This window comes from Spea bombifrons, chromosome 11, assembly GCF_027358695.1.
Source record: "Spea bombifrons isolate aSpeBom1 chromosome 11, aSpeBom1.2.pri, whole genome shotgun sequence".
Classification (NCBI taxonomy): Eukaryota; Metazoa; Chordata; class Amphibia; order Anura; family Pelobatidae; genus Spea; species Spea bombifrons.
Window position 1 is genome coordinate 4,765,200 of NC_071097.1, and position 52,898 is coordinate 4,818,097.

Consider the following 52,898-nt stretch of genomic DNA (forward strand, 5'->3'; position numbering starts at 1 on the left):
AACGGTGCTCGGGCACTCATTGAACGAGGCCAGGGCCTTGATTCCCTTACATTGGGGGGGATGCCTCGCCACCTTCCTTCTGGGAGCGGGTTGTGAGAGTGGAGGGTGTGCGTGCTCTGGAGGAATCGGTGGCCAGATCGAACGGTCTCGAGGAGAGACATGGGAGAACCTGGTTCTACTGGTCTCAGTATGTGGCCAACCCTTCGACCCCGACACTTTTAGCTTAACTTTGTGAGAAACAATCTTCTTTTAATAAATAGGACCCAATCCGGACCGCCACTCGCCCCAAACGTAAAGACTGTTCCTCCAAGTGTGATATAGATAAGCTTCCTCAACGTGTTTCACCAGCTAAGCGCCAGCTTCCTCAGGAGTAATAAAAAAATCCATGCCCACCCAGACCACGTGCCCATACCATCTGGTTCACTACTAGTGTTCCGTTTGGACACTTTGGGTGAGGACCAGGGGGAGAGGGTATTTTTGGTCTCTTTTCCCCGACCCTCAGTGTCTTCATTGCCATGACGATGACCACAGTATTACTTCCATTTTTTCGCCAAACCGGAAGTGCGTCACAGGGTTTCGGGGGCGTTCCCGGGTATGAATTCATTTACCACACGGAATATAAAGGAACTCGGCCCACTACCTGAGTAGGGATAAAGAAGAAAGTCCAGAGTCCCGGACTTGCCTCTTTATCTCCTTAATTTCAAGGAGTAGTTGGGGTTAAGCGTAACGATGTATGACCCCATGGTGGTACTCAGCTTGTAGAGTGGAGTGGATTCATTGAGGGCCCGAGGGGAATGGTTATTGTACAGTGGGGCTAGGACTGGGTGAGAGCATGGATAAATGCCACCACTATGCCCAAGTGAAAGAGGACAGCGACCCAAAGACTCTGGGTCAAACCCTGGGAGTTCTCAGGTTTGCTAATGCAGAGAGGGAATTTAAATAGGCAAGGGCCACACACATGGCTGCTAGATCTAAGACGAGACCAAGGAATGATTAAGGTTTCAGTTTCTCAGCACTAACGCTCCGTAGGCAGAACCTCCAATGCAAGAGTAGCTCAATACATGGTACCAAAGGGGTAAGCAAGAGAAGGGTCAGACAGTCCAAAGGTCGGGCAGGCAGGGTCAGCTTGGGCAGAGGCAGGCAGCAAGAGGCAGAAACCAATTCCAAGAGTCAAACCGGGGTCACAAGACTGGCAGGGCAAGGGTACAGGAACGGGGGTAGAGCACAAAGTAACAGTGTTAGGGCAGCTTTAGCTGGAGCACTGGTAGAACCAAGCAGTGATTGTAGTTCATGGTAGATTTATAGTGTCATTCATTAGCTCTAAAGCGCTATATATACATAGACATGAATGTAGAGGACATGCCCCACGCTGCCTAGGAGGACGACCATGGGGGTGCCATCTGGAACCAGGTAGGATGCGGTAACTTTCATGACATAAAAAATAGGCAGACTAGATCGGCCAAATGGGTCTTCTTTGGCATCAAATTGTATGTTTGTATGTACACCGCAAAAGAAAAGAACTTATACAATTTGCATTTAATTTATTCCAAATAATTGTTTTAATGATAGTTTAATGTATGGAAAATGTTCACACCGCATAATCAACATGACTGTTAATTAGTAGGCATTTAGCACGGCTCTTCTGGCCTCCTCACATAGAGGGTCTAGCTGTCCATCACCTCCTACAAAAAAAATAAAAAAAAATAATGCGTAATATACACAATATATACATATAATGCGATACATCAAACCAAATGGGCAGAAAGTCTGACTACTACCTAAGATTCATTTCGTCACCCGTACTGTCCAACATTTATTGTACTCTCTAGAAAGATAAGTGAATAAACTTTTGTAGATCATTTAATCACATACAAACACAATTTGATTAAGCTTTTTTGGTTTTCATGGCAACGACCTGCTTCCCCTGTGTTTCTCCTAAAAAAAAAAAAAAGACCCCTTCATATCGTTCTAGACTTATGCATTTAGATTTGTCCGAATTTTAATGAAATTGTGCCAATTTTGGTAATTCATATGAATGTCTGCAAACAAAAACTGAACCCAGTCTAAACAAGCAAAAACGAAGCAGAGAGCCCAGACAGGCGACAGAAGAAGCGGACCTGGGGTAAAGTAGACAGGGAGACAGAAGCGGTCGGCGGAAAAGGTAGCGAGGCATTGAAAGAGAGTGAATGAGGGCGTGAGAGAGAATGAATGAGAGCGTGAGAGAGAGTGAATGAGAGTGTGAGAGAAGGGAGGGAGTGACAGACAATTTTGTTTCCAAACGAGTAGAGGGTCAGAGGTGTGGATGTAACATGCTGTTACTTCATCAAGAGTGTGGTATATAATTAGAACAGTCCCCCAGCAGAAGCGGTAGCAGTTAATACAGTGGGGGAATTTAAGCATGCATGGGATATGGTTCCTTAACCTAAAAGGAGACTGATTAAGGTCTAATGCATTAAAAATTGTCAGCCTAAAAAGTTGTTTTTTTTGTAAATTTAAATGTAAAAAACCTTTAGTTACCAAAATCCAGATCTTTTATGTTGCACTGAAAAACATTTTCCCCGTTCACTATAAGTTCCACAATATTCCGGTCTGGTGCTTCTTCCAAAACCACGTGGTGTCCATCCCCAGCTAACGCCGCTGCAGAGAAAGCATAATCCTTATTTTCTAGACAATCTATGATCTGTATTTATTTTCCAACGGGATTGTATTAGCCAACTGCATTAAGCTAATCTATGCCTTTTTTTGTTGTTGTTTGTGGATCGTTGTACTGGGAGTGGGGACTAGAGCCCTGCGCGGGACTGCTTTTTGAATCCCGCTCCCGCTGTTTTGAATCCCGCTCCCGCAATGTGGGTGTTCCGCTCCCGCCACATTTGTGGCCAATCCCACCCGCTCCCGCCACATTTGTGGCCAATCACGCCCGCCTCCTTACCTGATTTCCCGCGCAGTCCCGCAAGGCTGCCCTCCAGTTGTTCCCTCACAGCGTCTCTTCTCTTGCTCCGCCCAGGAACAAGGCGGAGTCACAGGAAGTGACGTCACATAATGTGACTCCGCCTTGTTCATGGGCGGAGCAAGATAGGAGACACTGTAATGGAGCAGCGAGAAGGCATCCTTGCGGGACTGCGCGGGATTACCGGGACCCGCAGGTACAGTGCCTGACCGCCCGCTCCCGCCCGCAACACCAGCAAGACCGCCCGCAAGTTTTTTGGCGGGTCCCGCAGGATCCGCCTCCCAATGCAGTCCTCTAGTGGGGACTGCAAACTACACTCTATGGACAAAAGTATTGGGACAGCTGACCATTACGCCAATGTGATCCCTTTTAAATAAACACAGAAATTATATTTAATTCTCTTGCCGTGAATTTCTCGAGACTACCGTTAAACCCGTATTTTTATTTTGTATTGAGTAATTATGAGACCTTTCTAATGACTTCAAAATTGATTAGGTTTCATGATCCACGGTGTTTTTTGCACAATTTGTAATTTTGAAACTAATTTGTGTTTAGCCCAAAAAAAAAACAACAAAGTTCATTCACGTTAATTGAAAATGCTGATATTTACCTATTTTAATGGACTTGTTTAAACGAACACGCTATGAATTAAAAATAAAATGAAATGCCGTAGGAAAAAATTAGGATAAATGTCAAGGTTGAGACTAAAGTAATATTCAAATTACAAAATGTAAATCTGAAATCTAGAGGGGAGTCTATCAGTTCCAAAGCGTTTGCTGATTCCCTAGGTCAGCTATATGAAAAGGTTCAGCACAAGGTAAGGGTGTGATGATGTATGAGCGTGAACGTGTATAAGTATATGAGTGCGACTTACAGTGTATTTGTAATTGTGTGTAACCCCCGGGAACTTCTTCGCTCCGGCTACCTGGAGCCTTCCCTTGGAGGACGCAGCCAGGACTGTCCACTGACCGCGGTGGGCGGTACCGCTGGCATCGGTGGGCGGTCCCGCTGACGTTAAGGGCGTTCCCGCTGAAACACCCCCATTTAAAGAAAAAAAATGGCTCCCGCGACCCGGGGGATTCCAGTCTTGACCCGGAGAAGTGGTGCTTGACCCGGAGATCACCGGGTCAAACCTGGAGAGTTCCCAGGTATGCCAATTTTTATTAATGTGAAAGCAGGGCTGGCGATGACGGGGAAGCCCCCTACTTTAATGTCAGCATCCGCCTGATTATGTCAATGTGGTCAACATCTGGATATGTATACTTCCATGTAAGACAAAGACCTCATCACGCTGCCTGTGGTTAGCAATAGTATGGCTCAGTCTTAACCATCAAGTTGGACACTCAGACTAATAAAAGTCTATGGAGGTACGGACTCATTTATTAGCAACGCCATAAAGGATCTGCCAGTGTGGGGTTTGAGCAGGGAGAAGCGACCCAAAAGATCACATGACTGATAACAATGGCCGCCTCCAGGTCTTCGCGATTTAAACTTTATGATGAATAATGTTAAAAAAGCTCTACAAATAACGTTTAAAGGATCATTCTTAAGCGGTTTATATGATTTAGTACTAATGAGCACAGCGGTGTACACTTAAAAAAGAAATAAATAAATACAAAAATACTCTCTAATTCACCTAATTATTTATCAGCTCGTTTGCCCCTTCCTAGTATTGGCATGTGTCCACTTCCCATCACTCCATCAGCTCTTCACCGCTACAGCAAACTGTGCAAATGATTGCGGGATTTTAATGTCGCTCCTGAGATAAACAACGCAGATCCAGACTCAGCGAGTGGCCTAATTAGCAAGGAGATTTCTAAAAAGCTTCCAGAAAAGGCTCGACGGGGTTAAACTGACGTTTGTGTGATGGCCAACGCTCAATCAAATAACTTTCCACTCCAGCCATCGTACGCACTTTCAATGCATAGAATAGCTGTGTGGCCCCCTTTAAATTTCTGTGTGTTTTGAAAATGCATGGTGGGGGGGGTATGTATACATACATACATAAAAACATAGAATTTGATGGTAGGTAAGAACCATTTAACCTATCTGGTCTGGCCAAGATGATGCACAAGAAAGCCCACAAACAATTTGCTGAAGACAAGCAGACTGAGGACATGGATTTCTGGAACCACGTCCTGTGGTCTGATAAGACCAGGATAAACTTATTTGGTTCAGATGGTGTCAGGCGTGTGCGGCGGCAACCAGGTGAGGAGTCCAAAGACAAGTGTGTCCTGCCTACAGTCAGACATGGTGGTGGGAGCGTCATGGTCTGGGCCTGCATGAGTGCTGCCGGCACTGGGGGGCTACAGTTCATTGAGGGAACCATGAATGCCAACATGGACTGTGACATACTGAAGCAGGGCATGATGCCCTCCGCAGGGAGACTGGGCCGCAGGGCATAACGACCCCAAACACAACTCCAAGACGACCACTGCCTCGCTAAAGAAGCTGAGGGTAAAGGTGATGGACGGGCCAAGCATGTCTCCAGACCTAAATCCTATTGAGCATCTGTGGGGCTTCCTCAAACGGAAGGTGGGGGAGCGCAAGGTCTCCAACATCCACCAGCTCCGTGATGGAGGAGTGAAGAGGACTCCAGCGGCAACCTGTGAAGCTCTGGTGAACTCCATGCCCAAGAGGGTTAAGGCAGTGCTGGAAAATAATGGTGGCCACGCAAAATATGGACACTTTGGGCCCAATTTGGACGTTTCCACTTAGGGGTGTACTCACTTTTGTTTCCAAGGTTTAGACATTAATAGCTGTTTTTTGAGTTATTTTGAGGGGACAGCAAAGAGGGTGAGAGAGTAAAAGTGAGAGAGAGTAACAATGAGTGAGAGTGCCAGAGAGCGTCAGTAACAGTAGAGTGCGGTGAGGGTGCTTTACCATTTTAAAGTGGGGAGGAGAAGGCGGCCCCTCCATCAAGGAACCATCATATTATCCCCAGGGGCAGACCCAGAGCCTGACCGCTTACACTAACACACTCAGACACTCACACTCACACATTCACCCAGACAATCACACTCACACATTCACCCAGACACTCACACTCACACACTCACCCAGACACTCACACACTCAGACCAACACAACTAGACACTCAGCAATAACACACAGACGCTTGACACTAACATACACACCCAGACACCCACACAAACATACCCACACTCAAATCACAACTCAGTCACAATAAAAAATATTTATATAAATAATATTATATATATATCTAACCAATAGATTTTTGTTTATTGGTTAAATGGTTAAATATATAGACTTAAGTATAATATATATATATATCAATTTATTATTTAGCACTCCTTTTTTAGGATTATATATACTGTTCATATCCCTAAATCTACTATATATATATATATATATATATATATATATATATATATATATATATATATATATATATAATTATATATATATATATATATGATGTAGGTGTGTGTGTATATATATATATATATATATATATATATATATATATATATATATACACCTACATCATATATACGCATCATATATATACGCACACAGCCATTTACTATGGAGGAAGGGATCGCTGGAGCAGCCGCGTCCTCACCTCGCAGCCCCTGCAGCCGATACGTGCGATGTTCCACTAGGCCTGAGCTGCTCGAGTACGGGCCGAACCGGACGGTGACCAGAGCCCTCTCCGGCATGATGCTGCTGCCGCCTCCGCGCCTTTCCGGGAAGCGTCCGCAGCGGCGCCACGGTAACCGCGTCTTCCGGTTACTAGGGCAACCAGGTCACCGTGCGTTCCACGGTGACACGCTAGTGTCGCGATGCGCCGGTGAGAAGGGGCTGTTCCAGCAGTCAGTGCGCTCTGTGGCAGGTTACGAAAGGGTTAACCTGAAGGTTTAACTCTTTCGGTGCCGGGGTAGTTTTGTTATAGCTATACTTACAGGATGTATCCATCTTTAACCGATTCATAGAGCAGACTAAGATTTAAAGCCTAATACCAAATGCTGGACCCCTAATTATTGGGCCTACCTGTTTACACTGAATGACAGGGGTTAAATCGTACTATTTTTACTATTTTGTATTTTAACTTTCTTGGTTTTTGTGTTTATTTTTACTTTTTTTTTTTTTTTTACATTTGATATAATTTTCATAAAATACCTCTATTTTCTGAAAAGTATTTTAAATGCAAATAGAAAAAAATATTACACCAAACATATATAGTACAAATATTATATATATATATATATATATATATATATATATAATATTTATATAGATATATGTTTATTTATATATATTTTTATAGATATAAATATATATATATATATATTATAGTAAAATGTCCTTAATATTAACTACATAGAATATAATAACTGGGCTTTGTAAATGCCCCGATCGGGTTGCCCTTTAACCCTGCTTGAAGAAACAAATATTTGTCATGTAATTTCTCATTGAAAATGTCAAATATACTTTTGTTAAATCTCCTGATTTCAAGTAACGGACATATAGCTAGCCAGAGACATGTTATAACGAGAGGTCATAATGTAAAACCAGAGGGTCAGAGGTTTAGAGGTAATTGTTAATAAATTAATAGTGATATAATATTTATAATGTTATTAATACATTGTATTATTAATATAATATATTATTATTATTATATACATTGAATAGTATTATTAATAATTTGCATTATTCATATAATATATTCTGTATTATTGTTATTATTATTATTATTATATACATTGAATAGTATTATTAATAAATTATATTATGCATATAATATATTGTTATTATTATTATATACATTGAATAGTATTATTAATAAATTGCATTATTCATATAATATATTCTGTATTATTGTTATTATTATTATTATATACATTGAATAGTATTATTAATAAATTATATTATGCATATAATATATTGTTATTATTATTATTATATACATTGAATAGTATTATTAATAAATTGCCTTATTCATATGATATATTCTGTATTATTATTATTGTTATTATTATATACATTGAATAGTATTATTAATAAATTGTATTATTCATATAATATATTCTGTATTATTGTTATTATTATTATATACATTGAATAGTATTATTAATAAATTGTATTATTCATATGATATATTCTGTATTATTATTATTGTTATTTTTATTAGTATTATATACATTGAATAGTATTATTAATAAATTGTATTATTCATATAATATATTCTGTATTATTATTATTATTATATACATTGAATAGTATTATTAATAAATTGTATTATTCATATAATATATTCTGTATTATTATTATTATTATTATTATTATATATATTGAATAGTATTATTAATAAATTGTATTATTCATATAATATATTCTGTATTATTATTATTATTATATACATTGAATAGTATTATTAATAAATTGCATTATTCATATAATATATTCTGTATTATTATTATTATTATTATACGACATTACTCCAAATTCTATTCCAAACAATTTTATTAAATATGATGGGCCGGCTTATTATTTATTAATATTTATTATTATTTATTAGTCTCCGTTTCCCATATTATTATACTTATAATTATTTTTGAAAAGTAAAGATTTTCTCCTTTTGGTTACATATTTTTCATCGACAAAAACATTGTACATATTTTTGGGGAATGATTTCAAGATTTTTTTAAAATAGTTTTCACTTCTAAATAAATACAAAACACATTAACACAAAAACATGTCACAGAATATTTATTTTTTTTCCTAAATCATTTATATATATTCATATATATTTATTTTTATATATATATATTTCTATGTGTGGATATTTTTCTACAGTTCATTCAGAAATGACAATATTAATAAACATTTATATATAGGACATGAAATATTATAAAAATAAAAAGCTTTTTAACCGTGGAATATTCACTAAAGTACAATAACCTTCAGTAGGGCAATCGGGTGTAAACTATATGCCTGTTTTGGTTAAAATGTTTTTATTTGCATAAAGACATAATTAACTAAATAAATTAGAATCAATTAATTAAGTATTTATAAATTATCATACAAGCACAATTTTTAAATAAAAAGAAAATATATAATATATATTTTTAAATAAAATACCAAGGGTTAAATCAGCACATCTGATTTCACAAGCAGCGTTATTATATAGCCGACATTGGTAAATTAATTGTTTGTTTTCGAACGTCCCTTTTAAATTTAAAAAAAATATTCTTCAAACATCATTCATATAGGTTTAAAGGTGCTGTTCCACTTTGGGGAAAAACAATTAATTGCACTCCCTATTATATTAAACAAATAAGCATTAGGAGCACACACATTCGGTAATAACAAAGTAGCAAAGCTTGCTTTTACGTCACATGACAATAAAGTGGCCCCCCCCGACAAAAATTAAGAATAAAAGAGAAACGAATGAGGTTTCTAATGCTGCATTTATAGCGACAGATGTTGGAGCAGCACCTGGCACAGGTGGAACAGTTAAAGTATGTAGTCGTGGTCCTCTGATGTCTACTTGACATGGATTTTTTATTGATTAGTTGTGGTTTCAACTTGCTGATTTCATGTAAAGGGCCGGTCCATGGGAACTTCACCTACAAGGAGGGCTCAGGATGCATCTTCAAAACCCCCAGGGATAGGCAAAGTGTCCATACAAGCATGCCAGCATCCACAGCGGGGTTTGTGAAGGTCTATAGAACATCATTAAATTGTCCACCACAGACCCCAATAAAGGTCTACCATGAGCAATGTTGGGGCCTACTCCTGAAAACCCCACTTTCGGTGAATAAAACCTGATGGGTGAAGATTAGCTTAAGACAGAAGATAAGTAACCACTACTTTTTGTAGAGCCACCGAAGAGCCACCTTACGGTGCTGAGCTGCAGAACACCATGAGGTGGCCACCTGTGTCCTGCAACAGCACAGGCCTCCATTGATTTTATAGCCCCATGGACATACCTGGGAACTTCTCGGCTCCGGCTACCCGGAGCCTTCCCTTGCGGGACGCGGCCAGGACTGCCCACTGACGTCGGTGGGCGGGAAACACCCCCATTTAATGGAAATAATGGGCAGGGAGCAGGGCGTGTCAAGACCCCACTCCCTTGACCCGGAGGATTCGGGTCTCGACCCGGAGAACCGGAGGAGCAGCGCTCACCCGTCAATCCCGGAGAGTTCCCAGGTATGCCCATGGATCTCAAGAAAATCTTTCCATGATCCCCACTTGCCAGCAAAAGCAGGGAGGGCGAGATAGCGCCAGAAAATCGGGACGGCACCACAAAAACCAGGACACTTGGGAGATGCGTATAGAGCTATTCTCTTCCGTTGGCCCCTGGTAACCAATACGACATTGGAAGAGACGCGCATCTGATTTCTTTTATAAATATGTTCATAAAAACGAATGCCTTCATACAAGAGCTTTTAGATATGATTCAATCCTAGATTCTCCTCGTTTAAAGTAAGATTGCTTACGGCATCCAAACTAAGGGTACGATATAATTCAATTGTTAAGGCAAAGCAAATCCACTTAGAATCCATAGTAATATGGAAGATCTAATCTTATTGTCCTCACGCGAGCCTCGTCTCATTGAATTCCCTTTAATCGGATTTTCCTAGAGAAGGGTTTTGCGGGTATTACTGGTATTAAAATAATTGCCGCCGCGTGGTTGGGTTAACGAGGAACCGTAGCAATGTTAGCTTAGACGTACATACATATATACATAATACACGCGTGGCTCGTTATCTACAATATATTTCAGGTCGATTAACTTTAGGTATGGGGTTAATGGAAAAGTAATCATATGAGATGTTATAATACAGACTTATTGCCATCTCACGACATTGGTAGCATTTATTGCTGACAGCCATTGAAAACACGAGGGAGGAAAAGATCGCGGTTACATTCAGAAGGCCAAGATGCCTACAGATGAAATGAATGTCCTGATGTTCAGAAACCCTGCAGGCTTTGTAATTATATATTAATTGTGATAAAATCTTCAAATACTTTATGGAGTTGCCGTACTGTGGCTACAACTCATCAGCGGTGTACGAAAGTTGGGTGTTGACAACGTGTAGAACCTTACAAGCCCAACATTTCAGGTGTCCTAAGCAGGAGAGCCGTGCTGGAGAGGGTTGCTAGAAGTGGTGGCACGGCCACACCACGAGAGGGGACGTGGTCAGGGATGGACCACCTAGCCACATTAGCTGAAGAGCCACCTCGAGACACTTATAAAGAGTCACAAGGTGACCACCTGGAAGCTGCAATGATTCTACAACATCCTGGCGCAGCCAAGGGATATCCGAGTCTCCCCCCCAGCCAGTTGTTGAGAACTGGTAATGTCCTGTGAAAATGGGACCCTTGGGATGTATTTGTAGAAGGCAGATCTTCTACTGAATTGAGAGCTTCTACCACCTTAACTCTAACCAGATCACTGGCTCTCATAAAGAAAATGTGTTTCTGCGGAAGGCCGGGCATGCGCAAGTGTTACGTTGCTATAAGTGGTCCGTAGGAACTTAACATTTAAGTTGAATTCATATATCGGCAGAAACGGATATCAATCTCACTTGCCGGGCAACATTTGGAATGGTCCAGGAGGAGAGAAAGCTAAATAGAAATGAATTAGCTAGGCCAATAGGTCATGCTCTGAAGACCTCCGATGAATGATGGTATTAGAGAAGACCCTATCACCTAAACAATAAATCACGTGTTAATGTGCCGCATGAAAGGCAATTTATCTATGCTTCTATGAGGCCTACAAGCAAAAATGTAGATAAAAAAGTATTTTGTTGGTTATGTCCTTATCATTTACATGAATGGCACATAGATACGGTGAGACTTATGTTCTCCACACTGGCTACCGGTGGAATTGGTGGTACGCAATACTATTGAGGCGTTCCAGAAGGTTTGAATTAGATTACGTGATACTCTTGATTAGGAAAACAAACCATTGAGAATTAAGTGTGTGGTTTTTTATAATGGTTTCTAGAAGACTTGATTGATCGACGCGGAATTTCTCGGGAGATAAGAACCATTTGGCTCTTCTAGTCTAGGCATTGTTTTTTTTCTGCTGCCAAAAACCTCAAAACTTGGAGCTTTTAAAAGAAATCCATTGTTTTAACAAATGCCTGAACAATATGTATCTTAATAAATAGTTGTTGAAAATTAAGCTACATTTGTTGTCAGGCCCTGACTGGCCATCTGGCACACTAGGCAAATGCCTGGTTGGCCTCTGCCCAACATCACTCCATATGTGACCACCGGCTGGATATTCCCAGCCGCACGCTGCGTTATCTTAAAACTAATGTGCAGTCTGTCATATCCAGCTGTCAGCCATGCTTACGCCATTGGGTGTCCGATGGCCTTAAAGTGCAGGGATGCCTCCTATCACCAGACCGGCCATGTTTGTAGTCAATCATCTGGTCAGTCCGGCCATGTTTGTAGTCAATAATCTGGTCAATCCGGCCATGTTTGTAGTCAATAATCTGGTCAGTCCGGCCATGTTTGTGGTCAATAACCTGGTCAGTCCGGCCATGTTTGTAGTCAATAACCTGGTCAGTCCGGCCATGTTTGTAGTCAATAATCTGGTCAGTCCGGCCATGTTTGTAGTCAATAACCTGGTCAGTCCGGCCATGTTTGTAGTCAATAATCTGGTCAATCCGGCCATGTTTGTAGTCAATAACCTGGTCAGTCCGGCCATGTTTGTAGTCAATAACCTGGTCAGTCCAGCCATGTTTGTAGTCAGTAATCTGGTCAATCCGGCCATGTTTGTAGTCAATAATCCGGTCAATCCGGCCATGTTTGTAGTCAAAAATCTGGTAAATCCGGCCATGTTTGTAGTCAATAATCTGGTCAGTCCGGCCATGTTTGTAGTCAATAACCTGGTCAGTCCGGCCATGTTTGTAGTCAATAATCCGGTCAATCCGGCCATGTTTGTAGTCAATAATCTGGTCAATCCGGCCATGTTTGTCGTCAATAATCTGGTCAGTCCGGCCATGTTTGTAGTCAATAATCTGGTCAGTCCGGCCATGTTTGTGGTCAATAATTTGGTTTCTTATTTCAGGTGATTTAAATTTCCTCTCTAGCATTCTCTAGGTTTCTACCTACTTTTACTGTATTAGCCACATTTTGTTTCCTAAAATATATAATACTAACATTCACAAAAATATGGCATTTATGGAAAATAAATAATCTAGTAATATATCTATTTTTTTTTTTTTTATAGCTATGGCTTATGTCCATTTCGTGACGCGTTTTTTCTCTCCTTCACTGGCGTGTCGGGTTTGGTATTATACTTTGTGCACAGATCTGCCATGGCAATGAGACTTTCTTCCACGGCTTTGGCAAACATTGTCGAGGATGTCTCCTTGCATTCCCGAAAGCTTGAGATGCAGAAGAGAATGTGCTCCGGCTGAGGGTTATAACAGGAGCCGTAGCCATTTGGAACCACCGGGCCGTAGCAGCAGAACATCTCCATTGTGGTAGGAACCTGAAGAGGACATAAAGCATAGTTAATTAAAGCATTCCATATTTAAAGGAGCCATATTTTCATGTTAAAGTCATGTTGGAGTCCTCTCCGTACCTTCTCTAACAACTGCTTCCATGTCTCTTCTCCTTTCCTCCATCTTCTTCTCCGCAGGTCCGCTTCTCCTTCTCCGTTGCCCCACTTCTCCCAACTGATCCTTCTGCATTATTCTCTCCAAGAACGTCCTCAACAAGTCGGCACCTCTGCGCACACCACAAAGACAGCCTCTCCCTCAATTAGAGGAGTGGGGAGAGGTTGTCTCGGTGGTGCGCTGTTGCGGAGGTAAGAGGAGAGAGTAATGCAGAAGGAGAAGCTGAGAAGCAGGCCAGGAGACGTGGAGCATCAGAGAAGAAGAAGACATTGAAAGAGTGTCTGAACCCAATGGGCGGGTAACAAAATTTGTTACCCGAAACAAATGGACCAAAAACAAAATGAAAAATGAATCCGAATCGTTTTTGGTCTTGCAGGCATTCTATAGTTATTGAAGTTAATACACAAAGCTTCTGTCTCAGTTAACTCCTCCCCAAATCAATGGGAGAAGCAGCAGCCAATCACATGTATGCAATCAGAACACTGTTGTTAATGTGATTGGCTGCTGCTCCAATGACCTCAACGTCAATCACAGTTCTTTTCCCCCCCATTATGGGGTAATTACTACGGGATGAAAGTCCCTGAGTAAAGGAAGCACAGGCCTGGATTCACCGTCCGGCACACGGGGTAAATGTTCGGTGGGCCTGGGGCTGGCGGTGAATCCAGGCCTGTGTTTCCGCCATGATTCGGTTATGTTTATCATAAACGGATGTATAAAATGGCAATAATAAAAAAAAAGATGAAATCGGCTAGTTTTGGAGGTGCCGTGTAGCATCTGTTGTGCTTTGGTACAATCATATTATTTCTTGATTATTATTAATTTTTTTTTATGTTTTGTCTTTTTTTTTTGAAACCGCATTCTTCAGAAACTCATTAAGAAGAGTGATTCGCAGCACAAAATAGTCTAATGGAATTGATTGAATGTCTTGGTGAAACAGACTTGTGGTTTTAGTCATTTTCCAAAGGTTTTTTTTTAGTAGGATATCCAAACATTAAGCCCCCTGGTATAAAATGATAATCTGTGCTCTAAACGTTATATTATTATTATTATAATATTTAGATTATAAAACACACTATTGGAATATATGTAAAGGTCTCTTTTGGCGGGAAAAAGTCAAGTCAAAACAATTTCATTCACACTGATACGTCAAACATAAAATGATTGTCTACAGAACACTAACGTTTTGGCCTAAAGGTCTTCATCAGGGTCATCACTATATTTGTCCTGATAGCACTGACGGTAGCCCCCTGAGGCTGAGGACGCATGGCGGTGTGTTAGAGTTTGTGAGGTGGCACTGGTGGATTCCTGGGAAGACTTCTTGCCTGCCTGCCCAGTCCCTTCTTATGTCTAAGTAACCCTGTGCTCATTGGGGGGCACAGGGTGGCTGGGAAACCCCGTCTGCCGTAACCAGACTCCCATGAACTAGCCGGCTATGGGGGCTCAACAAGCCAGGAAACGCTCGATGTGCCTGCTTTGTGGGAAACTTTCTGCGGAGGACTGTAGTTAACTCCGAGGACTGGAGCATCTGTACCTGAGTGTGAGGGAGGGTGCAGGGACTCTCCAGTCTACTTAATTTCCGGTACAATAGGTAACTGACATCGATACATCCCCTGTTTGCCTGATATGATATCAGGAAGCATACTTAAGTACACTTCCTGCGAATGCACTCTAGCCCTCCCACTGAAGCCACAGGAAGTGGAGGTCCCACTGAGACGAACAGGAGTGGCAGCTTGTCAGAACCCGTATGCTACCCCCTCCCGTATTGCAGCAGGTCCTGGTCTACAGCATCTGGCATGATTCCAGTAAAACCAATCGCCTGCTGCTTAACAACTGGTGACATTTTTTTTTTCATCATATTTTGTCATGTTGCAAGCACCCTTTAATCCGCCAATAAAATATACGAGAAGATGTTTCCTTGGGCACAAGGTTACTTAAAAGGTTAAGAGGCTTTACACGTACCTGACTGGTGGAGAGAACGAACCGGTTGCTGGACAGGTACGTCTCATCTGTAAAGAGGTCGGGCATCTCCTCGCAGTGTTCCCGAGCCAACTCCCTCAGCGCTAATAAGTGGTTGTCTATGGCCATCCCGGTAATGGCCTAGCGAGCATCAAACAGAAAAGGAAAACCGATAAACGTTAGGTGCTTATCACGCAACATGGCACCAGCGTCCAAAGCCTATTCTGCTGAGCCTCAGGATAAACTAGGCCAATCGTCGTTTTGCCATAATCCTTGAATTTATGTATTGTAAGAAGCGCAGGGTTAATATTCGGCACTAAATCAATAAAAAATAATCCTAATTTTGATGTCCGATCCAAACCAAAAGCCTCTTAAAAAAAGAAAGAAATATCGTATATGGTTTGGTCATTATTCGCTGGGTAAAGCGTTATAACGTTAATAGTTAGTTGTCTCGGACCTTCTCGCAGGAGGAACACACCGGGAACGGCCTCTCTTAATGCATAGTTAACTCGCTGATTTTCTTTCGACAAAACTCAATATTTACTTAATAAGCCCCCAATCGCAAATCTGAAATTAAAATAAATATCCGGAGGGTCCGCGTCGGCACATAAAGTTTTATTCCGAATTCCGTGTACTTCTACGAGGATCGCTATAATTAAAATCTCCGCAATAACGTTAAGCGTTGGAATAAGAATGGGGAGCGGCACCGCGCATGCATAAACTCATCAAGGGAAATTGCCTTCCAAATGAAATGAAATGTCACGCTACCGTGTAACATTTACTGTTTTCAGAACGCTGACATTTTGCAACATTTATCAATGTCATGTCTGATGGGAAACCAAGACTAGTTAATGTAATAAAATATAAGCCGGCCCATCATATTTGATTAAATTGTTTGGAAAAGAATCTGGAGTGTTCTAGAGCCGTACAAATAGAGAGAATTCAATAGAAAACTCAAAATGTTGTTCGAATCAAATGAGTTTTAACGTTACAGCTCTTAATATCGGCTAGTAAAAGACATGAGTAGGTAGAGAAATGTTGAATAATAATAATAATAATAATAAAAATAACAAGAATATATTATATTCTTGTTATTTTTATTACAAGAATATATTATATTAATAATACAATTCTATTCAATGTATTTAATAATAATAATAATATATTACATTAATATGAATAATATAATTTATTAATAATATTCAATGTATAAATAATAATAATAATAATAATAAAAATAACAAGAATATATTATATTATTAATACAATTTATTAATAATACTATTCAATGTATTTAATAATAATAATACTTTATTACATTAATATTAATAATATAATGTATTAATAATATTCAATGTATAAATAATAATAATAATAACAAGAATATATTATATTAATAATACAATGTATTAATAATACTATTCACTGTATTTGATAATAATAATATATTACATTAATATTAATAATATAATTTATTAATAATATTCAATGTATAAATAATAATAATAATAATAACAAGAATATATTATATTAATAATACAATGTATAAATAATACTATTCAATGTATTTAATAATAATAATAATATATTAATATTAATAATATAATTTATTAATAATATTCAATATATAAATAATAATAATAATAATTCAATGTTAATAATAATAATGATATAGCCTAATTTAATGCAATTTTGTAACTAAATGCAGCATTAGTAGCATAATTTACAGTATCGTTTAATTCTCAAATACCTTGAAGTATTTTTTTTAGTGAAATTTGTCATGTGACACAAAGGCAGTAGCTGATGTCGTTGACATAGAACCTGACATTTTATTTGATTCGCCTTCCGGTGGAAATAATAATATGAGAAATGTTCTAAAGCTCTTCTAAAGAGGTATTGGATGTACGCGTATCACCGGTGCACCACGCAAACACAGAGACAGTCTGATCTAACGCGTGTTCTTCATGCCCTTGCCGGGGAATTTCTTTCTACTCACCAGAATTGTGTAGTTTGTTTGAGCCTGTATGGCGTCTCGGAGGTACTGCATCTTCTCAGACTCCTGCAAAATGTACATTTCTTGTAAGGTCCAAATGCGTATTCCCATGTGCTACAAAAGTGGTACGCCCCGTTGCCTTTGGACCATACCATCTAGCAGCTTCCCAAACCACACAAGTGCAATGCTAAGGTCAAAGCTGTGTTTCACAGGAGGCAAAAGGGCAGATGCCGCTAGCCCAGGTTTACCTTAGCGGTGCATGGAAGCTGGAGGTTTGTGAAGCGTGATGGAGGCCTGGCGCTGCACCACCACGGATGACACCAGCTATGAAACAGGTGCCACCACAACATGAGGTGTAGTCTCTTCATGGGCCCAACTATAATTAAAGAGGCTAAGGCCGTCTACACTCATGTTTGTGACTTCATTATATTAGGGACTGCCCTATTTTTTGGAGACAGGTAGATTGTTTCGTTTTATTACTTAAATCTCGCCAGAAAGTTGGGTAATCTTCTCTTACTATTTCAGTGATATAGACACACTGGCTAGACATACTCTTTATGACAGGAAGTGTATGAAAAATGAATTCTCTTGGAAGTGGTAAGACCCCGTGGAATGCATTCTTCAAAAACCATTGGGTTAGAATGGATGTTACAAAACGTGCCAAGTTGTTCTATCAACTTTTATATTACGGCCTGATCAAGGTAGACGCAAGACCACAGCTTTAAGAATGATGGTTCATTTAGAGGGAGTCTCTCACCTTTCGGCCATTTAATTATATTAATTACTAATTTGTGCTATTTTTGCCTTTTTCGCGAAAATTCTCCCTGTTTGTTTTTCAAAGCAGCCAAGGCATCCAAGCTTCCATTACACGTGCCATATATATTAAAGGGTAGAAATAATCATAAAGATCGGCATACTTGGGAAAAGTGTAGACAACAGCTCCATGAAGCTTCTGGAGAAGGGGCTTTATAAATGGGTGGAGCTAACTGCCCATGTGGGCAAGTCTAGTCCCAAATAGCCATTAATGGATCCCCAGTAGGACAGAGGTGGATGGGGAGTGGGCATGGACAAATGGGAATAGAAGAAACTGAGCCAGAAACTGGTAGTAGGACGTCACCAGAAGACTACAGGGCAGACCCAGAGGGAGTGTCTGGGTATGCAAATGAGGTCACATGATGTCATATAATGACCTATATCAAATTCCACTTTTATTTCACTACAGGAACAGTCAATAATGTAAGAAATAAAGCCACAAAACAATTTCTTACTAAACGATACGACATTATTATAGCACCACAACAAAAATGGAATAAATCACCGACATACACCTTAGACTAACCATGTTCAGCAAAATAAACACCACAAAAGCATAAACAGGATAATAGAATATTCTAATTACACAGACACACCATGATCTAAAACCAGGAGCAGATATGGTGACCACCCAAGGTCAGGTCTGTAGTAGGCCTTTTCCTTCTCACTCTATGTTCATTTTGGGTGAGGTTTTTATTAATTAAGAGTCAGCACTACATCTTCTGCTCTACGTAGATTCCCCGCATACTCAAGTATGTCAGGAAGCAATTCACCCACGCCTGGTTCTTCATTCTGGTTTCAGGATGGAAGCCTGAGGAGAAAAGATCCCCATCTCCCTTCTTTCTCATCAGTTAGGAGTGAATATGGCTATCCATTCTCCAGGAAAACCTGTCATTTTCATCTGTCATGGCATCTGGATTAACTAGTCAAGTGAAACTACTTGATGTTCCCACTATATTTATTTCCCATTCCGTCTATATTTCTTACATTGTGGCCCTGTGTAGTTTAAGTCTTGGCAATTTTTATTGGTGCGTTCCTGGCCTGGATCTGCCATTCATTCTTTTCATTGAAACCTATTATCCAAAGTGTATTTACCGGCACTGCTGTTCTCCCATCCACCATTGCTTTTACAAACGTTAACGCTTCAGCAGTTGAAGATCTGATGTTGTCCACTCTTCCCATTTGAAATCGTCTGATGGAGGCGCTCTCGTAGGTAGGCACCAGTTTTCTGTGGCACCTGCACAAAATGAAAAATACTACACTTGGCTTTTTATCCGTAACATCCAAGACCATTTCCATATGGTCCACATGGCCTTTCGGAAACATGAAAAACCTTCGTCAAGCCTCAAGATGTGTAGAAGGCCTCGGTGGAAGAATCGCACTGGCCATCTGGTGCACCATGCAATTGTCCGGTGGGCAGTTGGCCGATATCGCTGCATATGCACCCAATGTGCCTCTCATATCTATCTATCCATTTATATATGATATATGCAGGGTAAGTCAGGCTCTTCATGTAGCAGAAGCTCTCTGGGGTTACTTCTCTTCATAGAGTATAATAAAGTCAAGGAGTTGACTCCATGCACGATCTCGCTTTGGTGAATAAACCCTTAAGTGGTTCACACATTACAGAATGACAGCACTTACTGAAATTATATATTTTATTCCTAATTTTTTCTCTTTTTATTATGATAACTCAAACTGATGGGGGGGGGGCTACAAAGAAAAGCGGTAACAAAGGAAGGATCCTGTACGGTAAAACACACAAAACAGGATATTAGTTGTGGCCCAGAATGTTGAAGTTAGAGCGGCCCAGAGGACAAAGTCCTCCTGCCCCCGTTATCAACATGCACGTGTACAAGAAACCCAACTATGTCAATCTGCTTTAAAGGGCTCAGATATGGCACCCGTTGCTGTGTGGGTTGGGTGGAATGGCATGGCACTCCATTTATTACCCATCATGCTCTCTGATAGCTACAATCCCAGGTCATCTAACCTCTGAGACCAGGTCCCGACCCTTTCCAGTTCCCATATGAAGACGGAGTGGCATTCTCTGGAAAAACGCACTGGAGACTTGCCACTTACCTGTAAAATGCAAGCTGGAGAGACACCTGGATATAAGCATCAGGACTCATTCTTTGTTTCTTGATAAACTCTTTTCCATAATTTTTAAACTTATAAACGGTGAAATCGAGATTGTTTACTATCCTGAAAAATACAAGAGCAGACAAGTGATTAGGACCAGTTTAGAAAGGCCAACAAATGTATAAAGGGACACTTTATCCATCAGATGCACATAAAATACATACGATAGCTATGCGGTGCCTATATGGTCTCCCTTTTGCAAAGCTCCTTGCACGTGATATACCGTATTTGCTCGATTATAAGACAAGCTTTTCTTCAGAGCAAATGCTCGGAAAAATACCCCTCGTCCTATAATCGGGGTCACCTTCTAATCAGACCTCAAATGAGGTCTGACTATGAGACTAAGATCCAGATCCCCCGCGGCGCTGCGGAGGTTGTCTACGCGCTTCACACATACCTTTTTCCCCAGCTGCCAGAGAGGAAAGGGGTGTAGGACCTCATCTTGCTTGCCCCCAACAACCATCCAGGTGGTGTCAACTTATCATCTGTTATCATCTATCACTAGACTTCACATAGTAAAATGTGATTATTCTACATTTTCCTTCTGGAAAGTGTGTTATATATATATATAAAACATATATTACAGTAGAATGTTATCTTATCTCCCCATAATGTACCTTTGGAGCTTCTCTGCTGATGATGCCAAGTGCCCTTGAATTTCTGGAGAACATTTCCACCGAAGTCTTCTCGGAGCTGGCAACTCGCTGACGGAATCTGCTCTCACTAATTTTTTGGGACTGCTTTTCCTGCAATTTAATAACAGAAGTCAGCATGCCTACCGATGTACACATATATACCTGACTGCTCATTGCAGGCAGGGGCAATGCATCATATCCTTTTCTTACAACTAGGACTTTTGGTGCCTGGGTCAAGGTTATGTCCTCGGCTTCTAGAAGACGATGGTGGCGCAGGATCGTGGCACCCAGGTGGGAAGACTAACAGTCGAAGTCTGCACTAGACCATCATATAAAGGTTTTATCCATTGTTGAATAGATTAAATCTGATTTATATCACTCCCCTTTAAGGATTATGAAGCCACCTCCATACCAGTAATTTTGTTACAATTATACGATAGGTACGCTTTTTTTTTCTTGTTTATCAAGTTTATCATGCATTTCTCAACAGTATTAGAGTCTTAATCCTACAAAGCAGAATTATTGCTCTTCAAAGAGGCAAGGGATATGATGATAATCTTATTCATAATGTGTAATCGTTAAAGTGCTTATTATAATAAATCAGGATATAATGTTGCTTGGTAGCATATAAAAAACGCATGTTTACAAAGGATACGCTAACTCAAAAATAATCTCTATTTTTGATATTAATTTATTATGTTTTGCGTATTCAAGAGGTCCACTTCTAGATTGTAAGCTCATTTGAACAGGGCTACCCTCACCCTTTGTGTCTGTCAGTCCCAATTATTACTTGCGTTATCCTATTTACCTATCGTATAACGTTGTGGAATATGACGGAGTTACGTATATTAATAAATACCCCCCCCAAATATTCTATTCCAGGTGTCCAGCTAGGTATGCCAGCTACATGAGCACTAAATTGTATTGTGTAGCTGTGCATATCCAGCTGTACTTATGTCATCAGGTGGCCTGTGGCCTTAAGGTACCAGGGCAGCCCTGCTATTGCCAGTCCGGCCCTGGTGGTGGGGTCAGCTCTGGAAATGGGCAGCACCATAGGCATAATCATCCACCCACCTTACTCGAGAAGCCACCTTATGATGCTCTGCAGCTGGGTATCGGAAGGTGGCCAAGTGGCAGCTGGAGGTCTGAGCTGCGGCAGAACAGTCCCTCATTGATTTAACAGCTCCCTGGACTGCTTAGGGGAGATCAGAGGATCTTTCCAACTAACCCACGACCCTCAAATACCCATAAAAGTTAGATAGTGGGGCATTTATGTGAGGCATTGCCCAAAAATGGAAGAAGTCATGAAAAAGCTGAGACTGTTTGGAGGTCTAAAATAATAATAATAATTCTCCTGTGCAAATTCTAGAAAATATGTGCTCCCTAGAGGTTTGTCCCCGGTCCTTGTAAGGTCATCACATGTCCATGGCCTCTCGGGTCAAAAAGGCTCAACCCAAGAGGGAAAATGGTTGGACAATGAAGAACAGTTCTAGGATTGACAGGCTCTCCCCATCAGCACCTGCACACTCTTGCACATGCTAACTCCCTTTCCCTCTAGCTTCTCTAGCTCTCCCTCCCATCTCCCCTGTCAGTATATTCTCAGCACTAGCACAGAGAGATCAGAGGAGACCAGACAGAGGCTGGAAACGGTCAGTGTGCTGGGGGGCAAATACAAAGAAGGCGGAGAGGGCAAAGGCACAGATAGGGCAAGGTGAGAAGAGAAGGCTGTGGGGAGCAGGTAGACAGAGGACCTGAGGATAAGGGCAGGGGCACAGTGAGACCTAGTGGGGGGAGAGCAAGGGTCACAGACAGGACTGGAGGGAGAGGCCGGGGGACACAGAGAGAGATACTTATTTTTTTCCAAAATAGAAAAAGCCCTCCCCATTTCATGGGAACAGAAAGGGCAGAAAACAAAAGTTGCAGTCTGAAAACGAATGAGCCAAAAGCGCAACGAAAAATTAGTCCAAAAATATTTTTGGGCCTCGTGCAAAAGTTCAAAAGACATTTATAGAAACGGACTGTACAGAAAACTCTTAAACGTGCTCAGGAAACACAAAACATACAAAATTCCTTCCCGCCCTTGTGTTCCCCTTGCCAGCCCACCCCTGAGAATAGTAGCTGCCCAGCCCATTAATGGCTTTTTGAAGAGCTTAAAAAATGAATGCTATGTTTACGGATTACTAAAATAGTACAATTACCAAGGATTAATTAAGGTTCAAGTCTTTAAAACAGTAAAAAAAAACAGTTGAACCAAATGGTTCTTATATGCCGTGGAATTCTAATGTATAATTTGTAAAATATCAAAACATTACTATCTAGAAAATGAATTTAATAAGAAAATGGAACTGATTGATAAAACCATCTTGTAAATAAAGTCTGTATAGGTTTTGGCTAGTTCACACTTACATATATTTCAGCAGATGTTCTGTGCATTGTACCAGGACAATCCCATCAAAAGGAGAATGTTCACAAATGGTCCCACATACTCCATCTCGCCCCACCACAAACTGAAATTGGAAATTTAGAAACAAATATTAACAATGCCGGCTGGAAAACAGCACTCAAATCATTAATCGCTAAAGGAAAAGTCCACAACACGTGGAAAGCTATAGCAAATAGAAGGTCCATGTACCTTCTCGGCCAATATTGGGTATTCCAGTACTATTTTATTGTATTGACTCCCATTAAAGCCCAAGGAAAGGTGAGAAGGAAGGGATCCTAGTTTTTTTAATATATTTATTTAATACCGTAATTAAAAATTAAGATTTTAAGAGTGGCGGGATCTGGGTTTGTATTTCCTCAATCTTGTTTTAGGTGAGAAATGGCGGAAATTAGATTAATGGCGGTCAAGACGGTGATCCGTTACACGTTGTTGAGTACAGTTCTGTAGACCACCAACTCAAGAAGGATATTGACATATCGGAGAGTCTATCCTGAATCTAAGATTAGTTTTGGGCCAATTTAAGTTTTTCTGGGGGATTTTTTAACCAACACCCCAGAACTAATCACCAGCATTTAAACGGCCAACTTCCATGGCACTGTTGGACAACATCATGTTTTGGTAGATCAGTACTAATTTCAACAAAATTGCTCGTCTACAATATATTTTGTTCATGTTTTAACCCACAGTCGTTAGCCCTGATATTTTATTTTAACATTCAAGTGTTTTCAACATCTTTAATAAAAAAAAATTGTAAGAAATCTGATATATAATTTTACACGGTGAGATCCTAAATGGAGTGTACGTGGGTGTCGTGACTTCACCGAAGACTTATGTTAAGCAATAATGGTATTTACATATTTTATCTCGGTTTCCTTGCCAGCTGATGAAAGAAATGCATCCTCAATTAAACTAATTAAAATTATTTTTTAATAAAATTATTAATAAAATAATTCAAAAAAAAATTATAAAAAAAATAATTTTTTTTTATAGTTTTCACATATTTCACATTAAAAAACCATATTTTCTCCAAAAAAAAAAAAAAATTTCAACCCTGGAGACTTAACCATTTGGGTGCTTAGATGAGGCTTTAAAAAACATTTTAGAGCCAATATTTATTTCTGGAACGGATTTGGGGATATATTTTATTGGCTGCTGAACATGACTTTTTGGAATAGTATGGTACGTGACTCTAATATCAAATTCTTTCATTTTGTTTTTTTTTAAGACTGGCCAGCGTTCTCGATGGTGGAAGCTCCAAAGGGATCCCAGCTGATGAGTTTGGTTAAGTCTGTTGATGAAAGCAGATGGAAGGGATGCACTGGGTTCCCCGGTGGCGACTAAGACGTTTCGCATTCATTTGGACGTCTTCCTTCAATACATCTGGCGCTCTGTTAATTTGTGTGCGTTTCTTCGCTCTACCAGTTTTAATCTTGAGGTTGGCATATAGTTTACATTTTTATAGGAAAAGATGGAAACATAGCGGATCCTTTGGATACCAATGTAGAACGCAACTCAGGAATATATTACTAGCTTATGGGCTTATGGATACATTTTTTCATATCCCTGACGGGAATATTTTCTTCTTCTTCACCAACCCTTACCCTGCACAAAACACTATCCAGCAGCCCCTCCTCAACACACATTATTTAGCAGAACCTCCCCACCCCAGGGCCACCATCAAAGGGGCTGGGACAGTAGAAGGCGCGATTGGAGTCTCTTTAGACTTTTGGAGAATAGATGTTTTAAATGGATATTAATAAAACTAAATATATATCAGTTGTTTCTAATAACCAGACTCAAATAATATAAAGGGAGATTTTTTTTTTTTTACTAATATGGTTTTAATTTGATGATTTCATTTTTTTTCACTTTCTTTTCATTACTCTCTGGTATTGAAAAAAAAAATACTCGGTGAATTATGCTTAATGTAATCATGCTTACATCATTGGTAGTACTTTTAAAAGCCCCAACCCTTCCCAGAAATTATTTGTTAATTAAGTAATATTTTGCTTCATTCGTAATGGGTTGGCATACAAGAGAGGGCAATTAATGTTTGCGGAGAAAGTGGAAAGGCACCTTTTAAATTAGTCTAATGAACGAGCCCTCATCTTAATCTTACGATTAAGGGGGGGGGGACCATCTCACTTATTGAGATCTATGAGAAGAGACTTCATTACCATAAGTAGGACTTCATTTGCATTGCTATAAAGAAAGATCTCAGTATGGGCATTTTCATTTATAATGAAACCGAAGAAGCGTGACTGCCTACAACGAAGGTCTCCGGGTCTGCAGATAAAGGATGTTTATTACAAAACACTCCAAAAAAAATAATATTTACCTGCATGGGTTTGTCGTACCACCTGTTTGCGCCGTTTTTATCATAACCGCCTCCGTGCAGAAGCTGCAGAGCCCGGTTGGTATCATTCAGTTCCATCCCAGTTGGTGCGTCCAAGCATACTAAGCACATACATCTCTCAATCATATCAAGAGAGTCACGGTTTGTAGAATCTGTTAGGCGTTACAAAGCACAAGTAACGTATATAAGCTAGGCAGACATCATCACTTTCACCTAGAGGGATTTTTCTATGTACGGCATCCCATTATCTCAAACCAGTGAAGACTTATTTGATTGCGTAACCGATAGATAGATCGATAGGAAGAGCCGGCATCAAGGTGTAACAGCATCAAGGTGTAACCAGAACAGGCAAACACCAAAACAGGCAGCGTAGTCAGGGACGAGCCGAGGTCAGGGGCAGGAGCAGGCAGGGATAAACAGAACAAGCCAAGCCCAGGTCAGGGGCAGGAGTAGGCAAGATAAACGGAACAAGCCGAGCCCAGGTCAGGGGCAGGAGCAGGCAAGATAAACGGAACAAGCCGAGCCCAGGTCAGGGGCAGGAGCAGGCAAGATAAACGGAACAAGCCGAGCCCAGATCAGGGGCAGGAGCAGGCAAGATAAACGGAACAAGCCGAGCCCAGGTCAGGGGCAGGAGCAGGCAAGATAAACGGAACAAGCCGAGCCCAGGTCAGGGGCAGGAGCAGGCAAGATAAACGGAACAAGCCGAGCCCAGGTCAGGGGCAGGAGCAGGCAAGATAAACGGAACAAGCCGAGCCCAGGTCAGGGGCAGGAGCAGGCAAGATAAACGGAACAAGCCGAGCCCAGGTCAGGGGCAGGAGCAGGCAAGATAAACGGAACAAGCCGAGCAGAGGTCAGGGGCAGGATATGCACGTATGGGATAGGCATATGGCTGACCGGAATCAAGGACTGATTAAGATTTGAGTCTTTACATCAGGAAACGGGTAGACTAGATGGGCTGAACGTGTCCTAAATCTGGATTGAAATTACTTATGAAATTCTAGATCCGTTTGGTGCTTTCAGTTGTCTGTTTCCCATGCACCACATTTCACTTGAGCTCAATGAAGCCCTACCAGCTCCATTAGGTAGCCAAAACCCAACTTCTTTGTGTTTCAGCCTTTGACTTTACTTCGCTCCAAGCTAAAGACCTCTTTACCTTTCATTAACATCTCTCTTGCCTTGGACCACTCGTACCGGCCATCGCTTGTCAATAACCCAATCGGAGGAAGTCTCTCGTCTTCGTTTTCTGCCATCCTGACTATCTTCAGGAGCTGAGTGAACAGATCCCCATCACTAAGGCGTCGGAAGTTTATAACGACGTCCAAGACAAAGAACTGGAGGAAAAGGAATTCATGTTAAGTAAAATTGCAACCTGCAGATACATGTTACAGAAGAACTTACCGTGGAATCAGACATCTTAATGAGCCCACAGCTATTCATTGGCCAAGGAGGTCCAGAATAATTAAAGGTCTTTGAAAAGCTGTTATATCGTGTTGATTCTGAGAGTCATGGACACAAATTCTTACATATATATATTGATGATCAGAACATCACGTTACATACCTGGTTGTTGCATGCAACAATAATATGCTCAGGTTCGGGCATGACGCTACTCTCCTGAGCCACTAAGGTATCTTTGGTCCCTCCTGGAAGTCGATATGAAGAGAAGAGTCCGTAGTACTGCTTCATGCACATAGGTTGCCCAGACAGCTGCCCACGGGCATAGTCCATAGGCAATGCACGCCTAAAACGCACAACATTGTGGGTGATGAGCGCGGTGCCACCAGAAGCCAAAAGGCGGTCTTCTAACTACACCTCGCACTTATTACTAGCCATTAGAGGGACTCTCTGATATCTCAAGAACAAGTCAGAGATTATGAGGAAACTCTATTGTGCACATCGATGCCCATCCTTACTTTACATTTCAGAAAAGGTACATCTCCCCATGCTGTTTTCACATAAATTATGGGAGCTCTCCATCCATCAAGTCCCTGCCTTCCCATGGGGAGGTGTCCATCTGTCACGTAGGCACACCAGGGGTGTCACTACCTCAAAGCTCTCCCCTGACGGGAATAACTCATCCGGTGGCTGCTTTTATACCAGCACATTATAGGTATATTATAGCCTTAAACGCAAAATTCAAATATTAACCCCTTAAGGACAATGGGCGGTCCCTAAACCCATTGAAAACAATGCATTTCTTCATTAAGGGGTTAATTTATAATTAAATAATCAAAATATGCAGTGTGGAAGAAATGTCCCTTTTTTTTGTGGCAGTTTCTCAATTCCGATGTTATTAATAATAGCTATATTTTAATTGCTCAGAACATATCCAGCCCCGAGCTGCTTATTGAAGGACCAATAACTTACAAATCCAAAAGCGTCTTGTAATCGAGCACTCCGGAGATTAAGTTGGCCGTGAACCTGTAAGAAGAACGGAGTGCAGGATAAGTCCCGTGTCTCAGTTTTGGGGAGTAACACCTATATTGAGAGCACATTTCTGATGTCTTGTTGGGGCACACTGTGGTCTAGACAGACAAGGAAGTTCTCAAATGAGAAAATATGCAACATAGTTGTGTTTTAAGGAAAGGTTTGGATCGCTTTATTGACTTGTGATGCTGTCATGGTAGGTAGAACTAGGTAGGCATATATCCGTCCTAAAAGGTGGGACAAGAATGGGCTACGGGTTGAGTCTTTACATCATAAAGACTTTTAGCTATGGTGATCAGGTCTACCAGCAGTCGTCGTTGTTTAGGATTAGGTGTTCCTCTGGCTCACTGATGTCCCCTGAAGAGGTCTGAAGAGCACAGGTGACGCTCTAGCTAGGAAACAAACTTATGTTCTTCGTCAGGTTGGCCGTGAAAGGAACCCAGCTGTCAACGTGCGTGACCCGTCTGAAGATGAGCCTTATGGAGCGGTGTCTCATCTGGACTACCTACAGAACGTCTATTTGGAAGGCCTGATTGGATATACATACTTTAACTACTAGAATTATGCATCAGTCGTATAGACACAAAATGTGATGACATTGTTAAAATTCAAATTTAGAATTATGATCTAATTGTACTGAAGAGCACAGGTGACTCTCTAGCTAGGAACCAAACTTATGTTCTTCGTCAGGTTGGCCGTGAAAGGAACCCAGCTGTCAACGTGCGTGACCCGTCTGAAGATGAGCCTTATGGAGCGGTGTCTCATCTGGACTACCTACAAATTGTAGGGATTCTAGATCTTCAAGTGTCCCCAAAAGAGAAAAGTGATCCAGACAACAATAAAAAAAAATGTAGATAACCAGGGAACCGTGACGTATATGTTCGCGATAGACGGAAGATGGTCCTCTTTGACATGGTAATAAAATACTCAGCAAATGTGGAGATATACTTGACAATAATGTTAGGATCGGATGTCTACTATCAAAAAAAAACAAATTACATTGAATTCCAGAATGTAATTATTGTTTTTTGTACCACGTGACAGAAAAAAGGAATGGAATCAGGCTCAACAATAATAATAAATCGACAAATCCATTCGTTCTGGGTTAAGCAATGGCAGTCGAACAACGCACAGATCGTGCCCACGGTCCACTAACGCTTTTATTATGCCACGCATGTTTATTGAGGCCGTCGCGTTGAATAATTATTTTATTTACCTTATTATTTTTTTTTTTTTACAATGCATAATAAACGATTTGCATAGTGAATGGGAAAGGAGTTCTTCTAAATAGGAATATTTGTGCCGTGAAGGCCTAACTTCCTGTTCTGAGTCCTTTATTGCCGGGATAATGCAAACAAGATTTTTCACGCGGCATTTGGGTTTAACGGAAGCATCTTGAATGTTTTGTTGATTAAATCGTATATGGAAAGAGACATATTAATTAAGGAAACTCTTTATTCAAGAAACTGTTCTGGTCAGTGGAGGAACTACTGGGGTCGCAGGGGTCGCGACTGGAGTTCTGCCAGTCAGGGTAGATAGTGAGAAGGGGGGAGAGGGTAGATAGTGAGAAGGGGGGTAGGGAGAAGGTAGATAGCCTAACAAGGGGGGGGGAGGGGTAGATAGTGGGAAGGGGGGAGAGGGGGTAGATAGTGAGAATGGGGGGTTAGGGAGAGGGTACATAGTGAGAAGGGAGGGAGAGGGGGTAGACAGCCTGAGAAGGGGGTAGATTGGGCTGGGGGTGGGGGGCCTTAACAGATTCTCACACCGGGGCCCTGAGGCTTCTAGTTACGTCCCTGGTTCTGGTATTTCGGAATCTTCGTTTGCTACAATTGTATGCTAATATATAGAGAGAGATGTATCTTGGTTGGGCACTGCCCCAGGCATGACCCAAGCCATGTCCAAGCTGTCCCCTACCTCTTACCTCAACCGCCGACGTTTACCATGCTGAGCAATGCTTTTCTGGCACGGAGTAAGGTTACTATGGAGGTTTTACCAGGCACTGTGGTCCATAGTGTATAAGGGCCGGTTACAAAGGAGATCTCTGATCTCCCCATCTGACTCAAGGATAAGTGATGTGCCCATGAGCCTGCTTGCCCAAAAGGATGACCCACACCCGGTTATGCGTCAGATGAGATGCCACCATAGCTGGGAACTTTATGGCTCCAGCTACCCGAGCACCGCCTTGTGGGACACATCTTGTGACATAGGGAATTGTTAATGGGGAAGTGGGCAAGGAGTGGGGCTCCCATGACCCCAAATTTCCCTGTAGTGACCTGAAGAAGTGGAGCTTCACCCTGAGTCTCCAGGCAAAACCCAGAGAGTTCCCAGGTATGGCTGCCACCCCCTGAATCCCCCCCCCCTAGGCCAAGCCATGTACTTACCTTTGGCACTGCCCTAGGCCCAACCCAAGGCACCGCCCCCAGCAACTCCCTCTGAGACCACCACCTTTTTTAGTATAGTCTATGGAGGTTATGCTTCGCTGCCACAGCCTCCATAACATAAATGGGCCGTTGGAGAGATCAGAGATCCTTTGTCTCGTCTTAGACACGGGAGCCGTATGCCATCCCATGCATGTTTAATTTAATTTCTGTATTAACATCTACCACTTCTGCTGAGATACTGTTCTATGTCTCTACCACTGTCTCAGTCAAGGTATGACATCTGCTGAACAAAGAACTCAGTTATTCTTATAAAAACTAATGCTGGGCGCTGAAATATATTAGCCAGTCAAAAAAAGCTTCATATAATTAGAAAATTATTTGTAATTCGTCACGTTCTTCTAAAGGCCGAGACATCCTAATGTCATTAGGTAACGCAGAATATTGACGTAGAAACATGTTTCCTACCTCAAGTGGTCGTTGACGTCCTGGAAGTTGTGACGGGAAAATATTACTGCTGGACTGGAGTTAACTGGGAGTGGAAGACGATTATGAAGGTACATGTCATCGAGCCAGTATTGATGTATCTGAGAAAAGGTGGTAGGTTCACATCATGGGGAGAAAAAAGAGAGAGAGGCGGGAAGCAGATATATCAACTTCAGCCAAGCAAACGATCGTTTCTTGAGACAAATCGACAAAATAAGAGAAGACGAGACGTGTTAACTGGAAATACGAAGGGCTCTTATGTGTTGCAGAAAGAAGAAGGTTGTCCAATGCCTTCTTGGAACTCTGGCCGTTCGGTCTTCAACTAATCTATTGAAAAAGGACTGCAGATGGACCCCAAAATCCATCTTTTGGAAATCTGATAAACTGACATATTGATGAATTAATTTTGAAGACCTCTAAATATCATATCAACAGAATTTGTTGGCAGATAAGACCTAGTCGCCTATCTAGTCTGCCTGATCTTCCTGACTTAGACCTTAATCAGTCCATGGTCTTCTCCTGGATTCAGACCAATGGATGTTTAAATTTCCTCGCTCTGTTACTCTCTGTCACTACTGCTGGTCTGCTGTTCCATTTGTCTACCACCCTCCTAGTAGAGTAAAACCTCCTTACATTACATCTGAGCTCCTGACCCTCTAGTTTTAGACCAGGTTCTAAGATCTCTACTCACTTTAGAAGGGCGTTCTTCCATTGGCCATGCATGGAGGTGAGGTTAACCCCCAGACATCTATTAACGGGAGGGCAAGCGGGTGAGGAGAATGATAAAGAGACCTCTGAGGTCCTGAAGGCTTAGCATTTCCCATGTTGTCCCGATAAAAGGTCTCAGCTTCAACCCAAGAGAATTTTACGAAATGATGTACTTTTTACCCAGTTCTCGGTTTTCTCTCTTTTCTCCAGTAGTTTTTGCTGTAACATCTCTCCGACGCCTCCGGGCATCATGAATTTCTCCACGTTTGTTTTGCTTTTCTTATATTGTTCCTCCGTTACGAGATGTTTCATGCATCTGAGATACATATCCATGGTTTGTTGAAGAGGAGGAACGGGGAGCTTGGGTAAACTCTAATTAGTAAAGAAAAAGAAAAAAATGAGATAATAGCGATTCATCTATTTCTTCTTGGCTACTAGCGATAGGATGTGAGCCCTGGTATGATTCTCCAGGTTTGGTCAATTATTTGCTCCGTATAGGATACCTCCCAACAGTCCTGGTTCTCGTGGGACGGCTTCCCAATTCCCCAGTATTTGCAGGCCGGTAGGGGGCATTGGCTGGTTGAGGAGATCATCCGATCTTCTCTGACCGGCCCAGGGAGGTGAAAAGGTCTGTGATGACCTCCAGCTTGCACTTGCCCCCTCGGGACACTAGAGTTGCGAGATGACTGTTCGGGTGATTGATATGCCTTTCTTTGACTAGCTAGTGCTATAAGAAAGGTATTAAATATGTCCATTAACCCAGGCGTCAATAATCTTAGAAAATGAATTCAGTTTCATTTTAAAAATGTACTTATACTATGAGGATATGAAAAACGGACTTGCATTCTGTAATGCATTAAAGGTAATTATTCATGCTCCTACACGACTCTTTGTCAATAGCGATGGCAAAGACATATTAAAGGGAAAAGCACATTATCTGATCGATTTCCTACCCTTTTCCTACCACTTTTCTTCTTACCAGCCCATGCAAGGGTTAACAGAACCAATCCACAACACACAGCAACGTATAGGGGGGGGGGTAGCTTAATGGGTAGGAGTAATGATTTGGAGTCTCAGAACTCTAACTATAGTCTAAAAATCCTGCTTGGTTCCACCAAGAGAGGACTCATGGAAGCGGGAGGCCAGTGGGGGGGTCACGTAACGCCATGATAAGTCACCCCATTGTAATGTTGGGGCCACTTACAGAGTGTGCGATCGGCTATAAACAGCAAGGCAAGGCAGTGATAGGTGTGAGCGGAGTGTAGGTGTGATATAGTGAAGCGTGATAGGTGTGATGGGTGAGTATGTTTTAGTATGAATGTGTACGTTTCTGAGCATACAGGGCTAGACTGGGGATGATGGGGGCAGCCCTGGCAGGTTAAGGCCAGTGGCTCTGTGATGACATAAGTGCAGCCGATGTCTGGATATGAGCGTCCGAGCGCCACATTTTTATGCTCACGTATTGTATAGCTGGGCAAAGTGTGAGTGTGTGACGCTCTCAGCCGGCAGCCCACCAGGCATTTGGCTGGTGAACCAGAGGGCCATTCTGGGTCTGCAAATGTGTTAGAACACAACGAATTTGAAAAAGCCTTTCCATATTAGTGCCTGCTCTAACATCACATGATATTTAAGTATTCCCCCAAAAATATTAAGGCAACTTGTACTTATTTAAATCATTGTTTTGGGGAAAGATTTGGGCATTCATGCAGATTAGACGTTAGGAAGCGGCCACTGTGGGGGAAAACAGCAGCATTTCTTACCCCATCACCCATTTCTGTATCTTAACGACATTTTAAGTCGTTCCTTTCCAACCACCTCCTCTCTCTGTCTTAATTTATATCTGCCCGCCCTTTACTCTTTTAACTTCCTTTTCATGTCTTTCCTCTTCTTTCCTTTTTCCTCTTCTTTTTTTTCTTCTATTTAACCCTTATTTTTTCGCTTACTGCAGTCTCTATTGCCCTCTTCCTCCTTAGTGCAACGATTCTTACTGCTGATTGGCTGGCTGAAGCAGCCAATCAAAACACGCTGCTATTGAAATCAGTGGGAAATCAAGGGATCGGGCAAAAGAAGCACATGCAAATGATTATCATAATCATAAGCAGGTGTGTTAAGGCCTGTGTGATAGTTATGACAAAAAGTCCACCATTAGACCTTAAGAGGTTAACTCACTTTTTTTAACCCCTTTCCCTTTCTATGTTCCTTTTAACCCTACGGTTTCTCTTTTTGCCTTTTAACCTCCTCTCTTGAATCTATTCACGCCATTTTAGCTTCAACCTGATGAGCACCAGGAAGATATGTATATCAATGCATCTCCTTTCTGATATTCAGATGAGTCTCGGGAATTCAGGGGTTAAAACACATTTCCACCAGCCACGGCTTAACGGAGGGGCCTTGGTTTTAATTTGCGACTGACCCGTCTATTGCTCCCTTTCTCTTGCGGTCCCCATATCTCAGTTCTTCCTCTTCTCTCAGGCCAACATGCTTCCTCCTCTCCCAACCTTTTCTGTGCCACATGGTCCCTCTACCTCTCCCTCTCCTCTACTCTCTCTCGCTATCTTCTCCCTAACTCTCTCTCTCCATAGCGCACGATATTTCTTTCTGTCTATCGTTAAGTTCCTGATCCTTTTTGATGGTGGAGAACCGAGAGAGAACTTCAGAACAGCTAATCGATCCGATAATACTGGCTCTGCCACAGCCTGCCTCCAACCTCGGCTTTCATTGAGTTATTTTTTCCATGGAATCTCCTAAACAATGACCCGAAAAATGTTACCTCCGAGTCATCGCAGCTTTTGGCTGCTGCCTTTTCCAGCGAGTTCTTCTTTAAGACCGGCATCTTGCCTGGCCGAAGCAATCCTTTTCTTATCTCTTCCTGCGGATTGAAATATTTTTAATCATCATTAAGCCATAGAACCGGTAACCTAACCCCCGAAACCACGACATTCCGCAAAACATAGACCTTGCACGCTACTTTATGGAAGTGGTTCAGGATTATCCGAGAAGATCCCAAAAACCCGTTACGTGTGAACGTTTGCATTTATGGAAATCTATTAGCAGGGAAAGCTACAACTGGTTCTCGGTGCGGGCTTTAAGGTGCAGTTCCACTTAGACAAAACACCAAGTGCACTTTCTGGTGTATTAAGCAAATCAGCCTCTACACAGCTACATCTTATTCGTTCCTCTTCACGCTTAATTGCGTAAAACAGCACTTTTAAGAAGCCTTTTACGTTTTTCATGACAACATCAGCGCCTGCTTTTGGGTCACAAGTCAGATTGTTCATTACAAGGGAGATCTCTGATCTTCCCCAACGAGGCCAATTACATGATGGACGCTGCGACATCTCCATCAGATGCATCGCAAAGTGCTGGGTGCCTTTAAGACGCAAGTGCCGGGGTATGACATCATAACCTAGCACTCCTCGGCGAGAACGGTGGCCGTGGAAGGGGCAGCTGGTGGCACTAAAAGTAAACATGTCACCGAATGGAACAGCACCTTTAAAAAATCGAAAAAGGTACTCTCTATTGCAATATATTTTTTTGGTTTGGTACAGGATGAAGAAAACACAGGGATACCTGGGAGCTTTCTAAACTAGCTGTCATTGAGAGTCTTGAAATATTAACCCTTTAATATCCCATTTTGCTGATTCCAGGTGGTGCCTTGTCCAAAAAGTCATCCAAATGGTCCTTCACCCTGAGACCCTGATATCGGGAGAGAAACCCTGAGACTCCGGGTCAACCACAGGTCTGTCGCTCATATAAAAAAAGATTAAATATTCCGACTACTGTACTAAATCAATGCGATCCATACGGCTCTTGACCTACTTAAGTGAATTAGAATGGATTTGTTTGCGCGCGTTATATCTGTTTTCATTAATATGACTCAGGTGAAAAGTAATTAATCTACTCCAGGATTATTAAATGGGTTTCATTTCTTAGAAGTAAAGGAAATGACTGTGAGGGTAATTTAACAAATATCGTTTTGTCAATAGTTTTCAAGTATAGGATAATAGAGCGATTCATTAATTTAGGGTCGTCAGTAACCCGACTAAATCATTGCCAGCTGACGGAATTAGTTCTGAAATCTCAGCGATCCATTTGGTCCTTTCTAATTCACACACTTAATGCACAGAAAAACCCTGAAGTAATCACAGAAATGATCCAGAGATGGTCTAAATCAGAGGAAGGGCCGGTACCTTCTGGCCTGGAGGCCATAAGAAATATGGGGGTCCATTACTTAAGACAGGGCTTCCTTGCGTCATTCCACCCCATTCCTCTTCCTACCACTCCTTCCACCACCCTGCCCCATGCTGACAATGGGGATCCCGGGCCCTAAACCTCACAATGGGGCCACCGGGGCCCCAAAGTCTAGGACCTAGACACAAATAATGGACAATCGGGGTATAGTCCCGGGTAACAGACTGTGTAGTGGTTTGCGGGGGACCAGTCTTAGATAGAAGGCCAAGAGGGGTTCCAAATTAGGGAGGCCAGCCCCCCCCCCCTGCTTGCCCAGACCCAATACACAAGTACTGGCTATACCCCCTCTGACACAATCACTGTAACACTTACTGTAATGCCACCCCCTAACACACACTCTCTCATTCATTCACTCACTCACTCGCTCTAACACACACACACACCCTTACTTCTGTATGAAAATTATTTTTTATATTTATTTTTATTTTTTGTGTGGATTCCTGAGAGTCCCCGTATACATCTGCCCCTCCACCAAGCTACTTTCTCGGCAAATATATCTCCCTGCCCTTGATTCACTCACCTCTAGGACAGTCTAGGACATTGCTTAACATGCTAGAAAATAGACGGTCCCTTTATTTACATTAATACAACATTATAATATTAGGGCACTAAAAACAGTCGTTGACACGGAAAGTGATGAAATGTACCATTTTGACTCAGAAATTCTTTTTTATATAGCAGGCCCAATTATACAATTTTTCAGCAGAATAAGTTATTTTAAGGAAAAACCCATAAAGCCACACTGGTCCGAGGAAAGATGAATTGTTGAACAGAGACTAAACAATGTTTGGGACTCATAGATCACTTTTCATCTGAAGAAGAGACCTCAGAGGTTCAAAAGGCTTATTATCAGAAAACAATTATCCGTGGTAAAAGTTGTTCTTTTTCCTCCATGGCTTCGGGCAGCCAATCAGTGTCGGGAAAGTTATTTAATTGAAAGCATTGGGAGCGCTTGCTATACATGAGCATGGGGTGGGGGGGTTTAAGCCGCATGGGGGGCTTCTGTAGAATTTAAAGGGACCCCTCAACTATCGTATGCATTAGAGTAAAGTACAAATGATGGCTTGAGTGTACCTTTAAGCAAAATATGTTGCCTGCATGATTGACTGCTCACCTGTAAAGAAATGTACGGAGCTGTCATTTTTATAGCACCTCCGTATGCTGCTCGGCATCGAAGCATATTCTTTTTTTGCATATTCTTCTTAAGCAAATATCATACAAATATCTACACTACATATCCAAATGGATGTATGAGTATTTTAATTTTATTATCATTATTATTATTATAATTTTACAGTGGAATCCAAATTACACCCGGGGCCATAATAGTAAGAAATTATATATATATATTTATATATATATATATATAATTATATAAATGTATTATTTATACCCCGTAAATAGTTCATGTGCATTTTGTTTAAAAATCCTTGTCAAAGTATTCATTATATTAATTCAGTCTTAATATGCATTCATTCGCAGTGCGGTAATAAGCATTCATTCGCAGTGTGGTAATATGCATTCATTCACAGTGCGGTAATAAGCATTCATTCGCAGTGCGGTAATAAGCATTCATTCGCAGTGCGGTAATATGCATTCATTCGCAGTGCGTTAATATGCTTTCATTTTAAAAAAAAAAGAAAAATAAGATACTTACCTTACCTTAGGGAGAAGCTGTAGCTCCCCTCCTCCTCCTCAAAATTCCCCCCACTGACTGGCTGCGACTTTTGCCACGCCGTCACCTAAAAGATCTCCTATACGGAAAGTATGACATCATATCCGGGCAGTCCATGACCTTTAAAGCAGTGTATGGAGCCTGTGCTTACTCGCCACAGCTTTGCCACTATGTACCAGGGTGATTATTATTTACCCTTATCACAGTGACAGTAAATTGGCCGTTCGTCATCTTAAATCGTAACTTTATTTTTGGTGTAGAAATTAGATTTCAAATTAGGACACAACAACACATTTTAATTTTTTTTTCTTTACGTGGGAAGTATGCTTCACCGCTGGTCCTGAGGGGTTGTGTTGTGCATAGATATTTTATGTTGTATTAGGTTCCTGGGGGGGGGGGCTGATATATTTTACGGTTTCCATCGTTGTCCGGCATAAGCCTTGGTGAGTTGACCTGCTTGTATGTACCTTACATAACCAACCGTGGCTTCATATTTCATCTTCTATCACGCACGCAAGTTCTATACCTACACCTTCCATTGTAGTCAGGGTAGGCGAGCTCCAGTTTAAAAAGGTTTAATGGTAACATCAGGAAATATTACTTTACGGAAAGGGTAGTGGACGCATGGAATAGCCTTCCAGCAGCAGTGGTAGATGTTAATACAGTAAAGGCATTTAAGCAAGCATGGGATAGGCATAAGGCCAAGCTAGATATACGATACGGGCAGGTACTAAAGGAAAGTACTCAGAGGTTGGACAGACTGGTTGGGCCTACAGGTTCTTATCTGCCTTTCTTTCTATGTTTCTATGTTTCAGTTGTTCCACACCTATCACGCCTATGGGTCCAGGCGGGCTCAGACTTCGTTTTTTAATTGACTGGCGTTCAGTCTACTCGCCCGTACTACATACGTCACACGTGCAATACTCATAACATTCTTACTCGTCCATTTGAACCAAACTAGGCCGAGGTTATTATTATTAGCCTGTTCTCGCCACGGGCATCCTCCGCCTTTGTAATCAAAGTCTGACACGTCTCCGTTTTTAATTGATCCATCCAGTTCACATGGAACGGGTCGGCGTACCGGGCCCTCGCACGTACATTTATCCTAGGTAGCTGCATGTCCAGCTTGTTACCGTACGGTCGTGGGGGTCCCATCTCGTTCTAGTCCAGGTGGTCTTCACTCCCTCCCCCTTCTCCGCTACTGTATTTTCTCATAGTGACCGCAGTTTAACCATTTGTTTTCTCCCAGCCGTCATGTCTAACGTCTCGGACCTTCAAGATGTGGACTCCGTTCCCGAGACTCCCGCCAGAGGGTCTGACAGGGGTAGCAATCAGTCCTTCAGGGCCTGGACTATTCCCAAGCATGCAGCGGAGTTACAGAAACGGGGGATAGCTTACCCAGCCACGGCCAGGCTGGGTCCATATTCAGACTTTTGTTTCCCTCTGCGGCACAAGCCTCAACCTCGGAGGCTGTGTCTCTGCAGACCGTTAATACCTCGCTAGTCCAGATTCATAAAGTGTTGAATTCTCTCTCTACCTCTATGCTTCAGCTTCAACAACGTACGGAAGCTTTGGAGAGAATGTACACCGGTAGTCATATACTGGCCACCCATGTCGCACAGCCTGGTCCCAGCCAACAGCCGGCAGCCCCTCCGCCTTTAGGTACGGGCCCCACTAACCCTGCTGTCATTTTGTGTCGGCTAGTATTACCCTTGCTTCTCTTTTGATCACCACGCATGGTGTCGTTAGACGTATTAGACGTATGCTTGCAGGGATGTGTCAGTGGCTCTTAAGTCTAAGGATCTCAAGTTGATCAGGAAACTCTCTATCCCTGAGTTTGTGCTGGCGTTTAGTCTATTTAGGGATATGATCTGCTCGGTGCACCCGGATAGGAGAGAAGAGCTGGAGCAGAGTGGGGCAATTGCTCTAGGCGGCACTTTGCCGCCCCAAACGCCTTTTTTTTTTTTAAGCGGGGGAGTGGTTTTTCGCTTACCCACTCCGCGCCCCTCTCTCTCCTCTGTGAGCCCTCTAGCTCAGTCTCGGTGCCGGCTTGTAAGGCTGAGCGTCGGAAGATGACATAATTTCCGGCGCTCAGCATTACAAGCCGGCACCGATAATAGGGAGGGAGAGGAAGGGTAGATAATGGGGGGGGGGCGGGAGAGGGACAGTAGATAATGGGGGTGGGAGAGGAAGGGTAGAGACTGGGGGGGGGCTGGAGAGGAAGGGTAGATAATGGGGGGGCAGCAGAGGAAGGGTAGATAATGGAGGGGGGGGCATTTTAAACTTGGCATATGCCGGCGCTCAGCGTGAATCGCCGGCACCCGAGGCAGAAGCCTCACGCTCCCAACACTGCAGTCGGGGCAGCGCTGAGGCAGGTGGCGGCGGCGGCGGCAGGGAGCAGAGGAGACAGAAGGGCGCTGAGCGGTTGCCGAAAACGACCACTCGGCACCCCTTGGGCCCCCCCGACTTGCAGAACTCCAGGGCCTGGTCGCAGTCACGACCCCTGCGACCCCGGAAGTTCTACCACTTGCATTTGCGACGTTGCAAAACACGTCAGACCGGGCGTGTTCATTAAGATGTTTGCTACACAGACTCAATGGTGTCCAGTGGCAATTCTGGACCTACTGGACCAGATAGTCCTCTGCTTCCTTTCCCGATGAGACCCCTTACCACCATACAGTTTATTACGCATGTACAAATCCTATTGGCTAATTGAGGCTGCGACCCTAAGAGTTTCCCGGCTCGCTCCTTCCCTATAGGCGCAGCTTCAGCTGCTTCTAAGAATGGGGTGCCTGCCCACGTCATCAGGCATCTTGGTCGATGGAAATGTTTCTAAACTTGTTGACTGATCATCTTGTTGCAGTTTTGGAATATTTGCAATGCTTACCTTTTGGCCTCTTTTTGGCGCGCCGTCCATCAAGATAATGGCACACCTCAGATCTTGTAGGTAGGCGTTTCGTCAGCCTCACTATTCTCGTTCATCACACTAATGTCCCAGACTCCGTACACAAATATATATATATACATACATACATACTAGAGAAGATGTCTTTAGTCAACATTGACACCTTCTATTTGGCTAGCATAGAAACAGATACACATAATTTTTGAGAACTCAGAGGTCTCCTCTTCAGATGGGAACTTTTCGTTAAAAAAAAAGAGACCTCTAAGGTCCCAGAAGCATATTTTGCTATTTTGGCCCAACAAAAGATATCAACTTCAACTCGACACATATGATAGATGGAACAAAAAAAACAAAAATGATAACAGTAACATAAAAAATATATTGAAATCTATAAGATTGTGATACAGTTTACTTGATACAATCGACGTGTTTGGATCGCTTCATAAAGAGTTAAAAAAAAAAAAAAATTAACCTTTTTTTTTTATATATTTTTTTTTTTTTTTTTTTTATTTTGAGAATACTATTAATCAGCAGAGTTTCACCCAAAACATATTTTGAAATTAGAAAAAAAAAAAAAAATCAACATACGTATCGGCATAATTTCTCCATTTAATTAATTTCCTTAACTATGTATATGTTTCCCGTAGATGAAAAACAGATTTCCTGACTTAATCGTATCACATTATATTGTTCATCAAGCATAACTGGGCATTCTGCAAGGGTGCACGGCACATGTCAACTGCTCACATGCGCTCAATTGCAAAACATATATGCGACATTGTAGTATGTTGTAGTGACATATAGGATAATATAGTGGATTTTTTATTCTGTGTATACATTGTTGTCATAACTGTGTTATTATGACGTCATAGGGGAAAAATTTCATTGGTGGATATGAGTTAAATTATAGAGCTAAGAAAAGCAGAAACCATCAGCAATATAATAATAATAAAATAATAATAATAATAATATATTATTAAATATATTATAACACTATTATTTTTATTTTATTTATTATTATTTAAGAGTCATATAACAAGGATTTCAGCGCATATGCAAACATCTATCATAACTGGGCATTCTGCAAGGGTGCACGGCACATGTCAACTGCTCACATGCGCTCAATTGCAAAACATGTATGTAACATTGTAGTATGTTTTAGTGACATATAGGATAATATAGTGGATTTTTTATTCTGTGTATACATTGTTGTCATAACTGTGTTATTATGAAGTCATGGGGAATAATTGCCTTGGTGGATACGAGTTAAATTATAGAGCTAAGAAAAGCAGAAACCATCAGCAACATAATAATAAAATAATAATAATAATAATAATATATTATTATATATATTATAACACTATTATTTTTATTTTATTTATTATTATTTAAGATTCATATAAAAAGGATTTCAGAGCATATACAAACATGCGCATTCTGTCTATCTATCTATCTATCTATCTATCTATCTATCTATCTATCTATCTATCTATCTATCTGTCTATCTATTCATCCATTCATTTATCCACATGCAATACTAAACAGTAGAATGTACTAAATAGTAATGATTAGCACCGACGGTTGCTGATGATATCAGATCAGCTTCGTTAATAATTAAAACAACCACAAAGCATCTATTGGATACATATAGCATTCAAACCATGAGGATCTAAGTGGCAAATTGAACTTATTAAAGGCTGCTACAGAAAAGCACTTTGGCTCCTCTATTCTTTTTCTATCCTTCTTCTTTCGCTTCTTTTTTTTCATTCATCACCCAATGCATTTTTTTTGCGCAATAATTCAATTGTCCTAAAATGATCTGATTCGGAGAACACTCCAGAACGCAAAACATGGTTAGATGCATTTGGGATGTTATGGACCCTTCAAGCTCGTACAGGATTTCTGAACCACCGGGCTGCCACATTTTATATCTATGTACATTCAATATAAAATAATATTTAGCTTGGCAGAGGAGCCAAACTGTTAGAGCCTTAAAAGCCTCCCTCTATAATGTAATGAATTAAGTGATACTCCTTACCTGCTTCAGCCTATTGATCCCAAACTCTTACAAAGTAGTCTCAGAAGCCATCAGAAAGCCCAGGAGCTGATGGTGCTTGGAACTGCTGGTCCTACAGGCGCTGTCCATGGTTCCATCCTCATTCATACACCCATACAGAATTATCCTAGATCCTAGACTTCTTAAAGATGTGGACACAGGTACTAGTGTTAAAGGGAGATCATCCCTCAACAACCTCTGTCTTCCTCACCTTCAGTAATGTGGGTAGATCTTGTAACTCCTCCCTTGGTTCCTATTTGTGAAGCTTTATATTATTGGTGACAAAACCAGTTTGGACACCAAAGCATTTTACAGAATGCAACTTTCTGGATCAGTCCTTCATTTTAGGCACAAATCAGTCTTTTTTTTTTAAATACTAAGGGTTGGAAGCTGGAAGGAGGTAACCCTTATTCTGCATGGTTTCAGGATCTATATCTTTAATGGTTGAAAGCATAAGACGATGCAATAAAAAAAGCACCCTTCTGTAATAAGCCACAAAGGGTTAAATAATACTCCTTTATCTGATACCCTCCTTCTGTATCATAAAACAGTCTCAGGAGCTTCCAGGAGCTGATGGTAGTTTATGTTATTTGATAAATAAATACATGTATGTGATACTTCATGTGTGTGTATGTGTGTCTGTGTGTGTGTCTGTGTGTGTGTATGTCTGTGTATGTGTATCGGTGTGTGCGCTTAGGACATATTAACATTGTAGACCACATATATCTAAGACTTCTGATGATAGGCGATATGGCGTGAAGAATGTCTTGCAAATACAGCAACTTGTCATGTATACTTCTGAACCATAGTCCATATTATTAACCTCTTAAATACATCAAGAGATCCGACAAGAGGGAAGGATATTTTTAAGAAGGAGAAGTGTTAAGACGAGATTTAATACGCTGAAACCTGAGGGTCTGAGGCTTAAATGTAATGTAAAAAAAAAAAGTGGGTGATGGATAAGTGGAACAGCCTCCCAGCAGAGGTGGCAGATGTCAATAAAGTAAAGGAATTTAAACCCGCATGGGACAGGCATATGGCTAGACTGAATCTAAGACAAGACCATGGAGCGATTAAGGTTTGAGCAGGATATAAATCTTATTAAAAGCAATATATATATATATATAATATAACCTATCTATTCTTCGTTCGCCATCTGCCCGGCGATTCACTCTCCTCTTTTGTAATTCTCTGTATTCCTACACTGAAACAGTTTGAACGAGCCTTTTCAGTATTGATCAGCTCTTTAATTAAAGTTATTCCTCCCCCCCCTTGGTTTCCTTAAATGATTAACAGCCACGAAATGATAGATATTAGCATTATTAGCCGTTTAACCCTTTACAGTCAACGTCGCCTATTTCAGCAATAAAACGATTCCCCCCATTTTTACAGCGATATCGAAATGAAATGTCATTACCACGTATTATTATTACCCAATCAGATGTTACCATTCGGAAGCAGGTTTTGGGTCTTGCGGAACCCGCTCCGTGATGTATTATGTGGCGGGGGGGGCATACGGAGAAGAAGGAGATGGTGATTAATGGATCGCCCCCGTCGCCTTTGAAAGCACTCATCTTCCTAGGGAGTTTGATGGACACTGGGTATTATGCCACTATTGATAGGAAACCTTTATTTTCCCCCCAAAGTAATCAAGAAAGGGGGGGGTGATGTCAGTCACGGGGAAGCGAAATGAAATATTCCGCTATAAAGGCAAAGTGGATTTTTTTAGGAAGCAGAAGAAGGCACGGAGTCGCTTGCTTGCAACCTGTCATTGTTCTTGAGAGATCTGTCATTTGTCACACGAAGCCTCATAACCTTATCAGATCCATTTTTAACCCTCTATATTCCAAACTCTGTGATATTATTAATTATTAATAATAATAGTAATAATAATGGAATATAGCTGGTAAAAGAAAAAAAAATGTCTTAGGAACTCTTAGGAAGGGAATTTTTCTTAAAAAAAATTCCTAAATTTGGATGCCTTGCTTTACTGAGAGGTTGATAAAAAAGCGGAGCAGCCACCCAGTAGAGGTGGTAGAGGTAATACGGTAAGGGAGTTGAAACACGCCCTGAAGACCAGACCAAGGACTGATTAAGGTTTGAGTCTTTAGACTAGACGGACCGAAATGGTTCTTACCTGCCAATTAAATTCTATATTTAACCCCTTAAGGACAATGGGTGGTCTCTAATCCCATTGAAAACAATACATTTTTACATGTACGGGCTTTGTCATCAAGGGGTTAATGCTCATTTGGGATAGAATCCATAAACAGCCCAATGGATCATTCGGTCCTATTAGTCGAAATAATAAAGTAGAATTTTTTTTTTTTGGAGGGGGGGGTTGAAAAAAAATGAAAATACCAGATATATTTTTAAACATGATTTATTTATTGACCTTGTGTTGGATGAGCGGGTAGAACAATTCATGGATAAATTCACCGAAAAAAATAGAAATAAGTCATACGACATTAATCGCGGCGTGAAAGAAAACAGTTCTAACGATGATATGAAATCAAATCACAAAATAGACCTTTATGTACAATATTTATTAGCTTTATTTCCCTGAATATGTCAATTTATTCCATATAATATTTCCATATAATATTTTTTTTCCCTTCATTTTTTTTTTTTGTTTTTTTTATACAGATATACAGTATTTTTACGCCGTTCGGACATAAAAAAAAAAAAGACATTTTTCACAAATATTGCACCTAGAAGTTGAAGGATTGTGAGACGTCTTAGACACACTTTTATAGGGGTTTTTGATAAAATATTTGCGATACTTTTGACTTTTCTTATAGAAACAGATATTCGTAAAAACAGGTTAACGGAAAGCCTTACGGCATGAGAATAAAATGGTATTTTTTTTTTTTTTGATTCATTGTTGCTGCATAAACAGATGGCTGAATGCTCTGTAGCAGCGCACTTAACCTAAGCATGACCTTAACGTTTAACCCCTTAATGACAAAGCCCGGACATGTACGGGCTCCAAAAATGCATGGTTTTCAATGGGTTCAGGGACCGCCCGTTGTCCCTAAGGGGTTAACTATACTCATAGTCTGACGAATCCCCCTCGGACGTATATTTACTTGCCTGGGGCCCGTGGTAGCCGTCTATACTATTCCCCTGGGGATCGTCCTTGGGGTTGCCTTTGCCAGACTTGGCCCTGCGCTCTTCCATTTTTATGGTGTCGTACAGCCCCTTGGGTTCTTCGTCTAGTAAAATGTTCCTCTCCGAATGAGAGGGCTTCATTTGGCATACGTTTCTGAGGAACAGAAGAGCCGGGGCATAGAGAACGTTGGCAAGGCCCATGCCGAGGTTAAGCTGGGTAAAACCCATGGTATGCACGATCTGGCTGGCAACGATTGGCCCCAGCGCATAAGCCACGGAGTAGGATATGTCCGCTATGGCATACACGCTCCCGTACACGGACACGTGGCGGAGGTCTACAAGTAAGGCAAGGGTGGGCAACAGGGCAGTGTCTACCAGGGCGATGCCAAAGCAGAGACCGCACAACGGGACAATCAGCTGTTCAAAGTTTTTGCATGCCGGCACCGTACAAGAACTGGCGCCTATGATCACCATGCCTATGGCCCCATAAAACCACTGATACTGAGGATAATTGGCAGCAAGCTTGACGGTGATATAAACGCCAAGTACGTGGGGGAAAAAGGCAGGAAGCCACGTGAGTCCCATTTGCCACTCGGAGGCCCCCATTGTTGTCTTCATCCAATTTGCTATGGTGGGCTCCAGAAACGCCAGAGGGATATTACACGTGGTGAGCGCCCCTGCAACCACAGCTATGTAAGGGTCAATCATGAGTCTGTGGATGGGGGTCCCTACTGGCATGTTTTCTCTAGTCCTGTTAGCAAAGGGCTTGATGACTATTAGCAGAAGGATGCCGTCCAAAAGAGAAATGAACGCTAGAACGATGAAGGGCATTTTTTTACCTACAAACTGGTACAGTATGCCTCCAAACGGGGGAGCCGCTAAGCTCCCGAAGGAGATGAAAGCCAAAGCTATGCCGAGTGCTTTGCTCCTCTCTGCCTCCTCCGTGTACTTATCTGCGATCATGGCGATTCCAGAGGTGTCCGCGAAAGCCGAGCCCAGCCCTTGGAGACTTCGGGCTACGAACAAGGTGGCATAGTTTTCGGCAAAGGCGAAAATGACCGTAGACAGAAACATGACTATCAGTCCGATGAAGAGAGGGATGTCATAGCCAACCCTATCTATGAAGGTTCCACTCAGCGGGTTGACCAGCAGTTGAAGGATGGCTTTGGAGGCAAAGAGGACACCGATCTTGATGTCTTCATTCTCTACTGGGTACGTTGGCTTGATTATGGACTTGTTTGCGTAAGAATTACTGGAGTTTATGTCTCTAAAGAGCTTCTGGTTATTCAACCTCATAGTTTGAATAAAATCTGGAATAATAGGGACTATGACCATGTAAAGCATATTGTCAAGGAAAAGCGCAACGCACACGATGAAAAGAATGAGCTTCCTCTGGTGCTGGACCCCTTTCATAGCCGTGCCTATCTGTTTAGTTCTTTCGCCCATGGCAGTAGACAGTTTCTCCACCGCTGACTTGGCAGCCCCCGGTGTATTTTCCGGATCCATGGTGTCCGCTTTTTTTGCCGTCTCCCCAGCTAATTCACAGAAATCAGATGCTGGAGAACCCACCCTTTTTTTTTTTGTCCTATTCTAAAGGTTCAGGAATGATGTTGCGACGGTAGCCCGTGGGACATGGGACAAACAGATGCTTCTCTCTGTAAGTGAACACACAGTCATTAATCCTTGCTTCCGTCTTTGAGAACCCCCTTTCCTACTTACCACGTATATATATATACCCTAAAAATGTAACAAGCATAAGTTAAACGTAAGCACGAATTACAAATTAAACATAAGATTTTTTTTTTTTATATTCATATGTCTAGGAATGAGATTTAGGAATAGGATGATGAATGGGATGGAATCTTACTGTCAAGAGGAGGTTAACACTACCTGTTCTCTGTTGCTTTACAATCTGGAAAGTATATCATATCTCTGCCTGTCTGTATTATTAACCTCTTCCTACAAGAGGAGAAAAAAAAGCTCTGTGTTCACTTACCTTGACCCTTTTTCTAGGTTGCGAATCAGTTTTCAAAGCGCATGAAGCATCCTTCCAAAAGATCCTGGAGTCTCAGCAGTTGAGAGGATGATGATGACCACAGCCTAAAGCCCAGAGAAGGAAATATCTTAATCAATGTTGGCAAGGGTGATGCCTCTGGATTTGAGATTCATATCTGCATGAGATTGAACCATAGGACAGGTCTCCACTTCATCCAGACATCCATCCCTTCCCCTTGTGATGCCATTCACACAAATTGAGTTGCATGCTTCTTGATTCCTTCACTTTCTTTCCTCCAAAGGCTGGGACACACTATTAGCTGTGGCCCCCAAGTGGCTACTTTGGGATCTGCTCCTTATGCTAATTTAACACATGGCAGGACATTAACCAATTACCAGGAGGAGAGCCTCCCCTCCTACCACCTCCTTTAGCATCACAGAGGAAAGAGGGGACTCCCTCATTCTGGATTCTCTTGCCTTGTTGCTTGTAATGCACATTTTATTAACTATTTAAAGTATGGGGATATTTCAGCATCTCATTCTGATATTATTAACTATTACATGATGTGTATCCACTCATTATATGTCTTTTTTTTCTTCTTCTGCTTTCTTATTTTCTCATTCTTGTAGCTTATCCGTTACATTGCACCCTTTCAGTGCCATAACAGGGATTTAGTGAAATGTGATCTATAAATGCCCTGTTACTACTTTACTCTTTTTCTCGTTGTTTTGTTTTACTACTTTGTTTAAATTATATTTTGTATTGAACCACATAAAAAAAATAGATTTTAACTCTTTTGTAAAAGACATTAACCCCTATTAACCTCTTCCTAACCAGGCTTGCTTACCTCGTTTGTATGAGCTCATTCTATCTCTGCTCTTAGAGCTGCCTCTTTTCTTTTGTTGGTATCTACAGGGTTAAGTACCCTTTCAGTACCATATCACGAATGCAGGGAAATGTGATCTTACAATGATCTGTCTAATGAAATCTATTAGTGTTTATTATTAATATATTGCATTGAATCAAATTTTCACTTTTTTTACAAGATGTAACTGATAGTCTTATATGGTAGCAAGCGTGACAGTTTAAATTCAATTAAATATTCTTTATTATTTGCTACTTACTGTTTTTTTGTTTTTTTTAAAGAAAATTGAACCTTAGGATAAAAAAAAATGGAATTTAGAAATATATAGAGAAATATAAAACAACATATGAGGTTAGCGTAGATGAAGAATATATATACCGTATATATATATATATATATATATATCAATGTTACAAATCCTGGCCTACACCAGCCAGGCAGAGGCATGACGGGTCCAGGGGGCAATAGCCCCCCCGCTGCAAAAACATGGAGTAGATTGCCTTCTTGGGCAGATCTGTGGCACAGCCGCCACCTTCTGCACTAAAAGGTGTTTAAGGTGCTGAGCCCCCGGATGTGACATCATAGCCCGGCTCCTTCTAGCCACCATCTTCAGTACAGGGAGCCAGGATTAGTGCTCCCTAATCACTATGCGCACTGTTGATGCTGAGCGCCGGGATAAGACGTCATTTCCCAGCGCTCGGCATCAATTGCTGGCGCGTCGTGACAAGGGAGTCTGAAGTGACAGGCCTAGTTGCTCCCTAATGTGGGGTCGGTCAGAGGGAGGTTGTGGGCGCCCGCTGAGCAGGAATGGTTGGGGAGATGACAGGGGAGGTGGCCTCTCCGCTCTCCGCACGCCCCTTCCCCTATAGATACGCAACTGGTTTATGGGCTTTGTGGTGAATCACGTTGCTGGCACGCTTCCCAGTGTGCCCTAGATGGCACTGTGCCAATTGGTCCTGCAGCTGGAGGGGGGGCAAGGAATAATATAGGGGGGGTAGATTGCCCCCCTATAGCGGTGCCTATGCCTGTAGGTAGGCCCTACAAAGGCTGACCTCCCTTCTTGTTGCGACTCCGCAAGATTTACGTTGGAAAACAAACTCCATGGCCTGGGGCCTTGTTTTGTGACACTATGTTTATGCGCCAGAGATTTCCTGCTACTTCACGTCAAAAATACCCCCAAAAAACCGAGTTCCAAGCTTTTGAGACCTCAGAGGTCTCTCCTTTATCTGTCTCTGCGTTGTCTCTTCTCCATCCGTCTGAGTTATCTGGTTATTTTTAGCCTTTACGAGACGGTAAGGGAATTTTAGTCTGCTTAATATTATTTATTGATCAATTAAAATCCTTTTACATTACTCTGCTCATATAGAAGCCTCAACAGGGCGCTTATAGACCGTTATACACCAAGCATGATGTTTTCTTTCGCGGGTCATTAACTTTAACTGATGTTTGATTGCCTGAATGTTATATTTATGTCTGACGGGGATTAGAGTCTAGCATCAGGGTACTAATCATGATCAAGACTGATACGTTAGACAAAAGGGACGACGACGGTCTTCTACTGCATACAAATTCATTTTCCACCCTTAAAGGTGACGTTCCACTCATTCTGTCCAATCAAACATTGCGCCAGGAACTCTTACTTGCCGTGTGATTGGTTGTTGCCATAGGACCTGAAAAGCTTGTATAGGAATAAAATGAAAGACGTGTTATGGTTTATTAGCTTAACGTAATAGAAAGTACGGTTAATACAAATGTATGCGGCTAGGAGAAGTCATAACTCTAGTACTAATAACTGACATCATAGATAAGCATACCTGGGAGCTCTCCGGGTTTGACCCGGAGGTCGCCGGGTGAGCGCTGCTCCTCCGGTTCTCCGGGTCGAGACCAGAAACCTCCGGGTCGCGGGAGCGGGGTCTTGATACGCCCCGCTCCCCGCCCATTTTTTACTTTAAATGGGGGTGTTTCCTGCTGCCGTCAGCGGCAACGCCCCCAACGTCAGTGGGAACTCCCCGACGACAGTGGGAACGGCGCTGACGTCAGCGGGAACCCCCATTGACGTCAGTGGGCAGTCCTGGCCGTGTCCCGCAAGGGAAGGTGCCCGGTAGCCGGAGCCCAGAAGTTTCCAGGTTTCACCGTTGACTGGTTTACCAGTCTATGCCGATAATACAGACGTTGTTAGCTGTCGAACTGCTTTCCATTAAATCGGACACCTGTGTTGGGGTGTCTTTGGCAAGAGATATGGAGGGGTAGGGCCTTGACAAGATGTTGGCACGGCTGTAGGTATGGCCGCGCAAACACCTTACAGAAAGGGATGCCTCCATCCACACTGCCCATAAAAGCAAGACAGTCGGGCAGCTACCCAGGACAGAGTGACCGTGCCTGAAACACAGGACTGTTGGGAGGTATGTGGCATATTAAGCTTATATGTGACCATATAGGTCAAAAGCTCCATTTGTGAACCCTTTATGCAGAACCAGGGCTACAGACGGAGGGACCATTGGCAGGAGTGGCTCTGGGGCGCATCAAGGATCAGGCCCATGTCAAAAGCTGAGAGGAGCAGCCAAATCATGTGAGAAGAAGCTGGGTCAGCAACAGCCTCTTTCACCAAACAGCAGACTGGGCGAGAACAATCTGACCCAGATTTTTGTGTCCCAAGTGCATTATTTTACATTCATCAACATCAAACTGCTCTACTGGCTGAAAGAGCACCAATTCCCACAGACACACAGAAGAGCGGAGACGTTTATGGCCGCAATTCTTGGTGGAAGGTTGGTCAATCACCGTGTAACCCAAGGAATATTGTACCTCCCAACAGTCCTGCTGTATGTTAGACAGTCCCCATTTTCAGGTGCTGCCCCACTTTCATGGGCAATGGGAACCCTGAGCTGTCCTTGACTAGCCCAGAGGCTAGAGGTGGCCATTTGGCTATGGTTGGCTGGGGGTCTTTGGTCCCGCTCCATTCCACCAAGCAGCCCCTTGTGACGTAACTCGCCTGATGTGGACACCAGACGTGCAGAGGGTATAGAATAGGCATTGAATGCATGTTGCATCAGAACGTCTTGGGGTTTATTTTCTTCTCATCAATCCGATCTGTTGCATGAAGACAAAGCATTTCTAAACACTGATGATGCAAGCGGCATTTTGCCTTTAAATAGAATTGATAGCCGCATAATATAATTTGCCGAGCAAGCGTATTGGAATCTTGGCTACAACTTTTCCGAAGCACTTCATCTGATTAAGGTTCTCTTTTAATCAGGGAGATGGCCATTTCCTCTTTCTTAAATGGAACAAGACCTTCTCTTGGCTGGAAATTGCTGGAGTGCTTCTTCTTATCCGTGTCTCCGGGGAGCCAGATGTCATTTGTTACTGTTAAAGCCGAGCTGAATTATGTTTCTAAAAAATTGCTAAATTAATTTAGGTGGGCCAATAAATCAGATAATTGATTCGTTTATGCGAAATGCCTGCGTCATGGCGAGGTCAGTTCTCCCTGAATACGCGGGATGGGAAATGGTTCTTTTATTATTAAGGTCAAGCACCTACATAGAGGATTTCATTTTAAAATAGGCATTAACCCTGTGGTAACCGGTAAGATATAGGCGCTTCACTAATCATGTTACGTTTTTATTACACACACACCGAGCAAATAACAGGAGAAGAAATCTGGTTAAAAGCCAAGAGGTCCATTTAAATTGAGGTGGTGTCCCCATTGCAAATACCCCCTGACTGACCCCCCCCCGTGTAGACTAAATCCAAACTGTGGTTGGTTCTCCAAGATGTTTGAAAGAACCCACCTGCGGAGTTCCTTCAACAAAACGTGTGCAGGGTACCTAGAAGAACTCATACTGATGTTTGGAAGGAAAATGGCGGTCAGGTCAACCAAATATTGACCTGATTTAGAGTTCCTTACCTGATTCTTCACTCACATGATAAAAAATGTTCACGCGGCTTAGTGAATTTGAATTTTAATCAGCACACATCCATCAAGATCAATCTTAGCAAGTAACATTTATTGATCGAATTTAGGAAAAGAAAAGAGAGGGGCTTCTCTGAAAAGACCATTGTTCTTCCAAAATATCAGAAACATTATTTTGGCTTTTTATTTAACATTCCAAAACTAGTACATGGGCAATTTCGTTGCCTATCTTTTG

The 52,898-nt window shown here is 41.8% G+C and overlaps 3 protein-coding genes across 3 annotated transcripts; all 3 read right to left on the reverse strand.

Annotated features, from left to right (window-relative positions):
- Nucleotides 1-1,521: 1,521 nt before the first annotated feature.
- C11H10orf53 (chromosome 11 C10orf53 homolog) lies at nt 1,522-6,787 on the reverse strand. Its single transcript, XM_053451247.1, has 3 exons — nt 6,534-6,787; nt 2,518-2,637; nt 1,522-1,682 (listed from the first exon to the last, which is right to left on the reverse strand). The coding sequence occupies exons 1-3, from the start codon at nt 6,628-6,630 to the stop codon at nt 1,618-1,620; spliced, it is 282 nt and encodes a 93-aa protein (XP_053307222.1). The 5' UTR covers nt 6,631-6,787; the 3' UTR covers nt 1,522-1,617.
- Nucleotides 6,788-12,996: 6,209 nt separating this feature from the next.
- On the reverse strand, nt 12,997-42,979 carry CHAT (choline O-acetyltransferase). Its single transcript, XM_053451241.1, has 15 exons — nt 42,761-42,979; nt 34,662-34,760; nt 32,072-32,263; nt 31,166-31,284; nt 28,260-28,313; nt 27,453-27,633; nt 27,046-27,223; nt 25,875-26,044; nt 23,500-23,600; nt 21,076-21,204; nt 20,399-20,521; nt 19,412-19,553; nt 17,507-17,569; nt 15,514-15,651; nt 12,997-13,427 (listed from the first exon to the last, which is right to left on the reverse strand). The coding sequence occupies exons 2-15, from the start codon at nt 34,722-34,724 to the stop codon at nt 13,164-13,166; spliced, it is 1,917 nt and encodes a 638-aa protein (XP_053307216.1). The 5' UTR covers nt 34,725-34,760; nt 42,761-42,979; the 3' UTR covers nt 12,997-13,163.
- Nucleotides 42,980-45,450: 2,471 nt separating this feature from the next.
- On the reverse strand, nt 45,451-48,189 carry SLC18A3 (solute carrier family 18 member A3). The gene is made up of 2 exons (XM_053451242.1): nt 47,886-48,189; nt 45,451-47,544 (listed from the first exon to the last, which is right to left on the reverse strand). The coding sequence occupies exon 2, from the start codon at nt 47,393-47,395 to the stop codon at nt 45,821-45,823; it is 1,575 nt and encodes a 524-aa protein (XP_053307217.1). The 5' UTR covers nt 47,396-47,544; nt 47,886-48,189; the 3' UTR covers nt 45,451-45,820.
- Between the last annotated feature and the right edge of the window lie 4,709 nt (nt 48,190-52,898).

Coding starts and splice junctions, on each gene's coding strand:
- SLC18A3 (XM_053451242.1), bottom strand. CDS start 47,395: ATGGATCCGGAAAATACACCGGGGGCTGCCAAGTCAGCGGTGGAGAAA.
- CHAT (XM_053451241.1), bottom strand. CDS start 34,724: ATGCCGGTCTTAAAGAAGAACTCGCTGGAAAAGGCAGCAGCCAAAAGC. Junction 26,045..27,045: donor AAGAGAGATGTTAATGAAAG/GTAAAGAGGTCT, acceptor AACGCCTAACAG/ATTCTACAAACCGTGACTCT. Junction 23,601..25,874: donor GGTACGACAAACCCATGCAG/GTAAATATTATT, acceptor TTCCAATTTCAG/TTTGTGGTGGGGCGAGATGG.
- C11H10orf53 (XM_053451247.1), bottom strand. CDS start 6,630: ATGCCGGAGAGGGCTCTGGTCACCGTCCGGTTCGGCCCGTACTCGAGC. Junction 2,638..6,533: donor TCGGCTGCAGGGGCTGCGAG/GTGAGGACGCGG, acceptor CTTTCTCTGCAG/CGGCGTTAGCTGGGGATGGA. Junction 1,683..2,517: donor CATAAAAGATCTGGATTTTG/GTAACTAAAGGT, acceptor TTTTTTTTGTAG/GAGGTGATGGACAGCTAGAC.